Below are 72089 nucleotides of genomic sequence, written 5' to 3'. Positions count from 1 at the left end.
TAATTCACATTTATTAAAGATTATTATATTTTCATCTTATTTCCTGTTGTTGGCATTGGAGATCTGACTGTCTGTTGCACTGGTTTCTGTGCTAGCGCATTTTTCCAGCTTTCCGATAAGTCAAGACTTCTTTGAGCATCATATCAAAATTTTGTATATATTTTATAAGTAGACAGAACTAATTATCCAGGTATAGGAATGCTAACTACTGTGTACATTCAAAAATAGGAGTGAGATGTATATTCATGTTTAGAAAAGCAGATTTTTTTTGAATGCTAACTAATTCATTGAAAAGTCTTGTGGCTTTTAACACTAACACTGGCAATTTTTTTTTTACCTTGTAAGTTTTCTAAAAATTAAATAGCCTTTTTTTGACCTCACACTTACCCAGCTGCCTGAGATTCTGCTGAACCACTCACACTTAGACCGTGGTGTTTGTCACTATCTGTTATACAGATGACAAATAAACTGCTATCAGAGCTGTGTTAACGTAGAATGCAGCATGCACTTATGTTTTATTGTCTAAGATATTCACAAATACTTGTACTTGGTCAATATCGTTATCTTTAATAAATCTGTACTGCAGGCTGTACATCAGTACATTTAGAAAAACAGAATTAAAATATATGGGGTAAATAAATATTACAATAGGCCTGTTTATATTCATCACGACGCTGAAGTTATACCCACTTTCTGAAGAACAGGATGCCTCAGCCAGGCTTCCTCAGAAATAACTCGGTTTAGAGAGGGGGACCACAGCATTTGTAGAGTGGGAGAAGATGGAACCAAGAACAAGGATTTGCTGGGGGAGGATTATAGCCGAGATACAGTCTCTAAGGAATGATAGCACAGTAGAACAAAACCGATTGCAACTTATTGGAAATAAGAGTGGTGTATGAGAGGACTGTGTAGCCAGGAAACTCACGGTGGTCACTTCTACGTCACCTTTCAAGCTGACCTCAGCTTTGCACAGACTAAAATTCACGTCTGCAAGGTGAGTTGGCCGGCCTGGGCTTTGCTCGCTGCCTGGAGACGTGCTGGACCCTGGAAGGGCTCGCCCAGCACCTCAGGCAGACGTCTGGAGAAAGATCAGCCTCTGCTTCTTCCCTGCAGACCTTACTCATGTAAAACTCATTACTGGACAAAACCAGGCTGTCCAGACTAGTTCATCCTGATGGCAGACGGTTTTCTGCCTCTGTGCTAACAGTGGTGGGGAAAAATCCATAGGCAGCCCGGAGAACACTTAGCGGGTGGGCCCGCCCGTGAGAGTGGGCTCTCACTTCTGGCACCAAGCAGCCAGTGAGCAAAATGAACGGGTATTCAAAACGCCCAGCCTCCTCTCACCTCTAGAAATTCGGGGAACACGGCCTAGTATCTCGTTTACCACACAGATCCCTGCCTTGATTCGCTTGGTCACCCTAAGCAAGGTGCCTGTCCCCTGTCTTCCGTGGCGACGATTACCACGATAACTTTGTGAAGTGCCTTGAGACCGGCTGACGAGAAATGCCACCCCTGAGCTGCCGCCCAACAACCACACCGCAGCCTGCCTCTCCGCTCGCGCGGAGAGCCGTACGCGCTGCGCCTGGGGAAGGGGACGCCGGGGAGCGAGCTCCAGTTTGCAACTCAGCTAATTAAACATTAATGAAATCCTTTCAAAAGAGGGCGCTTTGCTTCACACTTCCGTACGTTTAAATCCGATCTGTAAATGTTTGTTTTCCCCATTTTAGCTCTTTAATTTATTCCTCAATTTCCTAGCCTTCGAAATGATAATAAAATGTACTAGATTTGAAATAGAAGTCTCCAAACAGTATTTTGGCAATCTGTTAGGAGTTGCAATACCTATGGATCACCCTGTAAATCTAAATTATTGGCAGTCATGAGAGATTATTTCCATTTCTTTTGTTTTATTGCGTAATATTTTGCAGCTACGGCTGCAGTGCTGTTATTAACTTGTGATAGTTCTAAACCCTGGGAGGTGATTAGATCATTTACTATGTAAAATTCGGGGTCCAAAGTAAGATGGTGCTAAGCAGTGGAGCCATAGCAGTCCCAGCTGCTCAACCTCTCCAAGGATTTTACCCCTACTTACTGGATAAATCTCAACAGAATTTTAGTTTGCTATTGGAAACAGTTACTAGAATGTATTTTTTATTGACCTGCTATAATAGAGATAAGATACAGAAAACATTGCCACAACACAGGATGATTTTAATTTATACAAAGAAGTTAATGATAGGAAAACAGTCTTTCCAGATACAAAGATAGTTTACTCATTGTAAACGTGCTTTCAACCATTTGGAAGGAAAGTATTTTTCCCTATTGAAGTTAATTCCTTTTCATATTAGCATGAATCATCTATGTATCTCAAAAAATAAGATACCTCTATATATTAAAATGACAGCCGGCACTGGTGAAGGATAATCTTGCAACTCGGTCATTCAGGAGATACGGTATTGCCACAAACTCACTGCTGATCCTCAGGCAAGTCATTCAGTTAGATTTCTTGCCTGTAAAGTCAGATAACTCATCCTGCATCGCTAAGGTAGGATTTGTCTCCTTTTTTTTTCTCTCTCCACATTCTTGCGCATTAGATGGATCTGAATTTCTTCACTTAGGAAAAAAAGTAAAACAATATGTTTGCTCATGAAGCACCCGGACAGACTTAATCCAAAAATTTTGAGAATTGCCAAGTCCAGCACCAGTTTCCACGGGGAGGAGAAGAAGACGAGAGAGAGAAACTGAGTCACTCTCTGCAGGTTGAGAAGATTTTTTTTTCTGGGTAGCTGGAACATGGCTGAGATATGTCCTCTCCCTTTTCTATGCCTTTCTAAGCCCAGCAGCAGACACCACTAATGTAGGCAATACTCATTGTTCTGGACATCTTCAGTACTGATTGGGGTTGGTAGTAGCTTGAATTATAAAGGGTCGTGTCTGTACAGGGTATTATAAATGCAGATGGCCACTGTAACCGCATACACAACCAACACCAGCTTTTTCAGTTAAGTCAGTGACAAAGATGGAAGAAGACCCCAGAATTCCTGGTTCCAAGTCCTGCATTTAACAGAAGATAAAACCTCTTCCCCTAGACACTCACAATATTTGATTAGAAAGTATAAAAATGTATTACTCCTGCTGTGTTATGTCTATTTGGGGCTCATTTAATGCATTTTTACTGTCCTAGCCCAATTGATCTGGACATAACTGAAATAAAAATGTTATTTAGAGAAGCAGGTAAATGTTATGTAAAACCAGAAGCATGCCATCAAGAATTTCAGTTCCTACTCACCTACCCAAAAATGCTGGAGCATTCAGCCTTTTTTCCCAAACTATCACTTCTGACCAGAAGTTAATGACAGCAGTTAATTCAAATAACAGCTTGAACAGTAATTTAAAGGAGATGCAATTTTAACTCCTCACCGCCCGTACATCTTATGCTAGCAGAATGTGCAATGGAGGAACTTCTCTCTTCAAACAGTAAGTATTCCTATTTGGTGGATACGCTTACAGACTGATGGAAGTCGTTATCTTAGTACCTTTTTTTCCTGTTAAGCCAAAGCAATAAATCAAAATGCCTATACGCTATACACGTGCAAACGTTATTCTAGGAGCTGGAGAATAGAAACTAGTACAATGGCAAACGGAAGGGTCACAGGTTATCCTGTGAGATAACCTCTCTCCCGAGAGAGAAGCGCAGTAGATCCTTGGAGAATCACCAGCTAATTTTAGGCTTTGCTATCATTCTTTCTGTAACCATTTTCCTAAAAATCAAATCACCGTAAGAAACAGTATGCAAACTCAAAAGTGTAGATTTTGTATTATGGTTTTTTTAACTTGCAATCTTGTCAAGTAAAGTTTTGAGGATCCTTTAAAAACAGAGGTTTAAAAAGTCACCCTTCCTGTGGTTCTGTGACTAATCTCTAGTAATAACTAAGGGCACACCACTTAATAGCAGAATAAAAGGACAGTCGTCTTTTTTATTATTTAATGCCCCCCCGCTTTTTTTCTCCTGAAAGCTGCTGCCATAGAACATCTGCCGCGTTAAATAATACTGCTTTCTGTAAACAGAAAGCTGTACAAGTGCAGTTCATTTCCCTCACCAGACTCGCTGGTAGCCGTCAAATATTTCAAAAGTAAGTGATCATAGGGCTTAGTTTTCTGTATTTTAAGGAAGCCAGGTTAAGCTATATTTAAATAAGGAATGTAACTTAAGGAGTTTGGCAAAGGATCCTTAAACCATTAGTCCTTTCAAAAATCTCATGTGATCTTTTGCTCCTTCTACATTTTAATGGCCACTTGCCAGAAATTTAGACAATTGCCCCCCTCACTAGCTTTGTGGCTTATTAAGCTCTTTTTCATCCTTGTTCTTCTAATAGGGCAGTGAGGTTACTACTCATCTATGGGAACACTCAATTTACCTACATATCCCACAATGGCTAATTGTATGCAACTACTCTCACCAGGGCTGACTCGAGGCTTTTAAGTCATCCACGCAACTGGATGTCCCAAGGGAGCCAATGTCATCCAACATGTTGGCAGAGAAAAGTGACAGTGAGCACGAAGGAGATCCCTCATGAAATGGTGTTGCAGCTTCTGCTGCCACCAAAGATGGGAAATGTGGGAGATCCAATTTGGGATATTGAAGCTGTTTCTTTTTTTGTCCCTTCACAGTACCTACTAGTCCACATGCCCTTTGCTGCCTTTGGCAATTCTCTGTTCTGCCTTGACCTACAGCTAGCATCACTCCTCAGACGTCTTTTAGAAACTGAATGTGTGAAGAAGTGTGTATCTCTAAACCTCAGTTTTTCTTTTTTGGTTAAGGAAGTCTTTGATACAAATGGGTGTTTGGGAAGAGATGAGGTGCAGGTTGTTAAAAATATTTATGGCTGGAGATATTGTGGTTTATAAGTTCTATGGCTAAAGGACTCTCTTCTTTGCATTCCTTTCTCATCTTGATAATGTTCTTTGAATGCGTCCTACCCAGAAGGTCTATGTCCTTTCTCCTGTCACCTCCTGGGTGTCTGATCTACAGCCCCTGTTCTGCTCAAATTTGCCAACACAGCTCATGAGAGCAGCTGTTGGCAGGCCTTGAAACAGAAACTTTCTATACACTTGGACATGCCGTCATCATTGGTTTTGTAGTAAAGAGATAGCTTTTGGAACTATCATTTGGAAGTTTTTATTTGTCCAGTAAAAAACATGTTTTCACTTTTTTCTTATGTAGTAACACAGACTTAAACGTCTTCGGCTTATTGTATTTTTTTTTCCAAGGAGGACTCTAGTTATGTTTCTCATTGGTTTTATTGTTTAACTGAGTAATTTAAAGAAATTTATTTACTTATTACATGGCAGGTTTTAATCATATCACTGGGCAGATTGGGTTAAAAACGGTTAAAAAAAAAAGCTAATTTTTCATTATGTGAACTTCACATGTTTATAAGAAAAAAGAAGAAAAATATATAACATGAATTGCAACAGAAGAGCAACTGACCTTAGAAAAAATGCAGGAGGTCAGCACAGGGACACTTTCACATACTTAAAGCAACAAAGGATAACTTGTCCAAGCGTTCTGTCTGCTCTTCAAAATAAAATTCATACGATCAGACATCCATGCACACTGTGGTATGTGTCCTTCGCACATTTTTGTCAGTCTCATCAACTGAGTAGCTTGCTCAATGAAGACCAATTGGAAAAAAAAAGAAAATTTCCTTTTGCTTCTGATAAGGGCGTTACATTACCAACATTTGCAGCAACATTGCACCAGGTTGAGATCTCGTCAGAGCTCACAAAACTAGCTGAGCCAGGTCTTATTGGCAGGGAGATGGCAAGCTTCCAGCAGCTTCTAGGTGCCACAGAGTTTAGCAGTGATTAAAGACGTGCCACTCTTCCCCTCCGAGCCAAGACCATGACAGTTTGTAAAGCCCCAGAACTAAGCTAGGAATATGGTGTCAGCTTTTGCACACAACGTAAAACTGAAGTCCTGGCCACATGTGGTCATTAAAAACCCCTTCAAGCCCTTGGAAGACATAGTGTCATAATGCCTTTGTCCTGGAAATGCCACTTGGGTTTACTCCCTTATCTGACAGCTGATGTTCCTTCCGTAGCCTCCAGTGAGTGTGGTGGTCTGGTTTTGTGGACAGGGCTGGTGGGTGGGAGCTCTGCCTCATGCACAGCTTTCATTCTCTGAATACCCAGTGTGATAGTGTGCTCTTCAGCTTTCAGGCTTGCTAGAGAATCCCAGCACACGGTTAGAGTTTAACGAGGAAAATAGATAACCTCATTACTTGAGAAGCAGAGTCACACAGGAGTTTTTTGGATTATCCTAAACTTTTGCATATAAAACCTGTTTACCGTTCCACTCAACCATTTCAGTACTGACTACCTCTTACAGTTACGACCTTTAGTTTGTTTCAGAGATTTTTTTAGAATATGTGAGGTTAACTATCCTTTGAGCATGCTAAAGTTTCTACCCTCTGCAGACTGGACTTAAAATGTTACAAATCAAATGGTAGAACAGCATGCACAGTTTGCATTGATGTAAATAACTACTCGGCATTCACAGTCATGGAGGTGAAGTATTTTTTATCTCCTGACTGCCAGATTGGATAACTGAATAGTGTATGTCCAGCACGGAAAGTAAAAGCTGTGAATGGTAAATGCTCTGAGGTCTCTAAATTATCTAAAACAGTCTTTTAGTAGCTGTAAGATGGTTACGGTCTCACCAACTGCATTACAACCAACACTGTGTATCCAATTGAAAAATTGGGGTTTGGCAGTTCCCAGTGCAATATAGCTCCAATTCTCTGGCCCTACTTGATTTTGGATAACACGATAAACCTGTCACTAGTTAGGAATATATATTGCCCATTCAGAGCTCCAGCTCAGTATATACTAGGGAGAACAGAGGAAAGCTTTGTGGACTGGCTGCACTCTTGGAAAAAATATTTAAAAGAGCAGCTCTTCAAAGCTATACAACTGTTAAGATGTTACAAAAAATGTGATGGAGGTCAACTAATCAGCAAAGTGATTCTGAAATCGTCAAAGGTATTAAAAAAAAAAACAAATCTATCACCATGATCTATCTGCACTTCATCATCTGGATATCACCACTGAATTCACAGACTGTTGCTAGAACATCCAGGAGTAATGTGATAAAATAAAAAAAGGAATGAAGGTTGGATTGGAATACAAATCATTTTTTTCCTAAGTTATTTTGAAGCTGATGTGGAACAAATTGCTACCTGCATTCTCTTCAGTCTTACCAATAACAAACTCATAGAAGAAATAAACAATATAAAAAACTAAGTGAAGTAGAGCACTGCTTTCCAGAGCTCCTGCCCTTGATCCCTGCAAACACCAGGAATCACTTTACTGCTCTTCCACAGAGTCTGATTAAAAGTTTTTTGAAATTCAATTTCACAGCTTTAGTGTCTTGAAAATGTTGTTACCCTCAGTTCCTTTCAATAGACAGAAACAGAGATCTCCAGAGAGCCATTCATCTCATCCTAAGACAGGCATCTAAGACAGGTCAGCAAATGGTCTTCTGAAGATGATTCTATTAACTATAAAGGGAGAGTAGACTTAGATATCTAACTTTTAGAAGTCTGTAATTAGACAAGATGATTTTCACCCATCAAGCTACTTTTAGACAACATATACTCTTTTTTTCTCTCTATTATGATATAAAACCTCACATTTTTTTCAGTTTGAAAAATACAGTACACCCCTGCTAATTTTATAATCCTGCATATAGTAAGATGGACTTTATTCTTATTCAAACTAGACTGAGCTTTAAGTTAAACTGTGATCTACAAAATGAGCCTTTCCTTTTCCCCCCACTGGAAATGCCAGAATGCTACAGGGGCATTGCTTTCTCTGTATTTCCAGGTGTAACTCAAAGCAAAAGTGTCTGAAAACTCATGAAAAACACTGTACTTGTCACCTTTTCAGTTCAGAGGTTTCCAGTTCATGTACGATTCAAAGAACCATCTAAATATTAGGATGCTCATCCAAACTAAAATGAAATTTCAGCTTCTTGAGATTCATGTGTCATTGATGATAATGATGCCATGAAGAAAAACTCAATTATCCTGCTAGAGATGAAACACTGAAAACAACAGTAGTAAGAACAGCACTTAGAGAATTTACAGTGATGCAAATCTATGAGCTAGCAGGGAGATGTGCAAGGAATGTGGGAGACATTTCCCATTATCCATACCATTCTGCTCCTTGCTGAAAACATACCCCTACTGTACAGTATGCAGAAAGTCAGATACTGTCCACCCCAAAGAATTCTTCTTTTTTTTTGCACAATTTGCTCAATTGCAATTGAGTTCAAATTGCTCATCGAATGGCGATACCTCACTCATTTCATGCTCCTCACCCTTTTCTCTGTGTCACTCCTTTGTTGTGACCCTTTCTGTCAGAGATATTAGTTTTACAGCCAGCATGAGATTAACTACATAATGCTCCCCTTTCAAGCCTGCCTTCTCTTTATCTCTACCCAGCCGAGCTGGAGACCAGGATGCGCCGAGCCTCCCCCGGGGACGGCAGCGACTCCCTGCAGCCTGTTTGCATAACAGCTCACTTCTCTTTCTAACAGGGCCACAACAAGAAGAGGGGCCACATTGTTTCCAGAAATAAAACAGATTACTTTAATCCTAAACCTACTGCAGTGCCAGCATAATAGTTCCCTTTTTTACCACATGTTTAACCATTTCTAAAGAGGCTAAAATAGCTAGTCATTTGTTTATATGTGATCACTGTTTAAGGAACAGTCCTCAGTTGGGTTTATTAAGGGTTTGGGTTCCCCCTCCCCCCAGTTTGAACAAATACATTCAGAAATAAAAGAAATCAGAAGACTACACAACTATTTGCTAGTCTCCTTTAAACACCCGTATTGAGAGTTTTCTCTCAGTCTGCCCACTGGTTCTCCAGCCGACCATTACTCAAAGGTATGTTCACCTTCTTTCAAGGAACTGCTATTACTACATTTTTCCATGAAAGCCTACATCTGTCCTCTTTTCTGATTAACCAGCTAATTGACACCTTCTATGTGGAGGCTTTTTCCCATGTTTTTTCCCTGTATTTTTACTCTCTGCACAATACATTGATTTACTTGTGTTTCCACTATCCCACGCATTTCTGACTTCTTCCCTTCAAGCTACACTATAGTAAAACAGGACAAATGCTGCAGTATTGTCTCCTTAAATAGAATAAGACTTTAACATGGATGCCATTTACAAGTTAATTCACCTCTCTTAACTTTTCACCTCTATAACCCAAGTCTCTAGTAATCTAAGTCTCTCTAAAATAATCATTTGCATTCTGTATAGTGAACAGAGATAGGAACTTCCAGAGGGTAATTTATCCCATCCTAAGGCAGGTGCTCGAGGCAGGCACCTGCATAAGATGCTTGGTCCTACCTCATTCATTGAGTAAACACAGAACCTTGACGAACTGACTTAAACTTGACATTTAATGTTTGGCAGGCTCAAGTTGCAGGAGATGAGATTTACCCAGTGTGTCTGAATACTGTTAAGAACTTCTAGTCTTAAAAAAACCCAGCTGTTTTCAGATAATCTGAAATCATCTTCAAGTGAAATGAGGAGCGCTGGATCATTTATCATGTTTTTAAATGAAAATGAAAGCAATCACTGAGGAATGAGTTCCCAGTGATTACAGAATTTTGTTTCCATTTCTGTGTCCTTTTGGAAAGATAATTGCTCAGACATTGGAACAATGATTTAGTAGTAGCTTTGATTGTGCGTCACCCAATGATACCCTGTTTATATACATAAGAAATACATATATTTATTATGGTGATATGGTGTTGCTAAGTACTGCTCAAGCTTCATCCCTTGCTGGGAGAGAAGGGAGAGAAGGGAGAGAAGAAGAAAAAGAAAAATTGTTTTATCTCACTCTTAAATCTACTTCTACATACCAATTTTATCCTTTCTCAAATACATTTTAAAATGTCAGCTTTCCCAAAATTTGGAACTGCAAGGATTCAAAAGCAATGTTTCACATGATATATGTAGAGATACCAAAATTAGTGATACATATCAATTCACCTAAAAATTCACCTGCTGAAGCGTGTTGAACATGAAAGTATCAGTAGATTCGGGAATGGAAACTTGGAATGAATTCCATAAGCCTGTTCTAAACAAAAGTTTATTTCTACTTTTGCAGAATAACATAAACTTGTACAGATGAGAAGTATGTACATGAGTTGGGTGATTTTCATTTGCCATATACATTTACTGCATTGGGTTTTCCTGATGGCTTCCTCCCTCTGTTTCTCACTCTAGACCTAGGGCAGGTGCTGCTAACCTAAATGCCACCCAAAACAGAATTACTTTGACAGCAGGATCCCACTTATGCACTGTACTTCCCGTGCCTTCCTATGATGTTGTTGGAACATTTCCTTATCTCCATCCCTGTTGCCTTTTGACATGTGTATGCAAGATTAGAGCTACGAGAAGGAAAATACCATCTAGGTAATATTGACGGGTGTAACTTTCGGACTGTTTGACTGACTGGGATATCCTTACTTTCAGGTCAGCAAGCAAGGAATACAGTGGTTTTAGGACGTAGAGTTTTCAAAAGTTTGACAACTGAATCGTTGTAGTACAGCATGTAAATACTGAGGGAAGTCTTGCTCTTTTAATGAAATATGCTGTGGCTGATGCCAGTGATCTGTATATAGAGTATAACATGAGCAAAACTATTTTGGAATTAGTCTGGTATTATAAGGGGAATCAGCCAGTACTCAACAGGACAACAGATGCCTCCAGTTGTCTCCCCAAAGTGGTTTCTGCATTTTTAACTAGTGGTGAGCTCTTTTTCAAGTTAGTGCTTTATCCCCAGGAAACCTGATTTATGATGAACCAACCTAAAGATCATGAAGTCTCAGACCACTGTAACCATGTTTGTTATTCATGAGTAGCAATTTAGGCTTTCTGCTACTCAGAGATAAAAGAGCATTTTTATCAGCTTGTGTGCAGAATTTGCGAAGCATACAGGAAAAGTCCCAGGTCACAACATTATTTACTTAGTGTTGCAAGTGGAGTCCCCTGGCAGCAAAAAGAGCTGTGATATGGCATGTTCTTAATATTCCTCTCTTCCCATCCTTGTTACGTCCCCCACAGCTTCCCCTGTGGGGGAAGCTCTCATACCCTTTCTGGGAAATAAGCACGGCTGGGTGCCTCCCTAGAGTGCCTGTACACTAATGCCCGCAGCATGGGGAACAAATAGGAGGAATTAGAGGTGTGGATGCAATTGCAGGGCTGTGATCTCATCGGGATCACAGAGACGTGGCGGGATTGTTCACACAACCGAACGGTTGCAATGGATAGATACAGGCTCTTTGGAAAGGATGGCAAGAAGGGTAATTAGGCTGTATGTGAGAGAGCAGCACAGATGCATGGAGCTCTGCTGTGGGACGGGTGACAAGCGAGCTGAGAGCCTGAGGGTCAGGATTAGGGGGCAAACCAAGACGGGTGATGTTGTGGGTGTCTGCTACAGACTGCCTGGCCAGAAGGAAGTGGTTGAGGTCTTCTTCAGACAACTGGAAAAAGCCTCATGTTCGCTCACCCTGGTCCTCATGGGGTCTTGAACCACAGTGCTATCTGCTGGTATACGTTGACGACAGTTGATGGAGAAGCCGATGGATGGGAGGTGCTTTGCTGGATGTCATACTTACAAAGAAGGAAGGGCTGGCTGGGGGTGTGAAGGCTGGGAGCAACCTTGGCTGCTTGAGGGGAGGGAACAAGGCAAAAACCAAGATTACAACCCTGGACTTCAGTAGAGCAGGTTTTGCTGTTTTTTCAGAGATCTGCTTGGAATAATCCCATGTGATACGTCCCTGGAGAGAAGAGAGGTCCAGGAAAGCTGACTGATTCTCAAGGATCACCTTCTCAATGGTCAAGAGTGGTCCATCCTAATGAGCAGGAAATGAAGTAAAGGCAGTAGGAGGCCTGCATGGATTAACAAGGAGATCCTGACTCAACTCAGACATAAAAAGAAAATGTACAGGAGGGGGAAGCAGGGTCAGGTGACCAGGAAGAATACAAAGACACCATCCGAGCATGCAGGGATTAGGTTAGGAAAGCCAAAGCCCACCTGGAGTTTAATTTGGCAAGTCATGTGAAGAGCAACAAGAAGGGCTTCTGTAAGTGCATCAGCAAGAAAAGAAAAACTAGGGAAAATGTGGGCCCACTACTGAATGGGGCCAGGGATGTGGTGACAAAGAAAGTGGAGAAGGCTGAGGTACTCAGTGCCTTCTTCCCTTCAGGCACAAATTGAAATACAGGAAACTCTGTTTAAACGTAAGAAAAAACTTTTTTACTGTGAGGGTGGTCAAACACTGGCTGCCCACAGAGGTTGTAGAGTCTCCATCCTTGGAGATATTCAAAACTTGACTGGACAGAGCCCTGAGCAGCCTTGTTAACCTCACTTTGACCAGCAGGCTTGGACTAGATGCTCTCCAGAGATGCTTTCCAACCTCAGTGATTCTGCGATGCTGTGACTCTGTCATTTAAAATTTTAGTTTTGTTTCAGTCAACTGCTGTTCACAACCTTTCTGAGTTGGTGAGGCATTCAGTCTTTTTGCTATGTGGAGAAAGAATGGGAGAGGACAATGAAGAAAGCCTAAAAGCCAAGTCAGAAAAGTTTTGGGAAGAGACAGACTCAGGGTAAGTCTCAAAGAGGCTTCAATGACAGTTAAATATCAACAGTCTCACAGTTTCCTAAAGAAAGCCTAAAGAAAGGGGACAGGGGAAGGCATTTTAGCTAAAAAGAGTAGAAAAAATAATGCAGCCTATGCATTTCATGTGGCATTACCCATGGATCTGAGCAGATTTCATTCTAACTTGGGACCTAGCTGACAGAAGGTAACTTTTACAGAATAAGAGACTTAACCGTCCATTGGGACAGAAAGTGATCCATATTGTTGGTATTTTAGATAATGTCTCATAATTTTCCCCAATGCCTTTATATGGATATTGAAAAGAAAGAGTGATTGATGTAGAACCTGGAGGGTCTTCCTATCTTTGGCAAGTAAGGCAAAGCAGGCCATCAGTACTCTGATTGCATTTTGTACCGAGGATGTTTTCCAGATCAGTGCTTAACCATTAACTTCCTCAAGGTAAAATAACTACTCAGCATGGTGAATATATTGAACATTATAGAAAGACAGAGGAATCTTTAAATGGGCAAGAGTAGATCATCCATCACTGCAGCCAATGGTGCATCTATTCCAAATCCTGGCCTGAAATTTGACTGGAAGGAGTCCGTGAGCAAGGTGGTGAATAAGCTGGTTGTGCACAAACACAAATCAAAAGTGGTGGGAGTGCAGAGGTGATAGAAGAATGGTAAATAGCATCTAAAAACGTTTTAAAAATTTGCATTACTAAGTCTGCATTCTCAAAGTGCTTATTTTTTTTTCCCAAGTTTTTTAATAAAGAACTTAATGCCTATTACTGAACGGATGCCTGGGGCCAGATAACTATGGAGAGAATCTGGCACTCAAAATATAAAACCCGTATCTCCATTTTGCAAAGTTTCCGACTACACACAGTGGAAAATAGGAAATATATTAAATAAAAAATACATATACTTCAGCACTTCCTTGGTCTGCAAGGATAATTTATGGGCTTCAGTATGAAAATATGGTGTAGAAGATTTCCTTGGACTATAAAGCTTTAAGAAGAGGATTTTTATATGTTTGGTGGAGAGAGAACCACTTTTGTTTCATATAAATATATACAACTACATACATATACATACATACACACACACAATGATGTATGAAGGCGATATTATAGTTAGGTGATATTACAGTAAGGAGCAGTGATCAGTGCACCACACAGACATAAAGGTATGCCCCTAATGGTTTTTTGAAGTTGATGGAAAACAAACAGAAATGGTAATACTAATCAGCCAGCTGTTTCAAAACATATCATAAAAATAACATCAATGAAAGGTCAAAACTTTGCAAAAAGAACATTACAAAGCTCCTGGAAAGAGCTCTGGGACTCTCAAGGCTTCAACTGACTCTTGGGAGATAATCAGGAAGGACCAGTCCTACCATATTTAAGTATGCTAAAAGATAGCTTTGTTATCTACATTCACAGTATATTTTTTAAGGTCAAGTGGAATCAGAAAAAGTTAGGGGACCACAGAAAAGTATCCTCCAAAAGATTTAAGAGTTTCCAGATTTCAAAATTGTTATCAGCAGCAACATTCACCATGCTAAAAATCATAATTACAACCACTGTATTCCTTACTTTCTGACTCACCGTGGCCAGAACTAATAGGTAAATTCATCTCACAGCTATCAATATGTAGAGTTCCTAAAACTAATAAACTGATCTCCGTAGTATACATGTAACATGCTGAACGTTCTTATAATTTTTTTCAGCAGCAAATTCACATTTCTCATTCACTGTGACTTATCTCACACTACTATCAGATTACTAAATCTGTAGAATTAGCATCTCATACAAACTAATGCCAGAGTTTACCAAAGAATACACCAACAAAGAAACTAATTGGAATTGCTGGAGTAGCTACTTTGCGGTCTCTACACTAAATTAATCCAAACCCCAGCTCAGAAGCATAATCTTAGAATAAAATAAAACAATTGTGTAGTGAGTGCACTCTTATCCCTGTTACAGCAATCTTACAGTGCTCCTTTAGGTGGCATTTGTTTAAATTATTTGACGTAAATATGAAGAGGGATAAAGGGTAGAAAGTATTCACAAATTATTTTCTTGCAATATTACCCTTCTTTGAAATCTGTCCTTATTTGGTGAATTTAGAATTTCACTTTTAATATTATTTTAATTCATTTAGAGAAAGCTCTTTGGTCTACTATAATATAGTTAAAATTCTCTCAATGTTGCAATACTAAACTTCATTCTAAAGAGTATTATATTTTCAGTGTTTTTAAATCACATTGGTCTAAAACAAATCTGCAATGAAACATCTGTCTAATCATGTTCTTATAGTTACAGAGAGAAAAATAAAAATAATCCCCATGGCTCCAACTGCTTTTCTAACAAACTATCCTATACTTTAAAAAAAATAATGAAACCTTACAGAAAGTTAGTTTTAATGAGATTCTGGAAATTTTGGCGTTCTTACGAAGACAATTGACTATCAAAGCCAGCTACTGAAACTGTGCATTGTTCAGTAAATGTCTATTTTATTTATTTCACACAGGATGGTGTGAAAAATATCAACCATGGGAAAAAACACTCAGAGTCTACAGAGATCTTATTACAATGTCAAACCAAAACATCCTTCATGTAAATTATGCTAGCGTCAAAATATAAATTCTGACATAGGAGTGAATGGAGAAACTCTTAATCAATGAATATAGAAATCTGGATTTCTTTGTCTCTGTAGCAGCATATAGCTTTAATAATAGCTATGTCTATCCTTAAATGGCATGCAACTACCAGTTCACTGCTTCTGGAACAAATAAGCTCCAGAAGATTACCTGTGATGGTTGAAATCCAGGCTGGGTATTTCAGGAGGCAGACTGACTTGGATCCTTCAGCTGAAAAGTCTTATTTTATTCTTGCAAGTTGCAGAACAATTCAGTAATCAGGGTGATAAAAGGAGTGAAATCTCATTTTCCTGAATGCTTTTACTGTTCTTATTGTGTAAAGAAGCTGTGTTTTGAAGTTAAATTGTAAATTGGAAGGTTTACATCTAGATGCCAAGGTTGTCTGCATAGGAGTAAGCATGGCAGCATATGTTCCTGTTGGTGAACCTCGTATATATCAGACATGCAATTAATTTAGACTGCATACAAACTCATAAAATCTACAGACTAAATTACTGGAATCCCAAAATCAATTACAGAATAATAGCATAACTTTTTCTCCTTTTTTAAAAACTTCTCACCTTACCTTTACCCTTCCCACAGTGTTGAGATAATTCTTACACTACAACATCCTCAGCACCTCAAAGACTACCGTACTTAACAAAACAAATACAAAAAATCTGTTTCTTACTGCTTCCTTGAATCATTGAATTTCTGTCCACCTCAATGTCTAAAATCTCTGACTGACAGATTCCAAACTCTGTATAGTGATTGCTTATGATCTGATATGAATAACTTAGAACTAGAAACAGATGCTGTATCTCAAATAGGGTGTAAAATTGTGTAAAATGATTGTGCCTAGTTCTGGAAAAATGTGAGATATCAGACTATATGCCTGCATTACCCTGATTTATAGACAAGCCATTTGTGATATTTTGGGGGGCTTTAAACTTATATGAATAATATTTTCCCTGTCATCCCAAGAACTCTGCTTTGTAACTAGGCAACCATGCTATAGAAAGCAGCATTTTAGTATAATTTTTAAAATTCTCTAAAAATGCTATAGTAATTTCTCTACATTGCTCTCTAAATTTCTCTAAAATGCTGCATAAACAAACAAGTCACTGGTTTGTGCCCTTGGACTATATTGCCTATACTGACTATAGTTACCTGTATTGTGGGTGATCTTCATACCTTCTGCCTTCAGTCCTTGTTAGCAATTACCAGTCACTCCTTTTTCCAGTTTGTGGGAGTAGATCCAAACAAAAAATATGATCAGTTATTCTTCTGCCCCAATGATTCTTTTGTGCAGGATGCTGTGGAGCTCAGCTTGTTCATTACTCCTTTTCGTCTAAGAGGTCATGAGTGTTTTGAGCTGCATTGGCACTGCTGGGCTAATGATTCTTAACTTGGTGGTTTCTCATCTAAACAGTATTAAGGTCTTTCAGTTTTCCCACTGAGTGGGCCAAAATTGGGATTTCAGTGAGAATTTCTGTACCATATTTACTGCAAAAGAGAGAAAAGATGCTGGCAGGCTGCTGATTATAGTGTTTGTATCTGTTCCTCTACCTTATGAATTTCATTATCAAGCAGTCAAACAAAAATTGCAGAAGATCAATCAGTAGCTGTGGATAACAGAGGTTTGAAGCTGATGTCTCAAGTGCGAAGTGCAGAGTGGGATGAACCTGAATGTATGGAATGAATGTGGTATGAATGTAACATTAAAGTTACCCCTGGCTTTGTGAACTTTTCAACGGATTAGACCAATATAAATATCTCAAAGCTAATACTCTTGTTTACTACCCAGAGGCCTCCACTGGGGAAGTATGGCTGCCCACTTATTTCTGTAGATGGACTTGGGAAGAGTGTGACTTCAACTTTGCACTGTGCACTCTTATGTAAAAAGTTTGTCCCTAGATTAAATTCAAAGTGTTATTTTTGACATAAAAAATCATTTAATGAACAAACCTTGGTGACATGACTCTCTTAATTACAAGAGAATCATAGAATAGTTTGGGTTGGGAGGGACCTTTAAAGGTCATCTAGTCCAAGCACCCTGCTGTGGGCAGGGACATCTTCAACTAGGTCAGGTTGCTCAGAGCCTCGTCCAACCTGACCTTGAATGTTTCCAGGGATGGGGCATCTACCACCTCTCTGGGCAACCTGTTCCAGTGTTTCACCACCCTCATTGTGAAAAATTTCTTCCTTATATCTAGCCTAAATCTACCCTCTTTTAGTTTAAAAGCATTCCCCCTTGTCCTGTCACAACAAGCCCTGCTAAAAATTTTGCCGCTTATAAGCCCCCTTTTAGTACTGAAAGGCCGCAATAAGGTCTCCCCGAAGCCTTCTCTTCTCCAGGCTGAATAACCCCAACTCTCTCAGCCTTTCTTCATAGGAGAGGCGTTCCATCCCCCTGATTATTTTCGTGGCCCTCCTCTGGACCTGCTCCAACAGGTCCATGTCTTTCTTGTGCTGAGGACTCCAGAGCTGGACGCAGTACTCCAGATGGTGTCTCACCAGAGCAGAGCAGAGGGGCAGAATCACCTCCCTCGACCTGCTGGCCACGCTTCTCTTGATGCATCCCAGGATACAGTTGGCCTTCTGGGCTGTGCCGGCTCATGTCCAGCTTTTCATCCACCAGTACCCCCAAGTCCTTCTCGGCAGGGCTGCTCTCAATCCCTTCCTCCCCCAGCCTGTGTTGATACTGGGGGTTGCCCCGACCTGAGTGCAGGACCTTGCACTTGGCCTTGTTGAACCTCATGACGTTCACATGGGCCCACTTCTCAAGCTTGTCCAGGTCCCTCTGGATGGCATCCCGTCCCTCAGGCGTGTCGACCGCACCACTCAGCTTGATGTCATCTGCAAATTTGCTGAGGGTGCACTCGATCCTACTGTCTATGTCATCATCAAGATTATACAGAATTACAATTAAATACAATACATAATTTGCAATGGATATTAAGCCTTGTGCTTTGGGGTTTAAGTCTGTCGTGGTTTAATCCCAGCTGGCCACTGAGCACCACGCAGCCGCTCGCTCACTACGAACGTCCCCCCCTCCTTCTTCTTCGCCCAGTCTTATATGCTGAGCATGACATCGTATGGTATGGAATAGCCCATGGGCCAGCTGGGCCAGCTGTCCCGGCCACGCTCCCTCCCAGCCCCCTGCGCGCTTGGCAGGGCATAAGAAGATGAAAAATCCTTGACTAGGGTAAACATTACTTAGCAACAACTAAAACATCAGTGTGTTATCAACATTATTCTCATACTTCATCCAAACCACAGCACTATACCAGTTAATAGGAAGAAAATAAACTCCATCCCAGCTGAAACCAGGACAAAGTCCATCTTTGCTCAGGTACAGGGATGAGACTTGCATGTGTGTTTTTCTGTGTGTGCGCAGACTATCTCCCATGGGGTTCCTTTGAAATGTAACATTGGAACTGCCAGAGAGAGGATACTGGATCTGGAGTCTAATCCAGCACACCAATTGCTGATTGCCCAGGCTTCCCCAATTCCTCTGCTTTTAAAGCAGAGGTATTAGCAGTGCAAGAGTCTTCCCTTCCCCCCAGCCCCGCTCCCTGCCCAGATAAAATCAATGTAATGTGGTGATGAAATTTCTAGCAGCTGCTTGAGATTAGTCCCTTGTTAAGCTTCTATGGAGGAACTTTCTCATTTGTAGCCCTGGTAAAATACTAGTTTGCATAGTAGTATTGAATAGACAGTCCGTTAACCAATGTAATAACATTAAGAAGTAACGAAAGGACAGTTGTCCAAGAAGCCAATTTACTGTAATAAGAAGAGATAGATGAGTGCACAGAAATTTGTACTAGATGCATAAGGTGGATTTAGTTGAGTTCATAATGGAGATTTAGGCAATATGTTATTTACTTCTTTACACTTTGTATGTATTCATTTAGAAGATTGGCTGGTAGATATCAGAAAACTAACTCACTTTGTTTCCTAAAAGAGCAATACTTCTTTACCCTGAAAGCGTTCTGAGAATTATGATATATTTGTAAAGCTGGTTAAAATATGAAGTTTCCCATATTACTGTATCCAAGGTTGCCAGCTCACTTGTTTATTTTTAATCTCACAATATTTTGCGTCTTTTTTTCCTTACAACCTTAATTTCTTGGTAAATGTGATTGCCTGAAAGCTCCGATACCACTAAATGCAAGTTTCCAGCCCTGAGGTTTGCAGACGAAACCTTGAAAGCATTAACTGAAAGCTTTCTAAAAGCTTAGAGACCAGAAGGGAAACAAATTACAATGTACCGCTTTTTAAAATCTTGTTTTAAAATCAGTCTCATGATGCTTTGGGCTCCGATCCATCATTTCTGAATGTTTGAGCTGATAAGATCTGCACACTGCAGTGTATAGACACAAAGAATCTGAGTTAATGGTTTGTGCCTAGGCTTTCTTTATTGTACGTTTTCCGTCGCACACATTTCCTATTTGATTTTGTTGGATATTTTGCCTGAATCAGACCACTGGATCATAAACTCTTCAGGTCAGAGATCTTAGCAATCTCTGCAGTCTTTTGACCACACACTCCTTCCGTGCTCCAATTACAATGTAAGTTACAATGTAAGTAATAACCTTAATAAACTTGCCAGAGTTCCTTAGGAGCTCTTTCATCTTTCATCCGTATTTAGCTTTCTATTTAAAACTGTATCTCCATTTAAATAAGGCAAGATGTGGCAAATCATTCCAGTTTGCCCAGATACATCTAGACTTCAAATGACTGCAGCCTTATTACTACTGTACACTGTATCTCCTTTGCAAACAGGATTGCAATTATTTTAATGCTAAAAAGAAAGGATGAAAAGGTGAAAAAAAGGTATCCATCCACAGAGGACTGGACTCAAATGGATACAATGCTTACAAAGGTGTAACAGCAAGCGGGAAGCCAGATAAGTGTGCAATATTGAGCAAGTGCCAAGAGATTGGGGATCTCTTTTGGCAGGATAGACTGTCTCAAACCGTACTGAGAAATGAGGGTAAAATTGCATATGATGGTGTGCACCAACAGCTGAGTGGGGATTCAACTGTGGAAGGGCCTGTATTTGGTATAACAGGTACTTCTCTCAACACAGCTTACAAGACCATAGTCCTCTGTTCCTCTCCTTTTCCTCTTCAGCTGACTCTGACTGTCAAACTGATGAATGGTGCAAGCTTACCTCAGCATAGACACTACCTGAGGCAAGCAACTTAGGACAACCAGTGTTGCAGAGATGAAGACCCACCCCTATCCACCCCCCTCCCCTGAAAAAAAAAAACCAACAACCCAACCCAAACAAGCAAACAGGGACAGAATTGCCCTCAGGAAATGCTTGTAGTCAGTCCCTGCTGACTTCATAGGGACCTGGAGAGAACGACAGCAGTAAGGTGACTTTCAGGTAAGTAGAGTTTGTTCCTCACAAATAGGTGGCAAACATCTTAAGCAGGAAGTTGATGTGGGTAGTCGTGACCCCTACTGTGTGATTCTAATTCATCTTCATACTGCAATGGCTCTTTGACAATTTGGCCATTCATCTGGCAGAGACATAAGAGAAATGGGCCCAGGAGGATAGCCAGCATTACTGACTTGGCCTGAAGGATAACCAGAATAATTATTCAAGTGAATGGTCTAATACAACTAAAGATATATTATTAATTTTGTCTGTTTAAAAAACCCCAATCTTTTGACATGTTTACAACCTATACTAAACTAATTTAATCCTGAGGCAGTGTTAAACCAGATGTCGTACATCTCTCTCATAAATGTGTTTCTTTAGGCAGTCTTAAATTATGACACATGCTACTCAAAGGCTGGGGCAGACTTAGCTTGGAATTTCATGAGCATCTGATTTATTTCTCCAAAGCCCATGTTGTGCTCTTTTTAGGAAGTGAAACCTCTTGGAGGAAGGGGAGACTGTTGCTTCCCTTAGGGCTACTGAGAGTCCTCGAAAAGAGAAGGCTCAAGAGACTGCAGGATGGAGTGAGCAAGAAAGTTATAGCAGGGGGCCTGGAGCTCATGCATGGTTTGAAAGATTACAGTGTGGATGAGAGAGCAGGCCAGCAGGCTTTGGAGATGAAGGGGAGAATTTCTTGAGGACTAGAGCAGACAAAGCAGAATTTGCTGCCATTCATCAAGCTGTTAAGTTAGCTGCAATCATGGACTACCCTTCAAAACACACTGGACTTGGAAGAACTCTGTAGAAAAATTTAATTTCTCTTTATATCTTCTTTTGTCTCCCTTTTAAAAAGCTGAGGTTTTAGGTTTTAGTTTTCCTTGGGGAACTCGTAGTAGGCGGCTTTGGCACTTCCACATCAGTGATTTGACCAGACTGGGATACTGTCATGAATGCATGGCTAATTCCTGGCTCAGTATGAGTAGAATTTTGGGCCATATTTTGAAAGAAAGGCTTTCCAGATAAAGACAAAGATGGGTTGACCATGCTGTCAAAAGCACTTTTCATGCAATAATGCAACAACATATTACATATGCAAAAAGTTGTTGTTGAATGTTAAAAATCTTTTGGAGATCTGCTTTCTCTTGCATGTTTGTTGTCTATACTCCCTGACTAATATTCGTAATTAATTGTCACAACAACAGATTATTCTCATTCAGTGTCTTGAACTGAAAAAAACAAGAGTCATTATGCTAACTCTGTTAGTATCAGTCCCTCTGTAGACTGTAAAAGGATTTGAGGTTGGTTGTGAATATTAGAAAAAAGTTAATATAAAAAGAAAAAAAATATAAAAAGATAAAACTTTAAAATAAAAACAAGTATGGCGAGTAATTATTAGAAATGCATATTCAAATTGTACAATATTAGACCTGCAAAATGTACCCACTCTTTAGATCTTTGAACATTATATAAAAAACCACATAAACAAAATGGGATTGCACATTCAAAAAGTTTGAGCTAGATGATCCCTAAAACCAGCAGGTTACTCTGCTGTGTCATAAAGATATCAAATGCTACACACTAAGATCCAGACTTTTACAGCTATGTTTATAATTTGCTTTTCTATGCCCTGCCACAAGAAGTAAAGAACATAGTCCTACTAGGATATATTACCCAATTTTGAGAAACATAGGGCTTGCCCTGTCAGATCAATTACCAGTTAAATCCTGTAGCAAAAGTGGGGTTTAGCTTTTCAAAAGTAATCTGGGGGGGGGTGGGGGGGGGGTTTAGGATGTTATCTTTTAATACTATGGGCAAATACCTCACGGACCAGTAAAACCTAAGTGTTTGGTCACGTAAAGTAACAAAATGCAGACATTCACTAACCCAACTTTGAAAGAATGGTCCAGAAAAAAACCCCACTATTGGCATATTGTAAACATATGGTTGTACTAATCTCAGCAGAGAAACACAAGAAGCCTCTAACAGGACATTTATATCATCTTAAAACCACTCATAAAGCACTCATTGGATTGATTCAAATCTACAGCCACTGTGTATTTCAGGGAAAATAAAGTGAGCAGCTCCTTTCCCCACCCCCTTCCTTACTGCTCCTCTGCAAGAAAAAAAGGAAAAATCTCATTTAGATCTGTGTTCCTTGCTGCATGAAGCAGCAAGCTTCTTGGCAGTTTCACTGATACTTTTCTGGCTGCTAAGCTTCAAAATAGTTCTGAACCTCAGCCATTTTATGAGGCCAGCAGTCATTTGAAAATACCGATGCCTGTCGTTTACACGGAACAAGTCCTGATTTCTTGGACCCTACTGAAAATCCATTCACCTGTAACTACTGAAACTAAAGAAAGAGGTCAGGCAGTGGGAACTTGTGTACTGATGTACAACCATTTTTCCACAGGCTGTGTGGAAATTGTGCTAGGTTTCTTTTTGCAAGAGCTAGGAATATCTGGTAAGTATGTCACTGCTCTTTCATAAAACAGAATCACTTTTAATTCCTTTTATTATTGCATTCCCATGTAAAATGCTTATCAGTAGAAGATCTGGGTGCACATCACAAAATTTAGATCAGAATTAGGCAACCATTTCTGTGACAACCCCCACATAGCACCAAAATAGCTACTCTGAAAAGGAGTGATATGAGGCAGATGATTAAATGTCAGTGAATTCTAAAGACTGTTTCTACTAGGGAGCACAAAGAAAGTGATCTTGCATTGTGCTCTAAAATGTCTCTACCCTGTAAGCTGATCTGCGCAGACTGATGATTCTTATGCTGTGCGTTGGCTCTTTGACTCCCTTTTGACTCCAGAAGGTGCAGACGTCCACTCGTGTGATCAAGGTGCATGATCTAGGCTGAAATGGCCTTTCCCGGGGAATGCTCTGCAGCTGGCCTTTTTGCTTTCAGCTTCGGGACATAGAGAGCTGCAAAGGGGTAAGGATAGGGCAGGTCTGAGATAATGAGCATGGAGACAATACAGGTCCTTAAATTTCACCCTGACTGGAACTGGTAGCCAAAGAAGAGAGTACAGGTGTGAAACACTTGTCAATGTTTCTTAATGATCTGGGCAAACAGATTTCCGATAGCAGAAAACATGGCATAAGGGCCTTCACGTGCAGATTACCCAGCCATGTCATAGGCCACTTGCTGATGGGAATTAGAATGCTCGTTTTGTGTTTCCTCCTAACCGAAAGCATTAGGCTTATACAATGTGGTAAATAAAGAGTTTCCCAATTGCACTGTATTTACAGAATGCCTATTGACTGCAGTGCATTTCTAAAAATTGCACACACTTTCCTAAGAAAATTCTGTGAACTTTATGACATGTTATCATCCCTTTCAGCTTTGCAGCTCCCACCGGTCTTTCCATATACCAGATTCCCATGATAATTCTTCTCCGGTATTTATTGTTAAGCCACATTAGGGATTTAGTTTCTGTTCTAGAAACACTACATAGCCTGAACAAAACAAAAAACCCCAATGATTCTCACCAGTGGTCACTTGAATAAACAGAAGTGCCTCAAGCACGCAAGACTCTGTTACTCAGTATGCTGAACAAGTAACTACCTTACTGTACTTTATTCTGCAGACAGATTTGCAGTCTTCTCTTCTACCTGGAAGAAACAGCATTCTTAATGCAAGCCACATGATATACTTGCCTGTACACACCTTGAATACACACAGTGACACTGAGAACAAACCCCGATCCACACAGACTGGTGGTTCAGTTGGTGCTATGGTCAGGAATAGCAGCTGCGGTGCGCTATAACTTGCCTAAAGCTAGGAGTAATTACCCACTGCCTGAGACCTCACATATAATTCATGGGTCTAGATTTACTAAACCTGTGATTAAGATCAAAAGAACACATTTTAGTGGATAAAATATGGTGTGTATGTTCTTCAAAAACATAGGCTGAAAATTTCAAAACTACATGCTGAAGTTTGGTTCTTCATATAACTCAGGCAATTTTGTATAAGCTGCTTGGTTTTTAGAAGTAACTAGCAATTTCTTTTTCATTTGTGAATGTTTAGTATTACTGACAAGTAGGCCACCTATCTGCAAGTGCCTAAATATGGACTGAGAAAACTAGGTTTTGGCACCCAGATACAAACACTGCGTCTGTGAAGTTTCTATTCATTGTGAAAATTTGCTTTTTTTTTCTCCTTTGAGTATAAGCTATTTTGCTCTCATGAAATTGCTTTTTTCCCCCTCAGCTCAGATGGTTGTAGATGTTGCCCAGGAAAATCCACACAGAATAAAAGTTTGCAATGTTTCTTGCTTTCATGGTGATGTCCTATTCTGACAGGGAAAACAAAACAAACACTTTGTGTTCATAGACAGACAAGCTGGCAAGTTTAAAAGCCATAAATGAAATCATATTCTGGTACTGGCAAATAATAATAATTAAAAAATATTTCTGAAGATTTTAAACTTCAAACTATTAACAAAAATAAAGGCTCCCCACCCCAATATGTTTCTAATATAACCGTCTTGTCCTTTGTTTCAATGATGTCTTAATACAAAATAGAATATGCCTCTGATTTTTAAAATTCACCACATATTTGATCACTTTAATCCCAACTGAATAACATAGTAGATAATACTGGGAAGACTTCAGTGGTAGTCCTGTTTTTTAATATTTTATTCATTTTAAAATGCATACTTTGATCATTTTCTTTAAAGTTGCCACAAAATTTTCAGTCTGCAGACTATTTTGGTTAAAGTATGAAAAAAACTGATGGCAGAATTGAGATTCGCCTTGAAAAAGGGTGGATGAAGTTTTACTTTTCCCTCAATTTTCCCTTTATTGTAAATACATTTTTCGCACACTTACTTGCACATTAACATTTCACATTTTTTTTTGTGATTCATCTTCATGTATTTTTTTATGATTTGTGAAATCATATTTATTCAAACAACACTTAAACACATGGGTAACTTTGCAGTTGTTTCAAGTTATATTTTAGACTAAGTGATGCCATGAATAGGGCTGATCTTACCAGCATGCCTTAAAGATTTTCTTGAATTGCATCTTTTGTCAGCAGAAGAGCCACTGTAGATAACTCTGACCCTTCCATATTCTGTTTTCAATATTTCGTACATATCCATTATAGAAAAGTGAATCCTTTTTTATGAAGACCAGTTTATTTTAAAATAACTAATGCGTTACTATTGTCTTATTCATTGAAGCAGAAAATGTTATTATCTTTATGTTGCCTAAGGTCCCGTTCCTTATCTTGATGTCATCTGCGTATTGCAACATATGAAAACATTTTTTTCAATATCAGGTTCAATGTGCTGTAAGACTTTTCAGTTCATAATAGCAACTAGTAGCTTTTGTTAACTGTCTTTTTAACCAACCTGCTTGTATAGGTTCGACTATGTATGTCTGGCTTCAGCAGAATTGCGGTGCCAGTTGTAATATCCTTGCTTATTTTGTCCCATGCAATTCAGTGTCCTTTAGGCTTCTAGATTTATTTGTTTCTTAACTGGCAAGAAAGAAAATCTTACCTGCTATTAAAATTTTCAACCATTTATGATTTAATTTTGCATTTGTATGTGACATGTCATGTCTACCACACTAAACTATACAGCAAAATTGAAAACATTTAGTGCTTAACAGTCTGCATGGGTCAATAAAAAAAAATGCCTGATAAATCTCTATTTGATAAAGGTGCCAAAAATGACTGTAGAAGCTGGGTGTATAGATTCAAGGTAAGCAGAGGGATTTCTTGATAATGCTGTAAATGTGGACACAGAGAAAATCTGTAACAGTTACAATGTTTTTATGTGGACTTGTATATGGATAGTAAGCACCAGGATAAAGAAATGGATTCTAAAAAATGCGTGTTTGAAGCTTCAAGGCTGAAAAAAAGTGTAATGGTTTAAAATACAAGTAGCCCAGAGTACTACAGAACTTACTACATAACACAGTCATAGGCAACTATCTTTAGAAATAACATTCAGTAAGTAGCAGATCACAATGACAAAATATCTTCCTTTGAAACTTCGTATCACCAGCTATGTATTAACACCTCATTACTCAATGGATTTTATTATCACATTCCTCTAAACACTGTTGCCATTTGGATATGAGTAATATCATCAAGCATTGCAGAAAAATCATGGAACCTTCAGCTGTTATCTCAGGGGGTAAAAAATAATTCAAACTTGATGAATTTAAAACCATGTTGAAGGTAAGATACAGCACTTTAAAGTATATTTTTAAGATTCCAAATCATTAAAAAACCCACTTGACTAGCCTTAAAAATACTATAGAGATGGATTTTTAATTTACATGAGAGGAAAACTTGTGAGACCTCCAGAAGTATTAAAATGAAAACTGGACCTCAGCCATTTCCAGGGGTTTCATATTATGTCTTTGGTTTAGGATTCTACCTGTCTTCATTTAAATTATCTAGGATCAAATTCTACTCATCTTGTACGTAATAAAGCAGATATTATTGGTCCAGCTGCAGGGCTAAAAGTTTGTGCTGTGTGGTATCCAGGAAAGCCCAAAGCATATTCTTCCAGTGAGTACTCAGTGCCTCAGAAGGAAAAATAAAAAACCCCTAAAACCCAGGAACACAAAACTAAATGTTTCTTCATGTCATTCATAAAGATATTTACATTGCAACTTCATAGCAGTTTCCCTAGGACCAAAACAATTAGGATGTTCAAAAAATTAAGTCGTTACAGTGACTTAATTGGTTTTAAAGTTAAGATGGCGTAACATTCCTGTGCGCATTACATATGTCTGTCATTTCCTTTAGAACAAGAAGTGCTATAAAATGAGACAAAGATTCCCTTCTCTATAAATGCATATGAAACTGCCATACTATATGAAATTAAGGCTTTTACTGTCTCACAGTCTATACTAGGATATCTACGATTACACAAAACATTAGTATTAAGTGTCCTGATTGGATTACTTTGGGCAAAAGTAATAAAAAGGTAATAGTACACGGTAACAAAGCATCCTCAAAAAGCGATATTTACTGTGTTATTCTAAAAAAAGACAGCTAAGAATTCAGCCAGGAATTGATGTCAGATTCCCGCTTTAAGATTAGGAGCTTCATGTTCAATTATTGTTTGTTACTGAGATACTAAATACATGTTGTTTTGCTGTCTTCGGCTGTCTGTTCTCATTCAGCATTTACATGTACCTTTGTCACCTTCAGATGGGTTTTATTTCACCTAACTTTAGACATCTGGAAGACAGTCCTCTAGTCAAAGGTAGGCATCTAGGCTTCCTCTCACTGGAGTTGACAGAGAAAATAATGCACCTGCAAAAGGCAATTTGTGTCACTTTTTCTAGAAGAAGATGGTTTGGAGTAACAGGTGCCTGTCCACCACAAAGGTAGGGTATAACTAGCTGAGGTTGGATCCCTAACTTTTGGTAGTTAGTGAGAAGAATCCCACTGTAGTAACTAAAAGGTAGAAATGCATGTGCAAGGCTCAGTCATGACATTGTCTAGTTGATGTTCCTGCAAATGAAGATATAATACAAAAATATGAATTAAATGTGCAGATGATGGCTCCAAAGCCAGTCCAAACTACGTATATCAACATTTACTCTTTAAACAGAACAACACCCACCACCTTGCTTCTTTGGGTAGGTAAATCATAATCTTTTCCTAGGGCTCTGATCCAGTTGCTGTGACACCAGAACGCAAAGAACCACGAACTGAAGTACTCACTCTCATACCCCAGTCTCTCCTCCCCCATGTGTGATTCTCACATAGCAGAGCTCCAAAGAGTTACCAGTATTTAGCACAGTTGGAAGAAGCACACTTGTCCAGGTTCTCTGTTCATGTCTGCACATCTGGGAGTAAGACTCCTCTGATACTGCTCTTAATGGACCTCCAGGATGTCGGCTATTCCAACAGCATCTCCACAGCCATTCTGGAAAATTTGTGCTGTTGCAATAGCTTCTGCCTAGGAAAACAAAAATATGAAAGTAACTATAAAAGTAGCAATACTTCATCTATCTGTTTGGAATGCCAAAGAAAGAGAAGATAATTTCAGTTTCGTTTCAAATTTTAATGACTTTCCATAAAGCCCTATCATTTTAGGTACACACCCTGTGTTTACTACACTGATGTATTTACAAACAACAATCTTTTTTACCCCTTAGTCTTTGTTTTGCTAGGCAAAGTTCTTTCAGTCTCCTCTCATAAGACCGACTCTTCATTACCTTTAAGGCTCGTTTAGCATCCTCCTGCACCTGCTCTCATTTTTCTCAAATGTACTTTTTGAATAAGCTGAGTACGGCATTTCTGATCAGATCTTATGCTTTCTGTTTTTCCATATATCTCTGCTGGAAATACCTCAGTCAGTATATCCCAGGATCACATTTGCCTTTCCAGACCCTGAAACCACAGAAATTCTAGCGACCCCTTAGCACTTCTTCACTTCTCTGGCTCTCACCACTACGCTTTAAGGCACCTTTATGTGACAAGCCTTGGAGCATGAAATGCTCAAGGCAGGAGCTTTGTTTGATACAGAACATATGTGCTTAATTTTATATATGGTATATAATTTCATCAGCTTCATCAGCTTTGTAGGATCTTGGCCTATCTCCTCTGTCTCTAAATAAATAATGACAGTTTTATAAATAAATCAGTTTCTAACCAGCTGAAACTGTGTTATATTTGTAACTTTTACCAATCAATAGAGCAGTGTGAATGACAGGCACAGGTTCTGCAGTTTTAAAAAATCTGGTATAACAATAAATAAATATAGTTACATGTAAGAACCACATAAATATTTTGATGCACTAGCATAAAACACTTCATATGGCATTTCAGAATATGCCCAAACCGTTTACATTCATGGTAGGCCAGCAAGTGTTTTTTAGCTGGCGGTTCAATGTTCTCCCAGTGTAAATAGATGATCAATCATTCTTTGTCGTTATTGTTTTAAAGAGTAGTTTGAAACCCAATTCACAGTAAGCATTCGTACTGCCTGTTCTTTTTGTTCTCTTATCAATACAAGTTTTAATATTAAAAAAGTTCATTGTTTTCATCTGGCTGCTGGAGTCTACATGTTGGGCTCTACTACCATTTCTGAAGTTCTTGGTTGGTGGGAAAGCGCAGGTGCCAGCCTGCAGAAGAGACCGAAACTCTGTAAAGGCAGGAAGTAAAGAGCGTATCAATCTATTCAGTGAACAAACACACAGATAAAAACACTGAGGTGGAGAAAATCCATTCCCATGCCGAGAATTATTGTATTGGAGTGTAGAGCTTGCCTGAAGATGAATTTGACTTTCACCTGCCTTCCTGTCCTGCTCGCTGACAGGAAGCTTATGGATAGCTAAACTCCAGTGTCTCTTCTGAAGCCTGATGTAGGGCAAAAGTGTAAGGCAGCGTGCCTCTACTGTTCTCGCGTCAGGACATCTGGAGGTATCATTTTTCCACAAGACGTGATATGAAAAATGCTTGACTTTTAATTACGTTGCCATGAACCTGCCTTGCCAGGTTCCTGTTGCTACCAGGAGGACTCCATTCCTCCAAGTGTCTTTTCTGGCATGGGTTGAGAGGTGACAGGAGGGTGACAACAGCCAGGCAGTAGCTTTGAGACCTGCTGCCTGTCAGCGGTCCACCACTGATGAGCACCCAGTGCGAGGGCTGAAGGCCAACAGGCCCTTCCCCACCCCGGAGGGAAGCACGGAGCAGTGTGATCGCTGAGGGGGGATGGCCGGGGGGAAGAGGGCTCTCTGCTTTCCCCAGGTTCTGCTTTGGAGGAGGACTCCGCGCCACTGCCTCCTCGCAAGGCCCGGGGTGCTGCTCCCCGGCTGGGGAGAAGCCGCCTCCTACTCACCAGGGGTCCCCGTCCCCTCTCTTTCCCGCCCCGGGGGAAGCGCGGGCGTGCCGGGCGAGGGCATCCCCTCAAGCCCCGACCCCTTGCCCTCCGTCGCCGCCGCCGCGGCTCCGGGAGGCCCTGCGGGGAGCCCCGCGGCGGCGAGCGGCCAGGCCCCTCGGCCCGGCCCGCTCCCGCCGGCCGCAGCGCCGCCTCGGGCTGGAGCCAGCGGGCGGCGCCCGCGCGGGCCGCCGCCGCCTGCGCCCTCCGCTCCCCCACGGGAGGGGGAGACATTGCCGGCGAGAGGAGAAACTCCCCCTTCTACACCCTCCACCCTCCTCGGCGCCCCCCGCCCTCCTCCTCTGGGGATACTGCAACGAGGCAGCGGGCGGCGGAGCGCTGCCGCCTCCCCCTCAGCCTCCCGGTGCGCGGCGCGGCGGGGGCCCGGGCTGCGAGCAGCCCCGCTGCCTCCCCGTGCCTTGAGTTGCCCCAGGGAGGGAGCAAGGCAGGCAGAGAGCGGGGCGGGAGGGGGAGCGGAGGGGGAGGGCTGCGCGCAGATGAACGTTGCTCCTGCGAGATGCTGCACGCCCAGCTGCCTGCCGGAGGCGGGTAGCAGCCTCTGCCTCCGCCGGCTCTTGCCTGTGCCAGGGCTGTTGCTGCCGCTGGACGCAACCTTTTCCCGACATGGAGCTGCTGCCGCCGCCGCCGCTGGAGTGAGTGAGTGCGACGGGCAGAGCTAGCCGGCCGCATGGATGGATGTGTTTAGCTTTGTGAAGATTGGGAAGCTCTCCGGGTAGGTGTTTGCTGCCGCCGCCGCTGCTGCTCCGCGACCCGCGGGCGTCCCGCGGCTGCAGGCGCTGCCCCTGCCGGGGGGGCGGGGAGGGGTAGGGGGGCTGCGCGGCGTGGGGAGCGCCGCCGCCGTGATCAACTTGCCTGGCAGCGGGGCCAAGGTCTGGGGGTCGGGGTGGGGCGCTGGGCGCTCGCTGCCCCTGGCACCGGCCGGGGCCGCGCCGGTGGTTCTGCGCGGGATGGGTCGTCGCCCGCTCCTCTCCTAAGGGACAAGGAGGGCGTCCCGCGGCGGGCGCGGTGCCCGCCTTCAGACGCTGGCGTGAAGGGGCGACCAGAACTGTTCTGAAAACGCAAAAGCGGCGACGGGAGCCGGGACCGGGGCGGTTGCGCCGCCTCGGCGGGTGCGGTGCGCGTAACGGTCACCTGCCGGGGAGGGGGGCGAACTTGCGAGGGAGCGGGGCACCGCCGGGCCGGGCCGGGCCGAGCCGCGGGGGAAGGGGCGCGCCCGGCCCTCCGCTCCGCTCCCGCCGTACGCGCCGCTTCGGACACGCCGGCTCCTCCAGCAGCGATATTTTTAGAGAAGTGGTGAAATCATCGCCAGATCGTGAGCGCTGCCCCTCTGCCGTTCCACACGGTGGTGGGTGCTGGGGCGCGAGTGGGTTTGGCGTCTCTTACCCCTTGCTCGCAAGGCGTGTACTTCTCGTTGTTTAAATGGGTGTTTGATTAGGATTACTTTTCTTTTTTTCTTTGCTTTCCGAATAAATCTTCCTTTTAATGGCCTCGGAGTTGTGTTCTCTATCCGTAGACTGTTGCGTTTGCAGCCAGTTGCCAGGCCCGAAGCTGCACGGATGGATCAAGGAGCACAACAGCCCCTGTTAAATGTTCTCGCCGTAGTTAAATGTAACTGGAGGTAGCCCTTCTCAGTAACGGGGGAAATCGCACTTCATCCCAAAGATGCAGTATAAAAGTACTCGAGTCACAGGATTTTTTCAGGCTTCTGGTGCGCATAATCTTCCTAAAGGATTTAGCTTTGATCACAGTAACTAGGAGTGTTTCGAATTCTTACGATTCAGTGGTTCCTACACCATAGTTACCGTATCCTTCTCTGTTTATGAAGCACATATGAGGCTGAAAGTGGATGTTGTACAAAAGGGAGAAAGGCCTTGTTAAGTAAATACAAAAGGTAGCTTGCTCCAGTGACGCTCAGGTAGGGAGCTTGTCAAAATGACAGATGGTCTTTAAAAAACAAATATTGCATGGCCGGAAGTTACGGAGTGCCACAGGTGCAGGCATAGCCTTTATCCCCCAAAATTCCCACCATCGCACCTGGCTGTGATTACAGCTCTGCTTGTGGCGATGCCAGCACAGAACAGCTGCTGTCATTCAAGCACATCATTGTCTCATTCTGCTCACAGCGATTTTACATGATGTGACGGCTACAACACTACCAGCCTGCCCGGCTTTCCTTGGGTCGTGTTCCCAGCTGATACCGCTAGAGCTGCAGCAGCAGCAGTAGCTACAGTGGAAACTTTGAGGAGAGGGAAAATATGCTCACGTAGATAAGGAGCAGGTCACGTATTATGATATTTCTTTCCAGGTAACTGAGTTGCTTGACCTCTTCTATTTGTTTGGAAACAGTGTTTTAGAAAAGCTCCTAGGTATTCGTGTCACTCTTGAGCTAGAATCAAAGGGAGAGAAAGGGATATGCCGCTTGGAAATGTTACTAAGTCAGGTACATGGCAGTTTTTATATATATGTTGTAAGCTTCGGTCTTTGTTGGTGTGTACAAAATCTATAGCTTTCTGCATACTTGAAGACACAGCTGTAGCCAGTGCTGAGATTTGTATTTAAGTAAAGGCAGATCATAACATTTCTTCAGGAGATCATAACATTTCTTCAGGAGAACCTGAAAGTTCTTTCTGAAATGAAATCCCAAGTTTCAAAGCTTGTATCTGGCTTCGCTTGATTCAAGGATATGAAGTACTTAGGGACTGAGTTCGTCTTGTAGGTTGCAGTAAATCATTTCTCTACTGAGCTACTCTTTTCGTTTCTAATTTTCTGGTTGTTAAACGACCTAATAGTTTACACAGAACTTTACTTGCTGTTTCCTAGGTAACAGCTAGGTATCTGTTCCAATTTTAGGAGAGCTTCATGGAGCAGACAGGTTCCAGTGTAAACCCCATTTTTAATCCCTCTGTGCGTTTGGGTTGAAAAACTAGTTTGCCTGAAAATGCCGGTTCTTTCTTTGCTGTTAGAAGGAAGGCCTTTCTGAAAGAAAGCAGTGAGATGATAAACAGTATTTATCTGAGAGTGTGATCTTGCAGGCAGATTACCTACAGAAAGTTGTGTTGAACTTGGCTGGTACTGAACTTTTTTATGACTTTCAGTCTTTTTAAATTTTATTTTGCTGTGCGTTCAGATCTTGTTTTAGGTTGCAAGCCAGCTATTACAGTTGTAGTCTGCAGCCTTGATTCTGCAGGCAGTGGCACGTATAAGCTCTGTTATGCATGGCTACTGAGAGGGATACTTCTTAAAGTCATGGTATAATTTTAATAGATGTGGTGAGAATTTAAATTTTGCCTTGATCAATTATGTATAAGACTTTTTATCTAGAACAAGCTTAAGATGGGGTATAAACTCTTAGAAAGGTGGCTACTGGATATAAAATTTTACATAGCATACTTACGTTTTAATTATCTGTGCAGTTTTTTTATGTGGTACCTGTGTGTGTAGGGTCTTCTAGAGACTCTCACTTCTGCAACTGCTTCAACAGTCGTCCACAATTGCTGGGTGAGTGGGGCATATGGGCGTGATCTGGAAAAGGCATGTGTGCAGAAATGGAAGAGAATGCTAAACTGGTCTTATGACAGATGTGATCTTTGGTAATCTTTTTCTTTCCTTCCCTTTGTAGGTCTGTCATGTTGTGTGCCATGCGTCAAATATAGATGCTTCATGGTAAAGTTTCTGTTGATTTCTAAAGACTGGAGATACCCATCTGACACTGAAAACAAAAATATCATGTAGAAATACTGATCATAGTTTCACTGACATAGCCTCTTCCCCCCCCCGCCCCTTTTGGAAATTCACCAATCTAGTAATGGTCTGGAATAATTGTTTTGGTATAAATCTTGTGGTGTCATTCTCTGGAGAGAAAAAAAAAACCCAACAAAACCCTTTTCTTGTAATGAATTTCCAAGTGTAGAGAATGATTGACAAGCCTTGTTTTACAGATCAGTACTCCGATCTGGATCTGTACAAGGCAGGTGAATATTTCTGTAGTGTGTACTACATAAGCATGTATGGTGTGGTAGTGTCTGTAATTTGGGAGGGAGGATTAGTAGGAGAGAGAAGGTGCACATAAAAATGGCCAGATTAGGTTGGATCAGAAGTCTGTCTTGCCTGGTATTCTCTCTTAATTGCTTTTAGCAGCTGCTTGGGGAAGGAGTAGAACGAGCACAAGTACGGAGCAGTGATTCTTGAGCAGAGGTATGGGGAGTGGAGGAATGATGGTGCTGCTGTGCCGAATATGAAATGGAGCATTTTCAGATCTAGGCAAATCTGAGTAACGGGCACAGCATCAAGTTTCTAGTCGGTGCTGGACAGATGAACTGTGAAACAATAGGTCAGAATAGTGAACGGAGCTTAGCAAAAGTTTAAACCTGTATTCATAGAATATATTTTTAGTTAGAAAATCTGTTTATTGGGAATGACTGTTTTCGTGATGTCTGTAGAGGTCAGTCCTGTTTCAGAGCTTTCGTTGCAGGATATAAAACTTCCATATGGAAAGATGGCTGTCTGGATACCACCTGAATGTGACTGAGTGGGGTAGTGACCCTTCAGAGTTGGGACGCGTAGGTCCCATGCCCCTGCTACTGTTTGTAGCAAATAACACTAGGTAGAAGATAACATGATTGTCCATGTGAGTGGCCACCAGCCTGTAAGCTGTGGCAATACTGGTAAGGGTGGGTTGGACGTCTCTGTCACACAGTTACCTTTGCGGGAGAAGGTCTGAGCTCATGCGAGCCATTTGTCACCAGAAAGGAAGCCTCCCAAAAGTAGGGCTGCCGTATGGGGTGAGAAAGTAGACATCTGCGCTACCTCATTGTGGCTGTTAAAAGCGCAATGAGTGGAGAGTTAACCCCGTATAACAAACAGGAGGATACCAGCAAGACTTGGACCCGTCCTTACCAGCGATACTAATTTGTGGTATGTGGTAGGTAAATTGATCATATCTGGATCTTTACTTCTCTGCTCAAGTTTTGCATTGCCATCCATTGTTGTTGAGTTTGAATCTATTCCATTAAAAACTGGATGCGAATAGCCATATCCCTGCTGTACCCCTTGTAGCTTTAAAACAACAACAGCAAAACAATCCCATAACCCTGCAAGCTCTTCTTTTCAGAGAACATTCAAATATGGCTTTTTTCCTGTGGTTATGCTCACCCTGAGGCTGGGTTTCTCACTGAGGAGGAACCTCTTACAAAGTCCTCTTTCATTGGGGTGGATGAATCTCACATTCTCATCTTTTGTGCTTATCTTTCCAGAGCTGGGCATCTCTAATTGGGTAGGTTGACTTGGTACCTGCACAAATGTTTGGGCTTTTGGGTTCTTACTGCTTATAAAAGTGAAGCAAGTCTAAGTAGACTCCAAATCTCAGTGTCTTACATTTGTTGTCTCGTTTTTCAGCCTTTGTAGCCCTGTGCTTGGTCCTGTTCTCCCAGATATTGTCTTTAGATGTCCTGCCAAACTGGTGTGAAAGGTCCTCTCCTAGAGCTGTCTTAAAATCTAACAAACCAGAAGCTGTGTTTGTAGATTCTGAATGCTATTTGGTTTTTATAGAGAACAAGGTTACTTGGCTTCATGGTTTAGTTATTTTTATGTGGCCAAGCAGACGTACGTTTTCCAGATTTAAGGTTCTGAGATTAGTTGGTCTGTTGTTTGATTTATTTATTTATTAATTAAGGAATTTGAGACGATTTTGGGATACTTATCTATGTTTTCTTTAGTTTATCAGAATAGCATCTTTCTTTACCTGTGATTTTCCTCGTCATGTTTTTATTTTGCTGTGATGTTTAAAAAGCCACCTTAATGGAGAGACAATTAAAAGTGTACTTAAGTTACTGATGCTATTTTACATACAATTTTCGGAACAATTTTATGAGTACTCTTTGAAATGACAATATCATAGCTTGTAAGTTATTTTCAGTATTTGCAAAAGACTGTGTTAGTAAGAAAGCCTATGATTATCCTTTTTATACTCAAAGGAGGTAATTAAATTCTAAAAAGGATTTTATTATACTGGATGATAATTCAAATAACCATGAATTCATTTCACCTTTTTTTTCTTGAGAGGACTGCCTTACAGATAGTGAAATATTTGTCTATTCACATTAATAAAAGAGCTTTACCTTATATTTTATTATTTGTCTGTTTTGTTAGTTGACACACATAATAAAGATGTGCTTTAATGTCTGTGATGTTAGTAAGGTATGTCGTAATGGCTTTAGCAGTTTAGAGATTTATTAAAACCACTCCTTATATTATGAACTTCTGTAAACTTCTCAAGTGGCCAGTGAATGATGATGCAACTCGGCTAAATATGTATGTTCTCTAAATACTGTTTGCCTAGTGATACAGTTCTTAAAAGATGTAATCAGAAATAACCTTGTCTCTGGAATTTTTGAGAAAGCAACAAAAATGGAAAACAAACTCCACAAATAATGCTTTTATTTCCCCCTCTTCTTCTAATTGCTAAAGAAGATGGAATGAGAACTTTGAGAATGGATGCTCTTATTTAAGAACAATGAAAGCATGTGCAGATTCCGTATAATATTTTCATTTCTAGGAAGATTGGTCTTCCATTTGCTTTTGGTTTTTTTTGGAGAACTTCAATCTGTGATGTCAAATCCTTAGTGACATGGTTGAATCAAGAATCTTGGGATAGTTTCTCTTATAATTGCAACTTGCACCGACATTCTTGTATATGCATGTTTAAGTCAATCTGTTAATATTCTCATATGATTTGAGAAGATAGATAGAAAAGGTTGGGCTTTTTCTTTTCTCTGTATTTGCTGGTACCAGAAGAGCCCAAGGCGTTTTATAGTTTTTTTGTTTAGTTTTGGGGTGGGTTTTTTTTGTTTGTTTGTTTGGTCGTTTTTTTTGTTTGGTTGTTTTTTTTGAGAATCCTGCTTATCTTTTCAGTCTGACAGATTCATGTGGGAAATTTCAGTTAAATTGAAAAAAATCCTTAACCATAACAGTAATACAAAATGAGGGTATGTTTCCCTATTTTACAACATTCTAGGTCATTATAGAAGCGCACCAAGCTGTTCGTAGAAAATACAAATCGTGACCTGAAATAATGAGTGGATAATACATGCTCTCAGCTCTGCTGGTAATGTGGCAGAGAAGGGGTATTTTATTGCTCTTGACAGCATTTTCAAGTAGTTATGTCAGCGTATCACAACTTGGTATCTGACCAATGTGATGAAGAATTGAATAGTCATGTAGGAGCTACCATTGCCTATAAAATGAACCATCATCTGGGAAGGATCTGTAACTGTTGAAGACAAATAATGCAAAAAATCAAATGTGAAGAAGGAGGATGTGAAGAAGGGGGAAAAGTAATTTTGGTTTCCAGTCCTACATACTGTGTTATGCACAAGTAGCTCTATTAAACCAGGCGAGATCATCCGGGTACATGAATTACTCGTTTTCGTGACTGTTTGCACATAACCAATTTGGATCTACCATAGGATGGAAACTTTTGCTGCTGGAAAGGTATCAGTTTAAATATTGTAGGGATGTGCCTTGAATGGGAAGGGACTTCCGATAATACCAAATTGTACTTATAGCTGCGTTTTATAATCATGAGTAATTGTGATTAAAGTTTTCTGAAGTACCTTGAAGAAATTTGTGAACTCAAAAGGTTTCACATTTATTGAAGGCATGCTTGAACACTTTTAAAAGAATCTGTGAGGCTCTGTTTCTGATAATTATTCCATTGGCTGGAAATGAAGCAAATAACAGTGCCAAGAGTATAAATTTCAGTAATTAATTGCATGTTCAAATCCTAGTGAAATCAACACTGCTTAAAATCTAAATGTGTGAAAGTATATTGGAGCTAGAAATGTGAAGTACTCTGGGACTCAAAAGTCTCTCTGACCTAAATCAGGACCTGGTGTTGTAGAAGTCTCTACCAGTACTGCTTTAGTGCAGAGTCTATGGGAACGCCATTTAATAGGTTGATTGTTGGCTATAAAACCAGAAATTTATTTTTGTTAGTTTTAATAACCAACAAAGAAGAATTTCAGGGGAAAAATAAAGTTTTGAATGAGTAAGAACACTCTGAAGAAGCAGAATGAGCGTGGTGGAGGGTAATGCAAAGCTGCATCCTATTAAGTATTTTTCACTGGTGGCTTAAAATAGGAGAGGGAAGTGATAAAAAGCTGATTAGTATCTTTTAAGAAAAGTCCCTGTGAGATTTATTGCTTGGACAAAAATAACTTTCTTTGATGGTAAGGAAAACGATTGCTGATTGACTTGGGCATTTTCACAACTGTTTTAAGAGTTAATAGCTTTAAATGAAACACTTACTTTTCTTTTTCAAACAATTCGATTATTATAAAAGCATTGTCAGTGGGTACTGAATACAAGAGTTTTCATTTTAATTATTATAAAGTTAGTGAGGGGAATTGCTGGGTATCAGTTTTAACTATGGGAGTCTGTGGAGATAAGTTTCTGGAGAATAGGTAGATATCTTGCAAGATTTTGAGAACCATTGGTAGAAAAGGAGATTTATACAGAGAATAAAAAGAAGGTGGTGAAGGCAAAGAAAGAATATTTGTAGGCTCAAGTCAAGTGTTGAGAATAAATCCTTTTATGGTCTCCTGGTTCTTGATGGAGTTTATTTTTGGGTTCTGCTTGAAATTTTTGAAACTTTAAGGGAAAGAGACTTGGGATAATGGAATGTATTATGACTTTTTTTTTTTTTAAAGATAACTATAGATACAAAAGTATATATGTGTGGATTGATGAAAACTACTTAGTGATTTACATTAACAATTGAAAAGTCCAAGGAAGTGTCCCTTCTGTTCTTCAGAATTTATTTCTCTATATATACTTCTCTGTGGTTTTGGGGAGAGAGGTGGGGGAGAGAAGACGTAATTGTTGAAAATAACCTTGTTTAGGAAGAAAATGTCAAATCAGTATTAGTAGAATTTTGTAGTACTGTACCCTGTTTAGGGTGAATATTTTCCAAAGGTTTTTGCATGATTTAGTTTTTATTGTTTAGATGAACTGTCAGCCTTTCTCATGTAAGTGCTTACACGTTTATATAAAATACTTTTCCAGCATTACGCAGCCCATAAGGTTTTGCTTACCTTGCTTATAGATTTTGCAGTTTCACTGTTTGTTTTTAATCTTGAATTTGTGATTATATTACTCTGGATTTGGCAGTACTCATATGTTTAGAGAGCAAAATGCCTATTATTCTATGGTAGTAAATGCTACCAGAAGCACTAACAGTTGCACCAGCCATGTAAAACAACCTAGGTATGTGTTACAAGTCCGAGCTGTGTGTATTTGACTGAAACAGAGCAGTAGAGAACTGGAGAAGAAATCTGGAAATAGACTGTATCTGAGAAGATTAGTAGAGCCAGGATGCTTCATATTTACCTGAATGCCTGAACAATGACATTGACTTTGGCTTACTCTAAATGAGACTATCACAAGCCTGATTTTCTTGAAGCATCCGTAACAGGAGCCATAAGAGAGTGGAGATCGCAGTTGCACAGAAGAGCCCGCCCCAATGGTGCTAAAGTTCAAATTTTTCTTTGCTTGTGACGTTAGGCCTTTATCCCACAAAAAATGAAAAGTTACTGTAGCACTACCTTTAAGGTCTTGCCTGCTCCAGAAAGAAGTGGGCTGTTTGTTTAACACTGCAATGCATAACAGGTTGTACAACTTTAGTGCAGAAAAGACAAGTGTCACTTGTTTTGACTGTGTGACATGACTAATCAAGTCAAAATGGAGTTTACGTGTTCAGGTAGAAATGATCAAAATTCACATGCATTTTTTTTTACTGACATTAGGTTATGGATCATATGAAAATTGTAATTGAAAGGCATCTGCTTTTCTTGATTTTTATTTTTCACTTGTTGAAAACCTCAGATGATGTTAACCAAAATGTTAATTTCTATCTTTGAAGAAAAATCATTTTTTTCCAGGGAGACAGACAGTTTTCTCATGAAGTTGGCTATCTTATCTGCCTAGGTTTTTACTTTGCATTATGTATTGTACGTTACCTGTCATGTCTACAAGGGGTGCACTCTTCTCTGCCAGGGCATACAGTGAGGAGGGACGGAGAAGAACTGCACATGGGGAATGATCTGTACTTGCTTTGAAGGCAGGATGAATAGGGGCTACAGCGTGTAATAGGGGAGGAGTGGCAGAGTTAGGAAGAGAGAAGAAATTGGACAAAGAGAGTTAATGAATGTTGTATTGAATGAGGGCTTATTTGCCGTGAGTGAATTGAAGTAATTGTTCAAGACTAGCAGATCTTTATGTGAAGACGAACTTGCATTGTTGCCTGGGTAGGAGTTTATTTGCTTCATAAGACTGGTTGAATTAATTGGTTAGATGCGCTGTAATCTGCGTGACTGCTATTTAAAAAAAGGAAGAATTCACTCCAGCATTGCAACAGAAAGAGATATCTTCTTTTTCTTAAGGTCTTGAATTTGTTCTTGAAACTCTTTCTTTCTCGAAGGTGTTTCTGGTGGATGAGCTTGAACTAGCTCAACACCTGAAACAAGGTGGTCCCTGTCTCCCTGTGTATCTGCTGCTTAAGAGACACTGTAATCAGGATGGTGGGTTTTCTCAGGGTGAAGCTCGTCCCCTACACTTGATGTTTGGTGAGCCCTGTGACTTCCCCCGCCCCCCCCCCCCCCCAAATGCAGATAACTTGACTGCAAAATCTATAGTAATTGGGGAATGTGCTTATGTTTTATTGTGGCTTAAAAAAAATCTGATAAAAAAAAGTATTTGTTTTTTTTTCATTGGTATGGGGAAGAATTAGGAGTAGGCTCTGGCACTCTGAAGCACTTTGAGGGGGCACTTCTGTAATACGGTCAACCTGATGTAACTGCTGATGGCAGGAGGCTTCACGAGACTGTGGGGTCCAAACTCCGCTTTCTTCTGCTTTTTTTCCCCCCATCTTATTCCCTGCAGTCCTTTATGTACATCTTTTACCATGGTGAGCTACTTCAGGGACTAAACCCACTAGAAAACTGGTTTTGGTATGTTTCTTTTCTGCTGGTATAGATATCTAAAGCGGCCTGGAAGATTGGAGCATGTTGTCTTGGGCAGCAAGGTGGAAGGGATGAAGGAAAGCGGGGCTTCTGGCACCTGATCAGCTCTGTTATGTTGCACCTCGGTGGTGGGAGCTGCTGTGGGAGGCTGTGGAGTCAGAGACCTCCATTCAATTGCCTCTGGGAACTGAGAAGTGGGGAAGCTATGTGCGGAGCCCACACTCAAGCCAATTCAGGGAGAGGGGGGTATCCTGGAAAAGATGGGTTGGAGAGAGGAGAAGCTGCTTCAGCCCCTCGGAAATCCCTCAGATCTTTCCTGGCTCTGCTGGCATCCCTGCCTCCCACCTTCTCCTGCCTTGGCGGAGCCTGTTCTGCTGCCTTCGAGCGACTCGGCTTTGCCTGGGCACCTGCGAAACCAAGTGCAGGTTCTGAGTGCTAAATGCAGCTTTCATGTATTGTGCACATCCTGATGTATCAACGTATTCCACCCCTGCTCCCGTGCCATGCAGTCTAAAGAAACTGGCTTTCTATTGGTGTGAATTGTTTTAAAAAGCAGATTTCTTTTCATATCTTACCTTACTCGGCAGGAGAGGAGAGCGGTTGTCCAAGGGATTAATTTTCCTATATTGCTTGTAGAAGATGAACTGTCCAGGACAAATAAAAGGTTGTTTAATTTTTTTTTTATTTTATTTTTTAAATAATGAACATGTGTTTGTTCATAGCAGTAAGCTTGTGGTGATATCCTTTTCATGTACGTGTTTTCCAGGTTCTGGAAGCTGTCTGAAGAGATAAAAGGTTTCTTTTCAAATGCTCTATTTCTGAATTTGGAAAGAACATCTTAGTAGTATAGCGTGTCTGTGCTGCTTCTGAAACCACAAAAAATAATTGGACAGTATTAATGGCTTGCTTTTCAAATGCTCTTGATTTCTAAGCTGGAAATGGACGTTTTATAGGTGCATTAATTAGCCTGAATTTGTAATTCAACTTCGAACAATGTGGCTTTCTCTTTTTTTAACACAAACAGGAGTAAACTTCAAGGAATTTCCATACAGCGATTTTTCAGTTCCTGCTATTATCTTCTGTCACTATCTTATGGCACTTCAGCAGCCCCTTCCTTGTCCATCACTTTCATGCTTTGCTATGTTTACCTGACAACTCTATCACATCATTGAAAATGTGGGCTAGAGAAGGTGTGGTTACGGGGATCTTGAAGGATACATCTAAAGGATCACTCTAAAAAACCCACAACAAATTATTCTGTTGAAAAAATTTTAATTAAGAACTACTCAATCTCTTTTGGCTTGTTTTTTTTTAATTGTATAAAAATATAGTATGTCAAGGGAAGTACTGTCAGGATGCACAATTAAAAATACTGTGGTTTTTACTCTTTTTCGAGGTGGCTAACATCGTGCATCTGGATGACTAATACTTAGCGTGTCTTAAAGAAGACCAGTTTTATAAGTAATATTCTTGGAATACAAACAGTAGAATACAAGCCTGTTTTGCTTTAGTTTGCTTGGATAAAAAACTTCCAGTATCTTTATTTTTCATGCTGAATATATTGCATATTTGTTTACTGAAAACAAAGGTGGTTTTTTTTTCAAAGCAAAACATTGATTATTCTTCTTCTCTTTTGGTGCCTTTAGCAGGCGTTATGGTACTGTGACAGGCTTTGTTGAGAAAGAGATATTCCAAAAAAGCCATGGAAATGGCAGTGTGGAAAGCCGGCAGATTCTGTGCCCATACAAACTGTTTCTATACTTGCCCTGTTGGATTCAAGTTGTCCATGGTACTTAGGTGTGCTACCTGTCGCGGTGATTGTTTAATAGATTTGATAGTAGCCTGCTATGTAAAGGGAAGGGAGTCTCCCAACTTCATCCTTCATCTCAACAAAAGTACTTTGTATTTATTTAATGGCAGAATGTTGATTTGCTTTTTGTTGTGTTTTCTAAAGCTCATCTCGACCTCATAGTGTTCAGTGGCCTTGAAATGAATAGACAAGTGTATGCTTGTGGAAGTGTTTCCCTTTCATTTGTGTTCATTAGCCACTAATGTCAGACTTCATCCTGTTTTCTCATGTTACGTGCTGCTTCTCAAAACGAGAAATCCTGTTTTCATGTTAAACGTTTAAAATGTTTCTTTCATATGACAAGATAAAACAGCATTAGTTTGACTTTTTTCAAATGGTTCCTAGTTCAGTGCTGCAATGAGCAGCTTTCTAATTAGAGGACACGATACCTATCCTACTGGGCATTATCTCAAAATGCCTGAAATTGATTTTAGCTGCATAATATATTACTGGATCAACATGTGTTTACCAAGCTGTAATGATAACAACTGATATTTATTCCATCCAGTGTTCAAAGTACTCTTTTTCCATCTCTAAATGTGTGGTGGTAAGCAGAAAACAGTTTGTCTCTTAATTTCTGTGGAATGGTTTGCTGCTTTATTTCCTTTCCCCTCTTCCCCCACCACCCTCCACTTAGTTTTCCACTCAAGCAGCTTGCTTATGCTAGATCCCCTTTTCAGGACGAGTACTTAATGCTGACTCACAAGTTGCCATGATTGCTTGGCAGCATTGGCAGGGACGCGCGCGCGCGTGTGTGTGGGTACTCTGACCACAAGAAGACACCTTCTTGCACCAGATTTTTTGGTATTAATTAGTTTAATATTCTGGCTTTTAAAGGTGTTGGGGGGGAATAGGTGGTTTGTGCTTTCCTTTATGCTTATGTTCAGGGGAAAAGCAATTTTGAGTATTAGACAGCAAATTTGCTGTTGGTTCTGCCTCTAGTGTATAGTGACAGGAAGGCTTGAAGTTTGTGTTATGTGAAATGATAAGGAAACTTCACTCTTGTTTTCATGTGATCTTTACAAAAATTTTTTAAGTAAGGATGGTATGGCTACTGTGTTTCTCAAATACATACAGTCATTCCCTCTTGACTTGCTCATTTTTTACTTTGTGAACTGAATGATACAGCCCTTATAACTAAAATGCAGTGGTTTTTTTTTTCTCCTTCCAGCCAAACTGTAGGCACACTGCATAGGCCAAATAACCCTGTGTACAGCGTCTCTTTATTCACTAAGTAATTAACAGTGTAACTTGAATCGCAGCCAAAACTTTCTTTGCAGGCTTAACTGTTGCTCTGATTTCATCTGGTAGGACCTGCGTGTCCCAGATGTCGGTTCTCTTTCTCTAGTCAACCACCACTGGCCCCACGGACCCCGCGTGGAGTTAATGGAGCGCCTTCAGCACAGTGAAGCTACTGCTGTCAGGTTGGTTGAGGGAAGGAAACCTGCTATACATTTTTAGGTCTGCTTCCCTGTGCTGATGGAGTGCTTCTGAATGTGATGGTTCCCAGGCTTGGCAGACCCTTCAGCTGGGATGTAGAATTTACATTACATTTCCAGATGACACGATCTACTCTCCAAACTGGCAAGCTTAGTCCAGCAGCTGTTTTGAATAATTTGCTGAATAATCGGCGTTAGTAATGACAAAGGAGTTGCATATTTGGGGGTATAGGGGTGTGTAAATGCACCAACGTGCACACATGCCCACTCAGCTTACTATGCAGCTCCGATAAAATACGTATTGAGAGTCTTTGCTATATAAATGTAACAGTCATTTTAGAGCCAAAGACCATGTCTTTCCATTCTCAAGTTAGACTTTCATAACTCATGCCTGTCATGTTGAAAGTTATGGTTGTTCCACAGGAGAAGAAAAAAATACTGCTACATCTGTGCAGTAAGGTAGTTTTACAGTTCACTGCATGGTGACTTGTTTAGTATTTTTTGACCTTTATCAACACATACAGAAAACAAATACTCAGACAGTGATAATGATGGTGGTCAACTGGATGGAAGACTTACCTCTAATTATCAGGCACTGACTCTGCCTGGGCTCCACGTAAAGATCAGATCACAGAATTCATCCGTCACCTTGTAAAACATGGGAGAAAATTGTTATTCCAGAAGAAGCCACTAGTTCTGATTACCTATTTCTTTTGATGCCCTGATTTTGGGGGGGGAAGGGGGGAACAATTAAAGACAATTTTTTCTTGTTTATTTTTCTCTTAGAAAGAACTGTGTGTTTGTCATCTGTTTGTCTATAAGCTAATGAATGCTGACTTCCAGATGAGGATGCCAAATCATCAGCTGGTTTTGAAATTTCAGGCTGCCTTCGGCATTACATTATACCAGTTAGGTATTGGGCCTTATTTAAGAATTTTCTAAAGGACACCCTATTTCCACATGGAATTGTCTTAAAACATGCTTTTCTAGTGCATAACTAAAAATACTTACACTAAAATTAAAAATATACTTTTTACCTTTTGGTTTTAAAACTGTCTGCTTTCCTCTGTCCCATGTCCCTATAGTGATTCTGATTGATTGCAGTGGCACTTGGTGGTGACAGAAGAGTGGATCACCTGCAGTCTGCTCAGCTTGCTTCTGGATTTAGCCAAGAATCTGCTCCCTTGAATGGGAACTGCATAAGCATTGCCGATAGCCTTTTCTTTTTTTTTTTCCCCCCTTTCTTTCTTCTTTTTTTTTTTCCTTCTGATTTTGTCTTAAACAGGTCAGAAAATCTGGGGAAATGCTTTTGCTGAGAATGTTTAGTGTGTCGTGTCTGTTAGTAATTTGGAAGGAACTTTTCATGCATGTTGCTGGGTTATAATTTCTTAACCATTTGCAAAATAAAGCCTTTTATTTTCCTGTGTTATTTGTGGAAAAACCTGTCAGCATTCAATGGCAGCATCTGAAAAACAGTGTTTATCCACTAGGTAAGGAATGGACTTGGCAGTATTTTTTAAAGGATTATTTTGTTTCCGTTGTAATGGGGAATATATTATAAGATACAGTGAGATAATCCACTGTCACCTGGAACATTGTGCTTAGTTTCAGGCACTATTTAAAAAAAAAAACTGGAGGAGAGGAAAAACTTCCTGATGCTGGTGAATTACAATATTTGGGAACTAATGAAAAGAAGGGGACTTTCTTAGAGATGTACAAAACTAAATTTTCAGATGGGGTAAAGTGGGGGATTTGATTTTTTTACTCTTTTTTCATCAAAAACTTTGGACCCCCAGAGCACTTTAAAAAAAAAAAAAAACCGCAAAACAGACTTAAGATAGAGAAGTTTTATGGTACCGTGTATCCAACCAAAATGAGCTCCTGTTCAGTAGTTGTGCTCTTTGCAAGTCTTAGATACCATCAAGAGTCAGATCCTTCTAGAACTTTGTAGTCTCATCTAGAATAAAATGTATTAGAATATACATTTTTGCGGCATGTAATTTAACTTCTGGCTGATGAAATTAGGCAAAAAGGTTGAAAGGTCAGTCTACTACAGATTTCATCTATGTTTGACCTGAGTATGAATGTGTGAATGAGGTGTCATGGGGAAAATCTTTAAAACACTTGCATTTTTGCAAGTGTTCTATTCTGTTTGGGGGTGTAACATATTACTACCGCAAAGAAAACATAAGCCCTACAGCTTTCATACGCTTCATTGGGAAAAGTGTCCTGTCATCCGTTTTCCACAGGCTGCAGTGCGCAACACTTAATTCTTAATATAGACTGTAATTTAGAAATGTTTACTAACATTTCATTTACTAACAGAGACTGTAGCACTCTATATATGTTGGTAAAAACAAAATTGAATTTTATCACCATTTTTCCACTCAGAGGCTAAACAGTAACTAAAGTGTTGAGAATCTGGAAGACACGCTGTTGGTCGGCTGATAAGTGTTTGTTGGTAGATTATATATGATGACTTATGTTTAGATTCCTCCAGGATTTTTTCTGTAGTTTAAATGTCATTTATCTACAAGAACTGCAGAATAAATCAAAAAACACAGAGGGCAAGAGGTAAGCCACCTACTCTGGAGTGTCCCTCCATTTGCTGGTTGGTATGTAAAAGTGAGTTGCTGTTAGCTAGTTTCACGTATGTTAACTTGCCATCTGTGCGAGTTTATAAGCACCGTTTCTGGAGCTGTCTACAGACCATGCAGTCTCATTTGCTTTTGAACAAATCTCTCCAGAAACTAAAACGGCTGTGTGCCAAATAAGATTTGATAGGTGGTGAGGCAAGTGTGTAGGTGAACTCTAGAGCCCATTTGCCATGACGTGGTATCTTCTAAAATTTTGGTGACTTCCCAAGCTTCAGAAGAGTCAAGTAACTTCGTTATCAAAAAAAAACATCTTTAAGTATGAGAATTTACACCACGTTCCTGAGGTTATTGAGTGTTCCAGACCAGTTCGTGTTGGCTAATGCAGAATACCAGATGTCCCTGATGAGCAGATCCGGGAAACCATTTGGCGGTAGCTAGTAGAAAATATTATCAGGCACAATGGTGTTGCAGAATTTCTGCCCTTCTTTGGAGTTTGCGCATTTCGTATCCCCTCTGAAGGCTGGAGGTCTGAGCCAACATCTGTCGCTCCTGACTACCAGGCATTAGGATATTCCAGGGAGAAAGAATTTAGTTGCAAATGCAAGAATGAAAATGGAGCTGTGAAGAATATAACGTCTGACTGTTAAATACTTGTAATTAGCTGGGGCATCTGCCTAGGAAAGAGAGTCCTTGGTTTCCAGCCCCTTTTCCTGGGTTTAGCTGTGGCTTTTATTCTCTGACATTCTAACGCAGCCATGTAGAGCAGAGATGGGGTTTAGGGATCCCAACACCGAGCAGCTTCTGCAGCTTCTCGCCCACACTGCCTCATTCCGTTAACAATTCCCAAGTCGTTCTCTTGGACAAAGGTGCCTAAATTATGTTCCTCCCTCCCTTCCTCAACCTTTGCTTCTGTCTAGTCCCACTTTGCAGCATATATCCCATGTGTTCCAGAGAAAACTATAGGTGATTTTACTTGCTTTTTTCCCACCCGGACTTAACATTTCCCCAAGTACTTTTATTACAGGAGAGTCACAAATTTCCATTTTGTTGTAAAATAAAGCCAGATAAAGTGTTCCAAATCCAGTGAGATTCCAAAGAACATATATTTTGACAGCTTCTACCAAAATGACTTAAGAAGGCTACACTACTGGCAACTATGGTTTTCTCAAAATAGACCTCCACTGCAGTACAACATTATGCTGGAAAAGTAAGCTGCCATGCAGTTGGCTCCCCCCCCCCCTTCGTTTTCCTCTTGTTCTTTGATGTCAAAGTCGATGCAGATAAATAACCTAAGTTCTTGCTTTTATTATGAAAATAAATATAAAAATTATTAAAATGCATTCTAAGCTTGAAAATGAAGGCCTCTTATGCCAGACATATCCAAATATGAACCTTTAACGTTACTGCTTTTTTTCCTTCGGAAGGTGCCGGGCTGTTTGTTATGTTACACGTGATGGTTTTCCAGAGCTAAAATTAACATTAGGATGGGCTTAAAAAAATTGCTGGAAGCTATTTTTGTGCCGTTCTTGGAAGTTGAGTACTTGGTCTTTTGTGTTGAGCAGTGAAATAAGATAAATCACTCTCATGAATACTGATCTGGGTTATTTCTATAGCATGTTCCACCCCAGCGAGCAGTAACGTGCAGGTCAGGAGCACTTTCTTTATGGCTCTGTGTTGTTTTCTGGGGAGGGGAGACTGCAGACAGCATTGTGACGGCTGTATTCGGGTGGTCTTCATGTCACTCTACTGTGGTTGTGCTGTATGCTCGCAAAGCCAGAAGAGGGAGCACAAATGAAGACCTTGTTTCTAAGGTGCGACAGTTAGATCCATGAGGCTGATCTGGAGCCATGGAAATACTGCGGTCACAGATGTTACGTCAGAGTGCCCCACTCTGTTAGACGCCCATGCAAAAAGAGTGGGAAGTAACGAGCCTGGTGTTGGCTCAAAAAGAGAGGAAAGGGGCACAGGGGAAGAAGCGAAAAGACTAGGAAAAACTGTGCTTGGCATGAGGACTTTTAAAGCAAAAGCAAATTACTATGTCTTAAGTGGTTTACTAAGCCTGTTATTTGAAGTTAAGTCCAGTGTATTTGATTTGTAAGATCAGCAGTGTTTCTCATGAATCAAGAACGATTTGTGTGTCATTGTGCAGACCAAATACATTGGACACGTGAGACCTTTATATTTGCTAGAGCTTATTCAAATGTCTTTTATTAAATATAGCTGCTGGGTCTTATTGTAGGTCCTATAGCATGTTTGTAAGGACTTTTTTGGTTTTTATAAGCATGCTGATTTTTAGGGTTGCTAGGTTTTTTGTACTTCTATAAATTATGTATTTTCTTATGATAATATGCAAACATGGTGTGATGAGCATAGGTAGTATTGAAACTAATCACTAGTGACAAATATGTAAGGACACTAGAGTGTTGATGAAACTTTGCAAATTGATCTCCTTGATGTAGGCAATTGGTATGTTGGTCGCAAAGACCTGTTGACAGGTACACAAACTACTTCCTACTCAAATTAGGAGACCTTTCAAGAGCATAGTCTTCTGAGTGTTTTCTGAGACTTTTAACTTCGGCTGCATTAGCTTATTCAAGGAGTGTGATACAGCTGAATGATATTTTGAAAAGAATAATTAAAAAAGCAAAGCTGCAATCTTATTAGCCTTTTGCATTCTTTGGGGTTTTGTTTTGTTTTTCTGTTTAGTGTTGGGGTAGAACTCCAAATTTCATGTCTGCAGCTATTTGCTTTATTACCTTAGATGTGCCATTTCCAATGTTATGCTCGTAAACTTAACAAGCTAATCCGGGAGACTAAAGCAGAACTGTCATTTTGAAGCTACTCAGCTGAAGGCTCTTTGAAATCAGTTTAGAAAGCTCCAAGACTATTTTTTTCCCCCTTTTTAATTTTTAGAGAAGATATGTTGATGTGTTATGCTGTCGGTGGTCCCTAGAGGGATGTTACAGAAAGGTTGCCTCTCATAAGTCCGCTGGAGGTTAGACCCCAAATGGACATGATTTGTATTTAGGAACTATGCCAGTCAGAAGGCAAACTGGGGATGACTTAAGGATGCCCCTTTTCCTAAGACATATTTTTCTTAAACTGTATAATACTGAATTTGATTAAAGTATACTTTAGCGCTTAAGTGAGGAAAGATGATCCATTAGAATTGCAGTCCATGCTGACATTGCATGATGTAACAGAAAGGCACCATTAAATTAGGAGTGCTAGAATAATTCTTGTCTCTTCATACAGCTTGCTTACTGTCACTCACAGAAGCCTCCAGGACTGTTGAGTATTTACATATGCTGTGCTCTGTAAAAGCTGCGCTCCTACAGTGTGATCTTCTCCTCTTCCTGTCTACTTGGGTTGCTCTGTTAGAGATTAAGGAGGAGGTGATTGAAGCATAAATGTGAAACCATTTCTGTTTGTTTGTTTTCCCCTTTTCCCCTGAAGAGGACTGAGGCTATGAAAGGTCTGTGGTGAGCTGCCAAGTGATGCATCAGTGGCCCAAGCAGGTATGATGGGCCACTCGTCCCTCAGGATTCCCATATCCCATGGCTCTCGTCCTACAAGCACTTTGAGGTTCACATGTCAGGAAGCATTTGATCATCCCTACAGCAAGATAGTGCTGGGCTAATGACAGCAAATGGTGGTGACACAGGTTAATTTCACATCCTTTAGGAAGTAAATGAAATATGTTATAAATCAGATTATTGTCACGCTGGCTGTGCTTATGCTATATATAATGTTTTAGAATCACAGAATTATAGAATAGTTTGGGTTGGAAGGGACCTTTAAATGTCATCTAGTCCAACCCCCTGCAATGAGCAGGGACATCTTCAACTAGATCAGGTTGCTCAGAGCCCCGTCCAACCTGACTTTGAATGTTTCCTTGAATTTTGTCTTAGAAGATCCATAAGACAGCTTTCAAGTTTGTGCAACATGATGGTATCTTCGAAGTACTAACTTACAAGTAACTGTAGTTAGGTGATAAAATGTTTTGTTTATGAGAATTTATAGCTGTCAAGGTTGGTTGGATTAGAAGGGATAATCGATGGGCTGCCAGCTTTAGAGTGAGCTTTGGCTCCCATCAGGTCACAATGCAATTGCAACTCCAAGTGCTTCTTGAGGGATCTTGGAGAAAAATCCTGGTGTTTCTCAAGTCAAAAGATAAGCATGATGCATGACAGAGGGATTAGATCTTCTACACTCTTTTTCCCTTTTCTTTTCAGTGTTTTTTGAGAGAAGAGAGTTACCAGTCATCTTGTTCTTAAGGCATCCGAGTGAGGATTCTCTGAGGAGTAGTAGGTTGTGTGGATAATGCAGCCATTCTTGCATCTCTGGGTATAGGAGCAAATTGTGTGAACTTTTGTTGTCTTTGCTTGAATATATGTTGATTTGAAGGGGTTGTGGAAGCTGACTAAACTGTAAACTGGGAACGTACTACCTGAACAGGGAAAAAGGTGTGCAGTGTAATATCTGGGCAATGTGTTCATGCTCTTTCCTATATGCTATATGTGTGATATAACAGTTCTAACAGGGTGATGTGTTCCTGGAGCAAGTTAACACAAAGTTGTTAAGTGGTTGCCGGACATCGTCTTCCAGTTGCAGCTGAAGAAGGCACTGGTGCCTGTATGGTCCCAAATTGCTCGAGGTTGTTGGGCCCTTATAATCAGTGCCAGAGTCGCTTGTGTGCCCTTTCCCTTTGTCCTCTGCCGGTCAAAATGACCTGGGTCATTTTACACCATTTGAACAGTAAGTCTTTTCTTACTTAATTACTACAGTCAACCAGCAGACTTGGAGGGATTTTCTAGAGAATGAGGATGCAGAAAGATGTGGTAAGATTTTGTAGATCTCATGTAGATCTCCTTTGTAGAGACAGATCTGGTAGGATCTTGTAGGGAAGCAATGAGTTGGATTGTTGTTCTTCTCAGCTGGTGCAGCTTGAAGCTGAAGAAGAGCTTTTATCTGCAGTCCTGCTGTAAGCTAGTAAAGCAGCACTATTGTTTTAATAAAATGGTTTGCCTGAGATTTTCAGCACTGCTTTACTTTCATTCTCATCTTCACTCAAGAACAGCCAAGCTTATGTGCTCTCAATTTAAATTCTGCATTTTCTCTGGCTCCGAGTTGGAAGTAGAATGTGTGCCTTAAGCATCCATTCTTTGCTTCTCAATCTTATTTTGCAGAATTAATACCACTTAGTTAAAAATGATTCAGACCCTGCCTGGAAAAATAGCTTTACATTCTGAAAAAGGCCAGGAGTCCACTGGAGATCTCGATGAAAGAGCAACGGGGAAAGAGTACTGAAGACAACAGAAAAGGCATTAATCTCGTGCATGCGAAAATCCTGTGGTTTATATGGGTTAGTATTCAAGGCACAACTTGCAGTGTCTTTTTTTTGATCCTGAATATATATAGTAGCAACATCAGCTATAAGCAGGTAGAAATTGGAGTTTAAGACTGAATTGGTAAGGTAGCTGAGGAGGAAATAGCAAAGCAAGTGGAAATGATGAGGAGATAGAGGAAAATGACCAGTGGGAAGAAAAATGAAATCGCCTATCCTTAGAAAGAGTACGCCTGTTCTTGTCCTGCTTGTACTCACTGGTAGCAGCCTTTTAAAAGTGACTGCTACAAATCACCTGAACTGCAGTACGTTATGCTAAATTGCTCCAGCTTTTACAAACCTTTCATGCGAGATCTTGCCTCAGAAGCATTCCCAAGCAGAATACTGGTGAGATGTGCTTGTTTGTACACATTTTTACTACCACTTTAAAAAGAAATGTTGGCAATCCCTGAAAGAAGACTAATTACAGCTTTGCAGTGGAGATCTTATTACAGTTGTGGATGACATTGCCTTTTGTTTTTGGAGCAAAAAATAGAAATTAGTGTGAAACTGTTAAGCAGGAAGCAGGGACTGCATTGTGGCAATGGCTCTTAAATTATTACTTCAAGAATGTCACTTGCTGGTGATTCAGGATACAATGATGACAGGGGAGGGTTATTCCAGATGGATGCAAAAGATTAAACAGCATGCAGAAGAAATGAGAGAAATAAATGCTTGTTGGGGAGAGAAATAGCAGGGACAAAATGAGTGTTTAAAGCGAATGAGATAAAAATCAACCCGTTCCTCAGTTTTGAGGCCAAGTTGGCACCCCCTTGACTCATTAAACTGTTCTTTTGAATCCAGAAATTGGCTCTACAAAATGTCACCTCATCAAACAGCAAAGGAACCTTAAGAGAGGGGGTCAAGGCCAACAAATTATAAGCAAAATCTCTAGCTATTTTAGTTCTTCCCATTTTGTAAGTTGGAGACTTAATTAACCGTCTTTGTGTTTGCTGACGTTTGTATATATGCTGTATTTCCATTCTTATTTGGCATCAAGCAGGATGGTCATTTTAATCTTAATGTATACGGAATCACGGAACGGTTGAGGCTGGAAGGGTACCTCTGGAGGTCATTAGGTCCAACCCCCTTCTCGGAGCAGGGTGAGCACACAGTAGGTTCCTCAGGACTGTGTCCAGTTTGGTTTAAGATATCCCCAGGGCTAGAGACTCCCAACCTCTGTGGGCAACCTGAGCCAGTGTTCAACCATCCTCATTGTAAGAAAATATTTTCTTTGTTCAAATGAAATTTCCTGTATTTAGATATGTGCCCATTACCCCTTGTCCTGTCACTGGGCACCACTGAGGAGAGCCTGGCTCTGTCTTCTTTACTCTCCCCATCAGGTATTTATACACATGGATACGCCCCCTCGAGCCTTCTCCTCTCCAGGCTGCGCGGACCCAGCTCTCTTAGCATCTGACAAACAAGGAGAGGCTATAATCATCTTTGTGTCCCTTTGCTGGACGTGCTCCAGTATGCCCGTCTCTCTCTTGCGCTGGGGAGCCAAGGACTGGACCCAGCACTCCAGATGTGCCTCACCAGGGCCAAATGTTGGGGTAGGTTCCCCTCCCTCGACCTGCTGGTGTCACCCTTCCTAATTTAGGTTGAATGAAGTATTTTATGAAGCACTCCGGTGCTTCTTGAGAGCTTTCGCCTCAGAGTTGTCATGCCATAAACCAGGCGGTGCTGTGTGAGCCAGCAGTTTCCCTTGGGTTGCCCTGCTGCCCTCGTGGCACGTGGTGAGTCTTCAGGGAGCTGAGAGAAAGCAGCAACTTGTGGTTTCAGCTTCTCCTTGTGCTCAGCTGCCTACAGGGCAACTGCAGTACTTGGATCTGTTCTTTGGAAGAAGGTGCCAGAGGGTGTGAAGTGGAGGGATGTCAGGATCTGGGGGGGGTGAAGCACTGACACAGTTCAGCACAGGTGACAGTGCTGTGAAGGGAAGGATTTGCCTGACTTTGCCATTTAAAATTCTAATGGCGCGTGAACTTATTTTCAGCAGTGCTGGCCTGCCTGTGAGCAAATTTTTACTTATCTCAAAGTACGTGGAAAAGACTTGAAAAATGCTTATTCATTTCTGATTTATTGCAGTATTGAGGCTTGCATCCTAAGACACGTCGTAGGAGTGTTCCTCTGGGCCAGACCAGTCCATTAACTCGTCGTGTATTTGCTATAGGCTTCCGTATTCCTTTTTTTTTTTTCTTTTTTTCTTTTTTTTTTTGTTTTAGTTTTATTCATAGCTGGTATGCTTTCCCTCTTAACTCCCATCTTCATTGGGACTTAACAATGTATTTTTGTCTTTATTTTGATTTTTTCTTTTTATCAGTCGGAGTTCTCTTCCTTTTCTTTAAACCCATCTCAGTAAAAAAATCCCCCAGGAAAATATTTGAGGGATTTACAGAAGTTATCACTCAGGTTTGCTTAGAATTGGGAGTTGGGTAAGAAATTTGTACAAAACATTTGTTTTTACATCTGGAAGAGAAAGATGCTTCTGTCACTGCCTTCCTGGTTTACTGAAGGATCTATGTGTTTGATAGTTGCCAATATGATGTTGGTGATCTAAATCAGGGAAAGAAATATTACTGTAAATGAATTTGCAAAGATTAATATTGGAAGCAAGAGGTGGATTTTTTTTTTAAAATCTGTATAAATTCTGTAGCAACGACTAAACTTGTAAAATGTTGGCTCACAAACTTCTGAATGATACCACCTTTCAAAGGATGATATTTAGGAAATCCAACATATTTCAGTGGAAATTTAAGAAAAGCAGTTTATTGAAGTATGTACCTTTTGATAAAAATAGATTTTACTTTTCCCATTGTAATCTGCCTCTGTGTTTTTCTTACACTGATATTGGCAATTTGAGAAATAAGTAGTAATTTCAGGAGGAAGCCTATGATATTTAAGCTCCATCATACAATACTTAAACAACTTTGTCAGTCTGAGTTAATCAGTTGCAAGATTTGTTCTCTGGCTCACAATTAAAATGAATTAATGAAATATGAATATTTTGTTTTGCTGTAGTTAAGGTTCTTGTAAAATATATCAGCATCTTAAAGTATTAGGGTTGGTTTTACAATTCAAATGAAGGTGTCACCTTAGCATAGGAAAAACCTGACAGAAAACTTGTTGAAGTGATATGAGAACTAATAGCCTTGTTGAGGGTCGCTAGAAGAGTGTAGTTTTGGCTGCATTAACCAAGACTTGGTGGAAATGAACACAAATGCATTAAGAGTGTGATATGATAAACCATTTCTGCAAAAAAGATTTTGTCTAATAATGTTAGCAACGTTTGTATCTAACACAAGAAACTCAAACTGATAGAAAATAGAAGATCTCGTACTGGTACGTAATGAAGCCTTAGCCTCTTCTTTTATCCAAAGACAGGAAGCATTTGCAAAGATCTTAAAGTCCAAAGTATAAAATACCTAGCACTTCTTTTCATAAGTTAATTTCATTATGTTATGTCCTCATATCTTCAATTTTAGACTCCTTATGTTTGAAATACTATGATTTTTTTTTTTAACTTTTAAAATTATCTTGTTTTTCAATAAGAAAAAATAGACTTAGTGGGGAAACCTGGAAGTGCTGTATGACAAGAACGTCCACTTTTTTCTAACTATTAAAAACATTTTCTCCAGTGCTCAGTGAAAACTAGAATTACGCTGAATGAGGATTGAGCAATTTCTGCATATGTTATGTCAAAATTGGCAAATAACAATGCAGAGCAAAATGTTGACAGAGCAATGTTGTGTTTACTTGGTGGTTGTTTTTTTTGTGTTTTTTTTTTTTTTTCCATGGCACTCCTGTATTTCTGTGTGTGCAGGTGGGGTAGTGCTCTGATAAAGATCAGCAGCTCAATATTTCAATTTTGCCCATGCCGCTTCTGGTTCAGATCACCTGTGTCCATATTCTGCAGTGTGCACAGAATTGCTTGTTTTCTCAAAGCTGCTCTATGGCACTCTTATCATTGTATCTGCATACTTAAAACTATAATGAATTTATTTTACACTGCTGCTGTAAGACTAGATAGTTTTTTATTATCTGTTTACAGAAGGGGAATTGAGGTATGAAATGATTAAGGCTAAACCAGTTGAACATCTAGGTCTTCATGTGCAATATGGGACACATAGATCTGATTTTTCATGGTGCTGGACGTTTTTGTAGCCCTGTCCAAATAATGAGGACAAACCTGTTGTGTTGTTTTTTTTTTTTCTCAAGCCTGGTCTGAAATTTATTTTAAAAATATTTATTTTGCATTATCTTAGGCAAATGCCAGAATCCTTCTTTCTGCCAGAGATGGCTTTGTGCCAGCGTTTGGCTGTCTTTCTTTTATGTGATCAGCACCTTGTTACCTCTGTAGTAGTTGCAACTGCTTAGCACTTCTGCAAGAAAAAGCCTCAATTCAGCATCTGCAAAGGACAAGCCCCACAGCTGCAGTTTGTAGAGACTTTGGCTTAAGTGGTTTGGGAGATCCTGTATAGTAGTCCTGCTTATTCTGTGAACCTAGATGTTTTTATTTTTATTTTTATTTTCTTTTTTAAACCTGTCCATCTGGGAAATGCTGGCATTTTTGAGTCTGTACAGTTATTGTGTATATATTCCTTGTTCTGCGTGGTTGGTTTGTTTATGTTATTAAACATATCATCCATTATATGGAATAACATATGTCATATATTGAATCTTAAGATCCAGAATTTCAGCAGGTGGCTGTATCTATGATTGAGATAGGAAATGCAGGAGTCTGGTGGACTTCACAGCTGTTCACAGTTGCATCTTTTGACTCCAGGCTTCTCCCAGCTTTAGTTTACTTCCAGCTTCTACCACTACTAGAGTTCTTCCATCCCATCCTTCCCCCTCAGCAGGTACCTGTTTTCTGGACACTTCCACGCTACTTTTCTCTAACCCCCATTTGTGTTGGCTGCCTCTGCCATCTCGTCTCATCTCGGCGTGCCAGCGAGCCGCTGTTGCAGCACCGCGTGCTCGGTTCTTGTGCCATTCGCTCCCGGTCAAGAGGATGTGAAATCCATAAGTGAAATCCTGCGCAGCTGCTTCCGCTTACAGGGGGAGCACCCTCAGCGGCTCCCTGGGACTAGCGCACGCTTTCTTCAACGGACGCACGGACGGCAGGTAAGGAAGGGTGTGAGAGTTCCCTTCGTTTGCAGTCAGGAGCAAATAGTGCTGCAGGCCTCCCCGAAAGGATGCCTGTCAGTAAGATTCTTCCCTGCCAACTCTTTTTTTTTGTTTGTTTTAAAAAGGGTGCTAACTTAATTACTTTTTCAGGAGAACAGCAGCCACGCTGGTTCAGATCAAGGAGACTGGTTAGCCTAGTTAACAAAACTGTATTTACCTTAGATAGAATTAAAAGTCTATAAACTAAGCTGTGCGCAGTGGAATGCTGAAGTACTTACTGGGAAGGGGGAGGAGTATGGAAAAGCACAAAAATATTTCTTCCTTCCAAAAAACAACCCTGGAGGAAGGGATGTGGTAAGGATGGAGAGAAGCCTGTTATACTCCGTTGTATGTATGATGGAAATCTGCAATAAAATACAGACTCTGTTAAACATGAAAAAAGCTGGATGGACCCTCTCTGCTTGCTTTTTTTGTTCCTTTCTGAGAAGCAAATATTTGAATATTGCCAGGGGGTGGCAGTTACTGGCCCAACCATAGTGATATGGCTGACGAAAGAAATAAGATTATTCTGCTGCGCTTTCAGTCCATCCCTTGTTTTCTGTTTCCATGGATATCTCGGATTCAGGGAGGGGGGGTAATGTAGAATTAGCATCTCCCAATGTATGAATAACTATACCAGAAAATTCCTGTTGAGCTTGACAGCTGATTCCTTCTTTTTAAGGAATCTGCATTTGTAGCTTCAATACCACGTTATTAGCAGTAGGACTACAATGATTTATTATCCCTAATGTTTTGCAGTGTAAAGTAATATGATTTAATAGAACACTGTTCTGGATTTCATGGAAATATATATCCAATACAAAAGTTACCGGTAGCATCCTTTATAGAGCAAAACTTAGTGAAGGCATTTGGCTTTGAATTCAGTTGGTCGTGATACTTAATTGTGGCAATCACTGTACTACTCAGTGGATTAGAAAATCGTACCTGTTATTGGGAAAATATTGCGGCACATAGAATGATTGTTGTGTTGTTATACATGTTTGAAATCTTGTTGAAATTGAAAACTATAATTACTCAGTTTTATTCACAGAAGCAGATTTTATCTTTTATTACATAAGTATCCACAGATCTCAGAGTTTGTTCTGTGACCTTTTGGGGTTATTTATCTTGTTTCTTGTATGCACTAGAGCTTGTGTGCTTTAATCTGTGTTTGCTGAGAAGCTGCCAAATTGCCTCTTCTCTTCTGTGCCAATCTATCTTTTTTTTTTTTTGTGTAATCCATGTTCTGATTGATGTATTAAAGGTTTTGTAGAAAAAATGTGAGCCATCTGTATCAGTATTTGCTTATGAATCATATTTTATGATATATCCATTAAATATATGTTAAGACTTCCTACACACTCAGCTGCTGTATATAAGAATATATACTTAACTGAGTGTTTAAATGTACTTCAGCATGTTAGGATGGGTGAGATGTGGTGCTTTTTTCATGTGTGTGTTCCCTTGGTTTGTTAATCCGAGGCTTTCAGATCCAACTACGTAAAGCGTTGACAAATTGATGGAGATTAAATAAATCTGATTTATTCAATTTTCTTGCCTAAGTAGGTCTGAAGGACTGAGAACAACAAGGAAGTTGCTTGTGGTACAGAAAAAGTCTTTTGAAATACTGGAATAACTAACTGTCGCTGATACGAGATCTGATTCTGCACCAGAGAACTGAATGAAAAAAACCCATTGACTTCAGCATCAGTAGGGCTTGCGTGAATGAAATCAGTGCCAAGACTTGATGACAAAACAGCACATCCAAATTGTGCTTTCAGATCTTAAGTACTGGTGTAAAATCAGAAGTTCACAATTAAAAAATTCAACGGGCGACAGACTTCTTTCCACAATTACATCAATAGTAGTTTCAAAACTGTTTTGCTGCTTAATGTTGCACACTCTGCTATCTCTCCCCATATGAACACTAGTGGCAAAAACATAACAATTTTATCCTGAGTTTTTGAAACATTTGCCTAGGCAATTTTGAAGCCAGTATTGCTGCAATATAGCTGTCTAGGTCAGGAAGGAAAGATAGCAAGACAGACCAGGTGGAAGACATCACACAGAACAATGATAGATTAGTTTACGCTGAATTATTTCAAAGTGCAGTCTGGTTGTTAGTTAAGACTTTGCTTCAAACTTTTCTGAGAGGCAAAATGTTTTATTCTTTGTTAAAATATAAGAAAAATACATGTTTTAAGAACTATAGAAATTAGCCAAAATATGTACTGTGCATATACACATCTGTATATTACTTCCCCTTTTTTTCCTTATTTATAATGTATGTAGAGAGTCTTCCTCACGGGTGTAATTTGTTATGCTAGAAGCCTCAGGTAGAATCACAACCCCCTTTTTTATCATGCTGTACAAATAAATTAATATTTATAATGAATAACTCAGTAGACTAAAATACTGATATAAAAACCTGCATGTAGTTGGGAACAACGTTACTTTTTCCCTAGAATCTTGGTGTCTCTGATTTCTTTCACTGCTTTCTTGACCTCTGGTTTTGTGCAGATTGTGTGAGAATATACTCCAGTTAAGTGCAGTCTGTTCCTGAAAACATGTTAATGTTTTGGCCCCACACACTGCCGTGGGCAAGGCACTGGGATTCAAGAAAGATGTGGACCAGTTGGTTTAGGGGAAGGAAACGGATAATAAGACATGTAAGAAAAGTGACCTTTTGAGAAGTCTTACTATCTGCTTCCTTCTCCTAAAATAAGCATGCTTATTTACTCATGGGAGAAACAAATTTTCAAATATGTAAAAGACTGATGCCCAGAGAGAGACAATAATCTGCTGTCTGTTCATAGTGGATAGGACAAGAAGCTTAAACTGCAGCTGAAAGAATGAATGTGGGTTAGATATTTAGGAAAAAAAAAAAGGCAAACAGAAAACAAAGAAAAGGCAAAAAACTTTCAAGTGGCAAGAATAGCAAGCGCTGAAATAGATTGCCTGGTGTCTCTGAAGAGCAGATTGGACAAATCTCTGTCTGGATTGCCTTGGAAGAGGACTTGGGCTACCTGAGCTCTTCAGGTCCTCTTCTGTGCTTTTTTTTTTTTTTGGTAGATTAGGACTTGTATTCCTTAAGGATCCATACCCCTGTAAATCCAAATTTTGTATGAATATGTGATACTCTTAAGTTCCCAGTTCTTTATTTGCAATAAAATTTTGCAGGCCAGTAAGATCTGCTGTCCCATGGCTGTTTGTATTTTGGTATTTACACTCTCTAAATGGGGATCATTTTTGTGCTGTTTCTGCTTCTTTATGCTGGAGGAGTAGCTGTTTACCTAATGGAACGGTTTCCTACAAAGCAATCAAGAAACAATTCTGTTTCAGAGGCTAGTTCTGCTTCTTTGCTTAATCTCTTTTCAGATGCACCCTTAGAGTACAGGTGGTATTAAGAAGGAGATGAATGTCTGGAAAATGCCAATTTAGGGGCATAAGATGCATTTACATTCAGTCTGGGAATATACTTGCTGCCTGTGAGTCAGCGGCGTCAAAGAACTATGCAGCGGAAGAGAAAATGATAAAATAAAAAGGACAGAAGTGACAAAATGAGTGCAAATTATGTAATCAATGTTTCTCCTTTTATCAAAATAGTTATTTCAAACCTTAATGAGCTTTGCCAGCCAGCAGTAACATTTTGAAGTATTATATTAATAAGCATTCATTGAATTTTGTTAGTTTTTATATGGCATTAATTTTCACATACTAAGTAGTAGAAGTACTGAAAAAGGTTAAATACGGATTTTAAGATATGCATGAAAAGAAAAGCCTTTTTATTATATGAAATGAGATTATATCAGTGAAATATGTTGTTGTTACAAGATGGAAATCTCTTGGTCCCGTGTAGAAAGGCTGGGTGACTTACCGAAAATGAGGTATCTGTTTGTAATGGAGCTGTGTGATCCTATGCGGTTTATTACTGCTAATGTATTTATCTTGGCACTGATTCTTATGCCCTAGCAATTTTAAGGTCTTGCAGGACCATTACATCATCTGGGTTAAACTCTGTATAATATAGGCTCTTTCTGACTTTATGCAGCTACTCCTGTATTAAGCTAGTACTTACCATAGAGTGCATCTTCTAGAAATGTTTGGTCTTCATTTACAGATGTGCAAGGACAAAGAAGCCACATTTCACTCTAACTTCATCAGTAGTTAATGACCCTCATTGCTGAAAAATGTAATTAAGCTCCATTTCTAATATTAATTTGTCTGGCTTCAGTTTCCAGGCATTGCCTCTGGTTTCTGCTTCACAGAGCTCCAATACTTTATTCTTGGTGAGATGTTTATACTCTCTAATGAAGTCACCTTTCAATTCTCTTGTTCTAAACTAATCAGACAGCTCTTTAACTCTTGCTGTAAGGCATTTTCTCTAGCCCTTTGTTATTACTGTATCTATATGAATTGTTTTGCTTGTATTTTTCTAAAAATGTTTAAAGGAGAGCTGCACATGCAGTGTTAACATCGGCCTCCCCAGTGCAATACAACATACTAAAATCAACACTCTTGCTGGTTTTTTTCCTGTTGATTTATTGAAGGATTGCTCTGTGCCTCTTCATTTCTGTGTCATCCTAGGAGCGCAGGTTCACCTTCTTGCTCACTGGGAATTTTTTGGAGATGTTCCCCTTCAGAACATGCATAGAGTCCTATAGAATAGGTTAGAATATTTTATATCCAGCTATAAACTTTATATTTGCTGGAATAAATTAATTTTGCCTGAATAAACCCAAGTCATTAAATGATTACTCTGAGTGCTAAACTTGCTGGACAGAATTTTTCAGATTTTCCTTCTGTATTTATTGACAGATCAGTGGTGAAAATACTGAATATGACTGGATCTGCACCTTGAGTAGAAATGTTCTTTCATAATGGCAGCTATTTTTATGAGTTTATATGCTTAATATGGTCTGCGTAGTGCTTTTTAATCAAACTGTTGAAAGTGAAGCCTCCTCCAACCCCCTCCTGTATTTCCTTTTTAGAAAGAAAATAACAGATGATTGTTTGAGAGAGCTTGCCTTCCATAATACATCTTTGACTTTCCTGAAGCCTTTCATGGAAATTTACTGAAATACAAGGGAGTATGATAGGCTCAGTGCCCAAGGGCATGGGCTTTTTTGTTTTTTTTTTTTTTAAAAAAAAAAAATTGTAAATTGCTACTAGCTGCGGTTCTCCTGTATTTGCTATATTAGCCGTACCATGACTGCTGAAGACCAGACGATCAGCTTCCGTTCTGCAATTAGTTCATGTTTAACTGTCGTAATGAGATGCCAAGCAGGTACCTGGGATGTAGAATGCAGCAATGTTTGTATTTAAAAAGTGATGATGAACTATTTTCATGAGTTCTAATGACGTTTTCACTGCTGATTGCTGGACATCTCTTGCAGGTATCTTCCAAACTGAAGTTCCCTCTGATCAGTTTTTATTTCCAAATTTTATTTACTCATATTATCCTGTTTTCTGGTTTGACTTGGTTACGTGCAGCACATCCCTGTTGGCAACAAGCACGATGATCCATATGTTTTTAGTTTCAGAATTATTGATAACTTCAGCAGTTGTGACTGGAGACAAGCATATTTTGGGGTTGCATCATCTGATGGCTGTTGCTATAAATGTATTTGGTCACTTGCATCATACTTAGATGCAATTTACATTGATTTTTATGACAATAAAATGCCTCAATACTTGGGGAAGATGGTGGCCCTTGTGTATTTTAACTTCTGTTTTAGCGTAGGTATTTCTAAGTACGGATTTATTGCATGGTTTGGTGAGCTGGAGTCGGCACTATCACTGTATTTCTTGATCATAAGAAAAAAGGAAATTTGTAATATTCTAATCTGACCTATATAAAACATGCAGAATACTTCCCTGCATTACTGCATGCATCAGAACTCCTATTCAAGAAAACCACCTGAAGCAGCTTTTAAAAATTGGCCTGCAATCATTGCAGTGGCTAACTGCCCTTGCTTTAAGAACAGAAAAAAACCCCAACTATTTTCTCTTCTGAATTTGTCCAGCTTCAATTTCCAGCTACTAGGTCTTGTTTGACCTTTGGCTGCTGTATTGAAGAGTTTGTTTTGAAGCTTTTGTTCCCATAGGTACATACTTAGAGGCAAGGACTGAGGTACTTGGTAACTTCCTCCTTGGTATAATAAATTAAATTTAGTGTTCTGACTTGGTAGTAAGAGATGTTATTTTCAGTCTCAGTAATTCATGAAGTTCTTTTTTGGCCTTTTAACATTTTGAATTGTGGATGTTGGTAGGGACGTACGATCTGTCATACTGGTGCCAAATAGAGGCATCCCATAATCTCTATTTTTAAGCCTTTTTCTGTCTAGACATCTAGTAAGTTATGGTAGTCTTCATGCCTATCCAATTACACACCATAATTCCGTAATTCCCTGTAATGCCAACACTTTTATATAAAATTCCCTTGTATTTGTTCCTAAATAGGTAGCTTTTCATTATCTTTGTCACCTGTGTTGGTGTCCTTCAAATGCATGATCCAGGTCTGTCCGTCAGTGGCAGATCCTCTTCCTGTTTGCCGTTCCCCCGGTCCCTCTGCCAGCTGTGGCTCGTGTCAGCAGCAACTGTTTGTCTTCTGGGTCACTGGTAAACTGTTAAACAGCAAAGGGCCAAGAACTGTCCTCGGTGGGTCCTACTTCGTTAAGATTTTGTGTTAAATAATGGCTTTTTAAAAATTAATTTTATTATGTTTGTAAATGAGTTGAATTTTTTAATCAAAATGATTGAGGGGACAAATCATTTGTCTTTGCAAATGCCAGAGATATTGCATCAACACTCTTTCACGCATTTAGTATTACATTCACCTTTTTTTTAAACTCTGTACTTCCTCTATACATACATCAATTTAATGCTGGCAGTCACATATTCTGATTTGTTCATGTAAATAATTTTTTAAGAATTTAGAATCTGAAACTGCTGTCTTTCAAAACTAAGATTAATGAGGAAATCCTCATTCTAGTAATGCTCAGAGCAAAATTGCCATTGACTTTTGTGGGGCTCATATTTTACATATCTGGGCCTATGTACGTGGAGCATCCATATCTGGAGACTCTAAATAGAATACATATCCAGCTTTGTATCTGTACTTAATAATTTAATTTATTGAACTGTTTATTCTAATACTGATCTAGGAAAATAATAGGTCTCTGCCTTTCACGCTGGTCAACTAAGGAAAAGTGTCTTAAGAAATATTTTGCTGTTTTAAGTATCTGAATGTGCAGTTTGAAATTGGGAGACTTGGAAAAAATGTTTGCCTTCCCCTTCTGTGCTGAAAGCTACCTCGTCAGTCCTCTCGTGGTTGCAGAGCAAATGTAAGTAACTGCAGACAAGAGCAATCGGGATTGTATTAGTAACGAACAATGTAAGGACATTCTCAGTGGCGTCTGTAACTTACTGTCAGTGCCTAATTGGGTGTTACAGTCCCTAAAAAGTTGGACTTGGCAGGTTGATTCAGGGCAAAGCCGTGCCTGTACTGCCACTGGGGTTCAGTCCTTGCGAAGGGCAGTTTGGCGTTCCCGGGGGAGCTGCCCGGAGGTGTCGGGGAGGTGGGTGGCGCCAGGGATGTGTCTGCTGCACGCCCGTCCTGGGAGGTGGAGGAAGGAGGACCTGTGCTAGACGTACCTCTAGAGGGTGGGGGCCAACTCCTTGATTGGAGCCCTTTTCTTGGTGGTAAGAACACTGGTTGTGGCTTGGTCTTTTTACAGTGTGTTTAGGATGGTTTCCCATACTTTGCGTGGCAGCCTACAAATTGGGGGGCTAGGGTTCAGCTCTTCCTTCAGCACCAGTGGATTCAAACCCACATGTCCTTCTTGCAGAGGAGACCCTGCTGTTGTTTATGGGCAGATGGAGGAGAGAGGGAAGGAGGATGCCTTCTGTTCCTTCCCCTGCAGCTGGGAAATGGGCAATCAAAAAGGCAGGTCTTGGAGTCAAAGGGAGAGCAAACCCGTTTTCGGCACGCAGTATACACCGATAGTTTATTAAGTGAACATGTAATATGTTTGTTTAACAACCAGGTTTAGTTTATATCTCTGACTATTAAATCACTTAAGGTTTGTTATATTATAGTTCTGCTTTATTGGAGTAGTTGCTCTTCAACAATTTCTTGTAAAAGCATTTTCCCATTTTACAGCATTTTATGACGGTCGTGCCTTTTTTAGCCCTGAATGTGAGTAGAAATGTTTTTTAGGTTTTAGGGTTATTTTCTTTTTTCTTTCCCTGTGGATAATCACCACTCTTAAGATACAGAATTATATTAAGCCCAGAACATTCTTTCTTCTTAAGCTTTTTAAAAAATAATTTAGAAATGTTTTTATTACTTAACTTGCTATTGACAATAATTCCTATAGATTTGTTATTGATACACTCCATCACTTTTTAAATTTAATAATTGCTAGTTTGTAAGTCACTACCATTAATTTCTCAGTTCTCTGTTGTGTTGGAAAAAATGTTATCTTCCTACACTTGTAAAGACCTTAAAGCAATAGATAAAAAATATGTGAAGTCTCTCCACTCATCTTTTGTTTCTCACATTTAACTTTTTTTACCTGTTTTACAGAGTTTACTTGTAATTAAACTCCACACTAATACTTCACTACAAATTGCTTTAGTAGTGGGAGTCACTTACGTGCTTCCGTTTGGATCGATGCTGACTGCTGCGACGGGTTTATTGTACAGAAAGTAGATGTTTAAGTCATGCCACTCTCCCTTAAATGCTTCTGCCTGCAGGACAGAGGTAGAACAGGAAAACACATTTCATTCAGTTAATCTGAAACCTCATTTTTTCCCTTGGTGTCACAACTTTGGCCATACCTGTCTTTGGGATGCCATCGGTCCCATTTGCACCTACAGCTCAGCTTGTACGCTTGTGTATTTTGTGCTCTTCCCTAACATTTGACATTTGAACGTAAAGTAATGCGTTATCAACATGCAGCAGCACATGAATATTAAGAAGTTGGAAGCACAAGTGAATATTAGTATAAAATGAAAGCCACCAGAAATGTTTGGCTCGCTAGTTTTCGTTTTCTTTATCCTTTTTTCAGTTGGCCCCATTATTAAGCATATTGAAATGTGTTACCAAATTTAGCATTTGATTTCTTTGAAAGACTGTTTGCCTCAGGATTCAGCTGTAGCTTGCTGCTGGAGATGTGGGCTCTGAATGCCTGTATTTGGATCATTCTTAAGTACACTGGAAAAGCCCAGGGCATGAGAAAGCTTCACTGTTGTCTCAGAATAACTTTTATTCTATGGGTCCTCCTCCTACCCCATGTTAAGTATGGATATTTCTGTCACCCTGGCTTTTTTGTTGTGGTGGGTTTCTTTGTGGGTTTTTTGGTTGTGGGGTTGGGTTTTTTTTTGGTTTGTGGGGGTTTTTTGTTTGCTGTTTTTTTTAAACTTTTGTGCTATCATTATCTATAATATCTGGAGGATTAAAAAAACCCTTCTTCCAGTTGGGATTAAAAAGTCTGATACATGCAATGAGATATTGTTCATAAACTTTCATGGAAAGCTCTCTTAGCCTATTATTTATAAACTCTGGCATTAGAATTGTGCTTAAAGGAACAGTGTTTAAATTCTTATTTCTCAGATAATTATGATCCTGAATGTATTTACAAAGCTCAGGCTTTATGCCTAATATGCACACAGTATTAGAGCATAATATTTATTGTGTTTTTCTAGGTCCAGAGGGGGAAGAAAGGTGCAAAGTAAATATAGTGAAGGCTGTCTAAATGATTTCAGCGGTTGAGGGATAGGGAACGTTGTCATGTTAGAGGCTGTGGGTTGAGTTTGTGAGGAATGTTTCTGGGAGGGAGAGTAAGTATACTGTAAGTAAGAAAGATACATAATAATTCAAAGTTTGTTAGTAAAAGCCATGTCCAGAGTTTGCTAATTTTGGGCTGACAGGTCAGCTCTGGCAGTCCTTTACAAGCTGACAAACTTATTTTCTGCTAATTGTACATGTTCCAATTATGTTCGAGGGAAATTTAATTGGAATTGTTCTAGAAATCGCATCCAGTAAGGAAGAGCTAGGGAATACAGAGTTTTAAAATTGGTATGTAGCAGCAAAAGATAAAGCAAGGAATGTGACTCTAGGGCAGTTTTAAGTGATATGCCAAGGTAGGCAATCCGGGCACGGGCACGGTGACTTCTCTCCAGGCTCTGCTGGACTCTGTACATTGGCAAACCCCGTGTGTCTTTTCTGGGCGTCAGGAGGGGTGTGTGTGTTTTTTTTTTTTTTTTTTTTCAATTTGCAAATTCCTCCTGAGTTCAGCCGATGGACTTGGTTAAGCTGCCACAGTGCCAGGAAGGCTCGCAGGGCTGTACAGGTATAGGCGAAGCTGTGTTTTGGTTTGCTGGGTTTGAGCGGTGATACGGAAGGAGAGGACCCAGGCTGACTTTTGGACTACTTACGTGTTTGTGGGAGGAGATTTTTAGAGGAAAGAAAACATTACTTGCAACAAATCTCTTTGTACACTTTGGGTCGGTGAGACAGCAGAACCTCTAACACCATTAAATCTTCTAAAAATAATTTATCAGAAAGAAGTTGTATCTCTCATGTGGTTTCAGTAGTCTGGGTTGTAAGGTGTTTTGCTGTCCTGTTCAGAAAGGAGAGCACAAAACAGCTTTTTTAGAGGTGTGACAGAGGAGGAGGATACCAATCCTATGCTAAGTAGAATTATTGATTTAATTTTATTAATGTAGGGAAAGCATTTTTAAATGCACTGTTTGAATTCTTTGTCTTGGTTTTTGATTTTTATAAGATTGGTTAAAAATTAATGACAATAGATAATTCAAACTCCTTTCAGTTAATGCCTTTTCCAGAATTTATCACCCATTAGCTAGGAGGCATAGGAGTGCATGTTTTACCTACTACAATGCTGAAGCTGAGTTCACTTAAATCAGAGGTGAGCAACCTAAGTGCTGTGATAAACTGGCTCTTGGAGTGGCAGGAGTTTGTGTGCCCCTGGAGGATGGTGACCCGTGTTGTTGAGAGGGTGACTGTTCAGTCTGGGCGGTCTTGCCTCTTGGAGAAGGCAAGTGTCACCAGCTGGCCCATCTGTACTCCTCCCAAACTATAGGAAGTTGGTAGCAGGTTCATCTCAAGCTGTGGTTCACAGTTCCTTCCTCTGAATGGCACGCGGTGGGGATTGGGAACAGTCTATCACAATATGCTATTTGGAATACATGTTTTAAATTACTGAGCCATAATTTAAATCTCCCTGAAGCCAAGAATAGAACTTCATAGTTACGCAATTTTCTCTTTATGTAAGTTCCTTGCTTTCTCCTTTCCCCTTCCTCCTTGCAAGCAAAATAGAGAATGATGAGCGCAATTGAAAGAAATGTGCTTTGGGAAATGGAAAGCAGGAGAAGTAGATAGAAAGCTGTTTTAAAAAAAGAAATCAGTATTATAACTGAAACATTGGAGTAAAATGTTAACTTGTTTTTGCAAAACATTGTCTTAAAGTTGGCCACTTATCCAAGAGCAGCATAAGGAATTTTTAGACCGTAAGTCATCTAATAAGACAGACTTATATGGCATACTGCTTTTAACTGACAAATTGGATAAGCAGTTATAGTTTATCTCAGGATTTAAATAAGATTTATATCACATATGTTATCACTAGTAAATATATATTAAGGAGACATTTGTTTTGATGCTGCGTAGTGCAGTGATTTGCATGGTATGCTTCCTCCATTAGTGCTTCTTTTACCCATTCTTTTACTGAATTACAATCCCTCAAGTTTTGTTACTTTTGTTCATTCAGGATTGTGAAACTCATTAAAAAAAAATACATGTGCATACATCACAGTTAAGAGTGAAGGCTCTTATGCTTATATTCTTTATACCCTTTTTGTCATATGTTTTAAAGGAGTACGCAGGAGAAAAGAGATCAAAATGAAAGTTGGGAAGGAGTCAGCTAAAATTCTTTTAATGAGAAAATTTGAATTGTTAAAAATAGTTTAACTGAATTATTGTTTAACACCAATCTCTATTTAAGTGTAGTTTAAATGTTAATAGTTAAATGAAAGTGAGACTAAAAGGGAGTATGTTTCATAAATGTGGATGAGAATATAGTGAATATATTAAGTGTGGATGAAGATAAATGAAAAAAAATTTAATATAATTTTTTTATGTACAATGAAACTCTTGAGTAAATATTTGAAGCAAAGAATAAAATTCAAACTCTTCAAAAAAAAAAAAAGTTCAAGTGCTGGAAGTCTATGAGTGTAAGAGCACTAATATACCCAAGAGAAGGCAAAACAGGAGGGGCTATTTAAGTTACTACACTAACGTTAATCAACTATATCTAATGCTGGGAGTGTAACAAAACAAAAGTTAACTCTGGAAAGCCTGTTTGCTAGAGGAAGCCTTTACTACTAAAGGCAGTAGTAGAGGAGAACTTGAACAAGTACATTAAAGATGAGCTAGAGAATGTCCAGATTTAGCCAGGTACATCTCATCTCAACACAAGGATTGTATAAAGGAGAGGAAGATACCTTTGCCTTTTTGCCGAGGGGAATTGAATCTTTACCTCAAACTGCTCTTGCGAAGCTGATAGTATTTTTTAATTATTTTTTTTTAGTCATTAGTCAGATGCATCAAACTTCCCATCTCTCTTGCAGCCTATGTCAATACTTTGAACATTTTACCGCAAGTAGGATGTGTTTAACTTTTTACCACTTTCCATTCTAGAACCTAAATTTTGTGCACATTTTAGCTCTACCTACTACAACTGCATTATACGGTAAATAATACATTCGAGAGCTTTCAAATCTTGGCCCTAGCAAACTTGGTCTTGTTTTTGACAAGCCTAGAAGTTTGAATGCCCTACCTGTCTGTGGTCAAGGTGTGTTAGGTCTTTCTTGTATATACGTCTGTGTAAAGTTGTGAATTCTTTGACGTCAGTAATGCTCTCGTGCCAGCTGGTTGCCCGTTAAATTACGAACTGCTGTGTGGCATGTTTCTCTGAGGAAATGCATCGCCTCACTTCTGACTGTATTAATTCTTTTTTTATATGAATAGCATCAGAAGCTTTGGTAATAAATAGCCAATTTAATTTGCTCATTGATGCACCTCTAGACAGATAGCATTGCTCTTCTTTTGACCAATACATTATAGGAACTGTAAGACCTAGTGATGAATTACTATCAGAAGAAATTTAGTCTAGTTATCTATAGATAAATCCTGAAATGTTTGGCCTCTGAATATGGACTTCTTTCCTGGTACTTTCTGTCTTGACTCCTGTTTCATAATGGATATTTGTATTCTCTCTCTTTTTTTTTTTTTTTTCCCTTTTTTTTTTGCTATTCAAACGGATGCCAAGGTACTGAATATATGTATCTGATACTTCTAAGTAGCTTTGTTTCTGTAGTGTCAGGAACATAATTCAAAAAATTGTCATATAGTTGGGCTTGTGTATATACTTATTTGCCGTCATGTTTCTAAATGAATAGTGAACTTACAGAATTTATAAAAAAATTCTTCTACATTTCTGGGGGAAAAAAAAAAGCCAGTATAAAGTTTGTCAACACTGATTATTGCAAGATGACAGTGAAAGTTCAGCTTTGGTTATGTTTTTTCTGAGTATAAATGAAAAGTTAGGTGTGTTAATTGTGTAAGGGAATGGTAACAATAACTATTCCTTATGTTAGCCAACCCCCCAACAAGTACTAGTGCATAACCATAGGAAAAGGAAAGTGCTGGTTAATGCAGGGCCTAATTCTTTTCCCACTGTGCTAGATTTCTAAGGTATATATTTTTAGAAACTTAGAGAAATTAGTACAAATTATTCTCTTCTATGGCATGTATGCATGAAATAAAAAAAAAAAACCATGCTTTTTCATGTTAAGTATTTCATGTTGTGTTCAAAGTTGGAGGAATAAGAGGATGAGATCTCCTCTACAAAGAGGATGAGTACAGTCACAGCAAGAAGTGAGCTATATAAATGGCAGATCACTAATGTTTTTATTGAAAATAACATAGG

This window comes from Calonectris borealis, chromosome 1, assembly GCF_964195595.1.
Source record: "Calonectris borealis chromosome 1, bCalBor7.hap1.2, whole genome shotgun sequence".
NCBI lineage: Eukaryota > Metazoa > Chordata > Aves > Procellariiformes > Procellariidae > Calonectris > Calonectris borealis.
This window is presented reverse-complemented; position numbering follows the sequence as displayed.